The following is a 72,089-nucleotide window of genomic DNA, read 5'->3' as shown; positions in this document are numbered from 1 at the left end:
CCGGCCGTGAAAATGTTATTCATGCCGCTGTTTCAGGATCAGAGCAGAAGCAGAGGTTGGTTTGTGACATTTTCAGAGAATATTTACCCAATACAATACAAAGCTAAAAGCTCATGTAAATCATAACCCCCTCATCCTGTTTAATCAATATTAAACAAAAATGTATTTTTGTTAACAGAGCCAGGGATTCCATTTTATTTAATGTTGTTGTTGCTTGTGTGTTTTATTTTATTTGTTTTATCAAGGATCAAGGATATTTTTAAATCTAATTCAAATGTCAGACTGAATATTCTTAGGAATGAAGTTACTTGCTCTTGGAAAGGTTGTACTTGCATGATTATGTAATTATATCAGTGCTATGAAAAGGAACATGTTGACAATAATATAATTGTCAAATCATAAATCATAATCACTTGTGGGACATTAGATCTTCCAACTAAATTTGTTATCATCACAGGCCTATACCGTAATAATTCTAATAAGGAACCAAGTTAGAGGTTTTTTTCACAGTTACACATGTCTAAGCAAAATTTCTATACGAAAAAAGGTTCTGCCCCTTGATCTTTAGCCTCAACCTACAGCTAAGACCTAGCACTGAATGGCTGTGTGTCAGGATGTGTGTAATCTGTAGGCGATGTTACCTTTGTGGTTCACTTCAAATTGAGATTCGGCCTCTGGGCGCCTGGTGGCTCCGGCCCGCTCCTCCTGCAGTTTAACCCAGTTCACACTGAGCACCAGGATCTTGTAGAGCAGACTGAGAGCTGCGACCACCACAGCCAGCAGGAGGTTCTGCACTGGTTGTGGATCAAAGGAAAAACTGAGGATTTTCACTGAGTAAGAGATACTCAGTAAAGCCAGGATGAGACTGGACAGGAAATTCCCCACAGGCTGGAACCTGCTGTCGGCGAAGGAGACGCTGCAGTCGAGAGCTGGAGGAGAGATTGTGGGAGAGCATGGTTGATTGGAGTTAAACGGGGGGGCTGCTTCATGGTTAGGCTGAGCAGGGGCATTGGATGACCCACAGGCGCCATGTAGAGATTCAGTGGATGATTCTGCAGGCAGGGGGGGAGAAGGTGTTTCTGAGGAGGAGGCCTGGGGAGAAGCTAGGGAGTCCTCAGAGGAGGGAGCAGTTTGAGGATGAAGAACCATGTGCAGGAGGATAAAGAACGTGTGGAAGGCGTCCACCAGGGTGATGATGGACTTGCACAGCTGACTGATGACAACCTCGGCCACCAGCAGCAGGATGGCAACTCCCAGCATGCACCAGTGGAGGGTCCTCATACCTGCAACTGAGAGTAGAAGACCATAGAACGTAAATGAAGATGGACGACATGACAAAAGTGAAGCCAAAGCTGGCTGCAGTGTAGGTCACAAATCCACCTCCTCAATGTTAATGGATGGGACATGGGCCAAGTTAAAATGTGTTAATAAGTGAGAATAGTTAATAAAGCTATTTATTTTCAATTTATGCCAAGTACTGTATATTTGTGTATCATAGATGTGTGTAATCTGTATGTGATGTTACCTTTAGAGAATGTATTGAAATCAATTTAAGCTGAATGTGCTTATTTCAACCTATTACATTTTATAGTGTACATTTGAATGAGAATTGTGTATTTTCCACCACTGATCTTAACGTTCTTTTAAAATTCCAATTGTACAATTATGAGGTTGCTTGTACTTTACTAAAACATCATTATTTTATATAACAAAGTAGGTTTAGATAAGAAATTGAAATTTTTAGAAAAATTCAGCAGAACATAAAATAGTTTAAATTTAACCTAAATCTTCTAAATTAATAATATTTACATTTCAATAATTATTGTGATTGACATTACTCTAAACACTGCACTGGGCACTTTTGGTACTTTAAGTTTATCATGATACAAACAATTTGGTTCCTTTATATGAGTAATATTATGAATGCACAGTGGATGTACATTAAGTGAAAAATCTCAATACTTGGGATAAAAAACAACAAGTACATGTTACACACAACAACAAGTATTTCAACAAATGTACACAGTGTACATTTCCTTTTCTTAAGTGTAGTTACCCCAGGAGAGTGGACGACCCGCGGCCAGAAATCAAAAGCAAGTGAGGCCCTTGGATGTGATCTGTGCGGCGAAATCTGAAAAATGTCACCTTGTTCTCCATCTCTCCCACCACACTCCTCCTCTGCTCTAATCGGAGTCATGTGAGCTGGAGAGGGGGTGGCTGGAAACATCCTCTCCTCAGTTATCCCTGTTTGCATTCCCCCCCCCGGCTCCACGGTGGGAGCAAATGCCTTCAGCAGAGGATCACACAGCCCACCCACCCTCTGTACACTCGACATATTGAGTGAAGCTAATATGCACTAATTAAATCCCCATTGTGATGTCAGGATTACATCATAACGTGAGACCCTCTCAGCTTTATTAACCCTCGAGGCCTCCAGTGCTCTATACCTGCTTTTCCTAGAAAGCCCCAGCTCATGTGAAATAAATAGCGGAGCAGGGAGTTCCCAGTCGTTCCAAACTGTAGGAAAGTTATTGGACATTTATAATTACACCATAGGTGGAAAACCCACCATCAAGTTTGATCTGTTCACTGTTAAATACTCTAATATCCCCACAGTTATTTTTAATCATTATAATATTTGCAGTTTGCGTGGATTATCAGTGAATTCATGTTTTTAAGAATTTCGCCATTTCTTCTGTTTACTCTGTAGAACCTAAAAGCTAAATCATAAACTTCTGATATTCTCCTCCAACAACCCACTCTGTCATAAAATAATGAATAATAAATATACTGATCCAAAAGCAAGCCACGTCTTTTGTGCTGATATGAAGTCAAGGCGACCCCAAGGTGGAATATATACATTTTAAAAATAGTTAGAATAAGCCACAGTAAGTTTCACAAAAGCATAAACTAAGAAGGCTTTTTGTCTGCTGCATGTTGACCTGAAGTCTTTTATGTGGTGGCTTGGATTAATTTAACAAAACAGTTTTATGTACTTACTCGAGCCTCTTAAAACCATCTGTAACCAACAAGAGGATAATCCAACCACCACAAAGTTAATTTCCTACACTTGTCACACCAGAATTAACTCTTTGTAGGAGGAACAATGTGATATCCATTCCTCCATAAGTTACACAGTGTTTTTCAAGGAATATTTCAAATTAAATTTTCCTCATTCATTGCAGCAGTGATGTTGAAATCGGCAGCTGCATTAGATGGCTTTTGCTTTTACTGGCCCTGTCAGGTTCTGTTGAAGTGGAGCCTCCTCTGATGGTGAGTCCAGTGAGCCCCTGCTTACGTGAGCCGGCGTGCAGGGGTCTATTGCAGTCCACTGGACTGCGAACCAACAGGCCAGATAAAGGCTGACACCACGGATAAATTCCTACTGTTCTCCCAGCATGCCAGCACATTCCTGAGGCACGGCTGAGCCCGAGGAAAGACCCAGCGGGGAAGCACTTGATGACTTACCACTGTCCCTGTTCAGACAGAGAGGCTGCAGCGGCCGGCGTCAACCTCGATGGACAAAAAGTCTCTCACGGTTCACCCTGCTCCGTCTGTCAGTCAGCTGAGGAAGTTAAACTGTCTTCGGATCCAACAAAAAGACTCTGCGGAAAAAGGTCCCATTGATGCTCAGCCGTAGACCCTGCCCCACAATCACATGTTTCAGCATGAACATAGGCAGCAGTTCAGGGGCCTCTCAGCCATATGATGAGTGACGAACCAACAGAAAACATTATGTCAACAGAATAAAAGGAAACATTGTATTTAAATTTCTGTTCAAACAGCGAATCCAGACTGACCACAGAGTCTTTAAAAGCCTCAATGAACGACTGAACATGACATTCACTGTATGGAGGCTTTAAATATGTTTCGTAACAGAAATGATTCCACTCTCTTTGTGAAGAGACAGATGATTTTCCTTTTGTGAATTAGCTTTATAAACCGAATAAAAAAAAAAATTATAAAAAGCGAAAGGCCAAAGAAAGTTAAATCTTCTGTGGTATTGATATCGAGACAAACAACCCTGGGAGAGAAAGGAGAGGAGGGACATGAATACATATCTGTGACCAGTAGATCATTCACAGTGAAAATGTAAAAACACTTATGGGGCAGGAATCGTATACACTGTTGAAAACAATACATTCTCTATCCTGTACAGGCTTATATCTATTCAGGCCAGTGGTTCCCCTGAGGGGGGGAAGGACCCTTCAAAGGGGCTACAGGATATTTGAGATGTATCTGATATTTATGAAATATCCTTGCAGAGTGAGATAAGAAGATCCAGCATGGGATACCACTCTCATGTCCAAGCCCTAAAGATGAATGTATAAGGGTGAAGCTTCATATTTAGCTACATCTGCTGATTAGCATCAGACTGGACTCATTGCTCAGAGGCTGAACCGCATTTCACACTCTGGATAGATATTATTTCCCTATTCAAATAAACAAAACAAAAAAATCAAGATTCTTAGTTCCTTCTCTGAAAAACTGTGAAAATGTAATAAAAAGCTCCAATCTTGCTATGTGAAAGAATGATAACAATCTTTGGATCTGTTGTCTGATTTTGTGGGTTCTTCCCTGATGCACACTTCATCCTGTCATTGAGTGTCATGTTAAACATCCAGGATTTGTCCTCGGTGGAGGGAACCAGCATCGCTCTGCCCCAAGGTGAAAAAGAAAAGCTCCATTATTGACACATTAGATCTTGCTTGGCAAAAAACGCACATTTTAAAAAACAAATTTGTGGTTTAATTTTTCGTTTTTAAACTGGCGGCAGCAACTTCTTTAACCAAAGTGTTCTAGATGTGAGGAGAACACTAGAAAAGTAAAAACAAAAACAAATTATCCGCATTTATTTGATCTTGACAGTTTGGTTCTCGCAGCACACAGCAGATGTTGCTTCATAAGCATCATTAGAGACAAAAGGCTTCTTATTCAGGTTTCTCATTCAGTTTTAGTGTGAAAAAAAAAAGGAGCCTCTTACACATTTGGCTAATTTCACTGCTCAGGATCATGTAAAGTGTTGAAAGGTCATTTAAAATCACGTTTTAATCACTTTCTCACAGCCTCCTGTAGTAGTGGAGCATTGTGGAGCAGGGATGGATTAGTGCAGTCTGGAATTCCTTCAGAGGAGAATTACAGTGAGATGTACAGAGTGGAGCTCCCACCCTCGGCCCCCCGCCACCGCTCCACACCCTGCAGACCCAGGAGACGTGAACCCCCTCACCCCACACCACCCATGTCACGCCAGCGACAGAGGGAGGTCCCAGGAAAAACCTCTCCCTCCAGATTCAGTCTCCAGTGTTTCTGGCTTTTGGATCCATCAACTGAGGCAATGTCTTTTCGTGAGCAGTCCTGCCTTAATTTTGTTATAATTTTGAAAAGGAAAGAAACCTGCTATTAAAAAAAAATCTAGAAGAAAATCTTCAAGATATGAAGTATTAGAGGGATGTGTGAAAGATTCACATAATGTTGTTTTAGTTTCCCTCCTCCTGTTAAAGATGTGCACACTATAGGTTGTGAACATCTTTATTGAAAGAAGTTGCTTTAATAAAAATGACATGGCACTTTATTTCTCAAGTCATTTTAGCTGTCGGTCTGTTCCAACACTTCACTCACACTAAAGTATATCAACAACTAGCAATGGGATGAAATAACACAGACGTTCATTGTGAAATCCGGATGATTTTTGGGATCCCCTGATATGTTCTCTTGCGCCACCTGCCTGTGAACATTTGCAGTTGTCTTGTAAAATATCTCAACAGCTAAAATGCATATATTGCCATGACATTCATGGCCTCGTCAGAATGAATGACACTAAGATCTAGTGCCATCATCAGGGTACTTTGTGATATTTGGCAATGTTAGCTTATAATATAGTTATTACTTATTATAGTCTGTGAGAAGGGAGCCAGTGTGTCATTGAATGTTCTTTACAAAGTTCATTGCTGAACCCGTCTGGCTCTGGGGTTTTGTCATTTGTCAGAGATTTGATTGTTTCTGTAATTTCATGTTATCTCTGCTAAGTAGTCACTATCAGTTTGACTTCCAGTTGGAAGTTTGCACTCGTGCAGCAATGTTTGCACATCTCCTGGTGTTTCCCTCATTTGAGATGTGTACAATCTCTCAGAAAGCTGTTGGAAACTTTTATTCATATCTTTATGGGAAGTTAAAGGTTCCCCTGTATCTGATTTAATTCTGTGGGTTGGACGCTTATTGTTGAATTTGAACGGCTGTCTTGCGAGCAGCTTGTGTGGTGTGTCGTTAAACTCATATACTTCTGCTTCATGTACACAGAGGCTTTATCAATTCCTGCTGAGTATTTTATTGAGTTTGAATTTAAGTGTTAATATCTGATTAATATATTCACAAATCACAGTCAGTAAGGAGCCGTCTCAAACCTCCAACTTCTCTGTCTTTGAGGGATTTCACTTGGTTTCAAAGAAAATGTAAATGAGCAATGATAGGAGAGAATTATGTAAGATTACTTATCATGGGTAGATTGTGGCAGCAGTTTGCCATCAACCAAAAAATAGGCTATTCTAGTATATACATCATAGGGATGAGAATAATTTGTACTCCCTCCCTGCTGGATTTGAAATCATGACGTGAACAGTAACTCAGAAAACATAAGACACACAAACTTTAACAGCCTGAACATCAGAACTGTCACGAATTTCTGAAAGAAACTGTTCCATTTGGATGAGATTTAGTTACAAGAACTTTAAATTCAAATCAAATTCTTTTGTTCTGATAGTGAGTCTCTGAGAGGAAACAACCACTGAGTCTGTAATTAAAATTATATCAAATCTGTGAGAATTAAATCAGAAAACACATGCTGCTGTCATTTGACACTGTTCAAAAAATAAAAGAAAACAGCGGAATGATCCTTTTATAACTCCTCCAGGTCATACATATTCTATTAGAGAAGCAGGTAGGGGTGAGAGAGAGAGAGAGAGAGAGAGGGGTGTGAGAGAGAGAGAGAGAGAGAGAGAGAGAGCATAACAAAGACAGGGAGGGGCAGGAAAAGAAGAAGATGAAAACACGTTGATTGTCAGTTATAATCTTTATTGATCCTCTGAGTGGAAGACAACGTTCAACACATACTACACATCTTCATCCTCTTCGTCACAGTGAACTGTCGGGTCAGCTCAGGTCAAACACTTCTTTAAACAGCAGCTCACGCTCAACACAGGAAGTAGATTCATAAAAAAAATAACCACGAAGGAACATCCAATCAGAACAGTCGATCAACACACCATGAACAAATGAGCTGAACCAGACTAACACTGCCCCCTGGTGTCTGGCTGCAGTATAGGTCATAACCTCCTCCTCCATGTGAGCAGATGGGACATGGACATAAAAAAATAATCAAAGACGCTAAATATGTTTGTCAAAGATTTTTCTGTCATTTCAGTTAGAATCATACAGGGTCGTTTCAAAAAAGAAAAAAAACGAACATAGCGAAAGCCGCTCATCTTTTTGCCGTCGCTACTTCTCTAAATGAAATCCATCGTAACATTCTAGTCCCTGCCGATGCGTTTTCTATTTGTTGCTCTAGCATCATTACAATCTGTTTGCTGCTCTTTTTGATCTGTGTGATGAAACTGTCTCTCAGCTGCTGCTGCTTGTGCTGTGTCATTTCAATAAACACATTATTCTTGTGAATAAACACAATCGGGGCAGGAAGGTTGCTGGTTTGAATCCGGTTCAAATGGGTCTTCCTGTGTGGAGTCTGCATGTTCTCCCCGTGTTTTCTCCAGGTGCTCATCCATCTCACAAACACATGCAGATTAGGGGTTGTGTAGATTGGAGACTACACACAAGCTGCTGCTGCTTCAGCCTCTGGATCCTCAGGACACAGCTCAGCCTCCGTCCACACACACACACACTGTCCTCTTCCCACTCAGTCGCACGAAGACCCGTCCCCCCAGCTGTTGAGAGAAGACATCAGTGTCACAGAGACTCACTTCATCAGCTGTGAGTCAGTGATGCAGCACATCCAGTAGAAAGAGCAGCAGGGACTTCAGTCCTGTTCAGAGGTGGAGCAGCTTCCTCTCTGCTTCATGTTCACGTGCTGGAATGAACACACTAAGGGCTCAGTGTGTGTCCTCTGCATGTCAAAGTGCAGAGTGGACACCTGAGAGGTGGATTTACTGCTGTTACAGGTGAAGACATGTTTCCCTGTGTGTTGATGAAAATCTGCTTCTGGCAAACTGGGACCAGATGAGACAGATGGACCTCAGCAGAGGTTCTGCTCTGTATAAAGAGCTCCAGGTTACCATGGTGATGAGGAGAGGCTTCAGTCCCACTGATCTCAGAGCGGTGACAAAGATCCACCTGATCAGTTCTTCACTGATGAAGTGAGAGAACAAACTGTCTCAGATCAGATGAAGACGACACCGTCTCTGTCCCTCGTGTGAGGCTGTCAGCTGTGGTCCAGCTTGTGTAAGTTACAGCGCCCCCTGGTGGCAGCTGGTAAAAATATATTACGTGACCACGACATAATAACGTGTGAAGGAGATAAATAACTTGAGGCCACGAGATCTGAATCTGTTGTTTACTAACAAGACGAGTGGAAGACAAGACACTCACTGTCTCTGAGGACATACACTGTCTCTGAGGACACACTGTCTCACTGTCTCTGTGGACACACACTGTCTCACTATCTCTGAGGACATTCACTATCTCTGAGGACACACACTGTCTCTGAGGACACACACTGTCTCTGAGGACACACACTGTCTCTGAGGACACACACTGTCTCTGAGGACACACACTGTCTCACTGTCTCTGAGGACACACACTGACTCACTGTCTCTGAGGACACACACTGACTCACTGTCTCTGAGGACACACACTGTCTCTAAGGACACACACATGGACCTGTCTCCAAGAAGCTGACTGAGGTCATCTGGTGTTTTGGGGACAGGATGAGTCTGGAGACATTGAGATGTTCTGGGTGAGTTAGAGATCAACTTAACCAACCAGTTGTTGATTTAAACTTCCCTTATCCGTCCCTTTAAGGAGAGTGTGCACCACACAACAGTGTAGAGTCACTGGTCAGTGGGCGGAGCTTTGATACGGGTTGATCTCCAACTTAACCTGGAGCAGGTTAGCCGTTCATCAGAAGTTACCATGGTGATTTACCTCGTTAAGAAGTGGACGAGCTTCGTAGGACTGAAAAAACTAAACCTGAAGTTAACCTGATAACCACAAATCCTGCTTGGTAGCACAGACCCTGAATCTGTGATACTGACTGTTTAGCAAAATACTGATGAAAGCAGCGTGGACTTACTCCAACCATCTACTGACCTCAGAGTCTCCAGTCGACAGGTTGGACTCTGCTGTAGATCAAGCAGCTCCTTCACTCCTGAGTCCTGCAGGTAGTTTAGACTCAGATCCAGTTCTCTCAGATGAGGGGTTTGACCTCAGAGCTGAAGCCAGAGAAGAACAGCTGATCTGACAGTCTGCATCCCCTCAACCTGGATAAAGAATACAACTTAACTGTAAATTAAACTGAGTTCATGTGTGAAAATAACAGACACATATTCATGTGAGCACAGACTCATAACATGTGTTACGCCCTCTGGTGGCTCGTAGCTGGACATAACATAAATGCAACAGGTCTGAATAAGTGAGGGTGCAATCACACAAAACACAAGACCAGATATAAGATAAAGACAGTATTTATTTAGACAAAGCAACACAGGGAACAACAAGGACTAATAGTGGCACCAAAGAAAAAGAACACAAAGAAATCCCCCCCCCCCTTTACAGGTGCTTAGCACCCAAAAGTACAGCGGGTGGTGCTCACTCTAACCTGAGGTATTAACAAACAGTAAACCTACGTGAGTGTGATATGTAAACCCCGGAGTATCTTACCTGCCCTTGTAGTCCCTGTGCGCACAACAAACAAAGTCAACAAAGACAAAACAAAAGTAGGCTGCTACAACTTAAACAACTACTGGTAAAAACTCAAGACACCAGCAAACATCAGGACCAAACAAAACAATCAGCACTCTGACACAGCTCACCACAAAAGCCTCCTCTCGCCAACAAAACAAACACAGGACTATTTAAAGGGGAAGGGTTGACGAGAGATCTGTCACAGGTGGGGTGATTGGAAGATTGGATGCAGGTGAGATGAGCGGCCATGATGCTTCTTTTTCTGGCCACTTCACTGGCACGTCCTGCCCGAGAGCTCCCCCTTCCAGTCACTGGAGGCATCACCAGTCTATAAGGATGTGGGAACAAAACAACAACACAAGACAGAACACAACACATGTATACATACAGGACATACAGAACACTGTCCGTAACAACATGAAAGATAAATATGAAATCAGACATGTTGGATTAAAAATGAGTCCTGATTCAGTAAATTATATTATTTGGACCCGATCTCTGTCCTGCAGATCAGTTTAGGAAATCCAGAACTACCTCAGTGTTTTAACAAGTAGCTGAATATTTAAAATGTCACAGATTAATTAAAGAAAGGATTCAAGTTCTGTATGAAGAGGAATTATGTTAAATTATGATTAAATGAGATAAATTGTGTATAAATGCTGTTTTGTAGATATGAGATCTACAGAAGTCAGTCAGTGAACTGACCTCAAAATCTCCAGTCGACAGGTTGGACTCTGTAGAAAACCACACAGCTCCTTCACTCCTGAGTCCTGCAGGTCTTTGTTGTCACTCAGATCCAGTTCTCTCAGATGAGAGGGGTTTGACCTCAGAGCTGAAGCCACAGAAGAACAGCTGATCTTTGACAGACTGCAGCCAATCAACCTGGATAAAGAAATATGAATATTTGAATATGTCCTCCTGTTGTTGTGGATCGTCATCATGTCAACACAGACTCTCAACATGCTGTGACCTCAGTCCAGTCTGTGACTTAAGATAAATATCAGATCAGACATGTTGGACCATTGTTTCATTCATCAGCTTCTTCTCTGTGTGTTGGTCACTGAGCAGGTTTGTGTAATTAAACACTGTTTAAAGTAGGGACGGCTCCTGATGTCACTTCTTGTTTGTTTTTATACTTATCAACTGTCCAACGTGTTTCAATAAGAATGAGTCTTATTGAAAACCAGAGGAGGACGAGTGCTCGGCCTCAGTCCACATGTTATTTACTGACACTTTCTTAGTGATCAGGAGCAGGTGAGTGCAGGTGAATGAGTTGATGAGGTGGACGTGTCTGACAGGCTGGGTGAGGGACAGATGACTGAGGGACAGTGAGCAGAGCAGAACTGAGACAATTTAAATAAATAATGACCCAATAAGAAAGAAAGTCTGAAAAGTGAAGAAGGATTTAAGGACCTCAGAGTCTCCAGTCGACAGTTTGGACTCTCCAGTCCAGAACACAGCAGCTTCACTCCTGAACCCTGCAGGTACTTGTTGAAGCTCAGATCCAGTTCTCTCAGATGTGAGGGGTCTGACTTCAGAGCTGAGGCCATGACTTCATAGTGCGTCTCTGAGAGGTAACAAGCACTGAGTCTGTAATTTATAGAAAATATCAAATCTGTGAGAATTAAATCAGAAAACACAACATTCATACAAAACGTGATAATGTGACCCTCACCCTGGTAAATCCCCTTTTTGTTAAAACTCTTCAAGAGAATCCTTTCAGATTTGGTTCAAGCGTTCATTCAGACTAACAGAGCAACTCATTAGATTCAGGTGGTCAGAGGTCAAAGGTCAAGGTCACAGAACATGTTCATGGCCTCTTGAACATGATATCACAAGTCTGTCTTTAGGGGATTTCTTCACATTGTGACTCAAAGAGGAACTCATTAGATTTCAGATGTCAAAGGTCACAGTGACCTCATTTGTTGTGAAGTCAACATGTCAGGAACCTGGAGGGACGGACACTGCACTGGTTGGTGGTGGAGGACAAACACACACACACCACACACACTCACTCACACACTCACTCACACTCACACACGCACACACTCACCGAGCCTTCCTGCAGTTCCTCACAGCTGGGATCAGTCTCCGTCGACCCTGGTCTGATGTGTTGAATTTCTTCAGGTCCAACTCATCCAGAACCTCCTCTGACATCTGCAGCATGTAGGCCAGAGCTGAGCAGTGGATCTCAGAGAGTTTCTCCTCTGATTTGTTCTCTGACGTCAGGAACTGTTTCATCTGCTGATGAACTGAGTGGTCATTCATCTCAGTCAGACAGTGGAAGATGTTGATGCTTCTGTCAGGAGAAATGTTATAACTCTTCATCTCCTTCAGGTTGTTGATGACTCTCTGGATGATCTCTGGATTGTTCTCTGTCCGACCCAGCAGGTCTCCTAAGACTCTCTGGATGGACTCCAGACTGAGGCCGTGAAGGAAGCGAACAAACAGGTCCAGATGACCATTTGTACTGTTGAGGGATTTCTTCATGGTTCTCATCAGGAGTTCACACAGGAAGAAGGTACTCTCTTTGTCCACATCTGTTCCCAAGAAGTTCTTGAGGTCTTCTGTGTTCCTCTCAGTGTAACAGTGGAACATGTAGACTGCAGCCAGGAACTCCTGAACGCTCAGATGAACAAAGCAGTAGACTGATTTCTGGAAGATCACACACTCTCTTCTGAAGATCTCAGTACAAATTCCTGAGTACACTGAGGCCTCTGTGACATTAAGACCACACCGCTCCAGGTCTTCTTGGTAGAACAAGATGTTTCCTTCCTCCAGATGTTTAAGTGCCAGCCTCCGCCAGCTGCTGTAGAGTCGTCTCATGTCCCTCACCGTACTTGTTGTTCTTCCTCTTTGTCTGAACCAGCAGGAAGTGTGAGTACAGGTCAGTCAGGGTCTTGGGCAGCTCTCCTCTCTGGTCTGTGGTCAACATGTGATCCAGAACTGTAGCACTGATCCAGCAGAAGACTGGGATTTGACACATGATGTGGAGGCTCCTGGACGTCTTGATGTGTGAGATGATTCTGCTGCACAGCTCTTCATCACTGAATCTCCTCCTGAAGTGGTCCTCCTTCTGGGCCTCAGTAAAACCTCGTACTTCTGTGACCCTGTCAACACATGCTGGAGGGATCTGATTGGCCGCCGCAGGTCTGGAGGTTATCCAGACGAGAGCAGAGGGAAGAAGATTCCCCCGGATGAGGTTTGTCAGCAGCACGTTGACTGATGACCTCTGTGTGACCTCAGACACAAGCTCCCTGTGGTTGAAGTCTAGAGAAGGTCTGCTTTCATCCAGGCCGTCAAAGATGAACAAAGGTTTACAGACAGCGAGCGTCTCTGCCGTGAGCTTCTGTAACGCTGGAGGGAAAACACGGAGCAGCGTGAGAAGACTGTGCTGCTGGTCTTTCACCAGGTTCAGCTCCCTGAACGAAAGCACAGCCAGCAGACCCACATCCTGGTTTTCTAAACCCTCCGCCCAGTCCAGAGTGAACTTCTGCACCGAGAAGGTTTTTCCAACGCCAGCGACGCCGTTGGTCAGGACGACTCTGATGCTGCTCTGCTGGTCAGTGGAGGCTTTAAAGATGTCGTGGCACTTGATGGGAGTGTCGCGGAGGATCTTCTTCTTGGAAGCCGTCTCAAGCTGCCTCACCTCATGTTGAGTATTAACCTCTTCACTCTGTCCCTCTGTGATGTAGAGCTCAGTGTAGAGCCTGTTGAGGAGGGTTCTACTTCCTGTTTTATCACTTCCTTCAGTCACATGTTCACATGTCGTCCTCAGACTGAGCTTATGTTGATCTAAAACCTCCTGCAGACCACGATCTGCTGAAAGACAAGAAACAATGTCAGAGACAGAGAATCTGCTGATGTTTTCATCAGGTACAGAAAAACTACAGAAAATAAAAGCTTTTTAACTTTGTGCTTTTCTAACGATGTTAAATGTTGATGCTGTATGAAGGAACAAAATAAAACCACATGTGCTGTTGTCAGAAGTGAAGACATCAGCAGACACATGTGCAGTGCTGCTCTGACCGGCTGTCTGACCTCCAGCTCCTGTTCTGGATCTTTGTCCACACCGGGGACAGGAGGAGTCTCCTGAAGAACCAGACTGGTCCCAGTATGAGGTGATGCACTGTCTGCAGAACCAGTGTCCACAGCTGGTGGAGACTAGATCCTTCAGGACGTCCTGACACGAAGCACAGCAGGACGACTGCTCCTCCTCAGAAACATGACTCCTCTTCCTCTCCCTGTGAAGACATTTCCTGATAACTCACATGGCACAGTCACAGGTTGTCATTACTTCTGTCAAGGAGGTTTTGTTTTCACCCAGTATGTTTGTGTGTAGGTTGGTTCGTTAGTGGGATTATAAAAAACGACAGATTACCAGTAAACTTGATGGAAGGTTGTGGTCTGTGAACCAGATCCGGGGGGGGGGGTGTTCTTTCACAGACATGTTCAGAGGACTGATGTTTACCAGTGTGTGGAATTTGGTGCAGATCCAAATCAAAATGAGTGTGGATTTCAAAGTGGTTTCATAAGGAGCGTGTTGGTTCTTGGTGGAGGTCTGAGCTCTTTGAGTGATTCTGAGAGATTAGTCACCAACTTCAATGAGGCTGTGTCCTAATGCAGGGGCCACACTAGAGGAAACTAGATCCTCTTCAGAGCAGGTCACAGTAGAAACAGTCTCTTACTCTGTGGGTGAGGGTCCAGGTTCATTACTGAAGAATGGAGGACGTCTCATGGACAAGTCACTCTTCAGAGACAGACAGCTGGACCCTAGAGACTCTGCTCTCAGTCTGTGGTCCTGACCTCTGCAAACACAAACATGTTTTTATTCAGAACACATCATTCACTGGTTCATTCTGTGAGGATTCAGTTTGGAGCTTCACATGTTTGTAACAGGTCTCTTACTTTGTGTGTGAGGGTCCAACTTGCTCTGAAGTGTCCTCGTCCATGTTGCACCGGGCCGGCTGCGGCTCAGTTGTGGTTCAGGCCGCGCTGCTCTTCTAGATATTCAAGGTCTGGTCTATTTCCTTCTGGTTCTGCGCTCAGTTTACAGCAGAACACAGTGAAATGTTCTTTCACACCAGTTTCAATGTTTATCTGTTGAAAACGTCACAAACACAAATATTTGCAACAGTTACTGTAGCCGCCCCATTTCAAAATAAAAGCACTTCATCGTTTCTGTCGACCGAATCAATTCTCTCTCTCTCTCTCTCTCTCTCAAAAGTGAGCAGTTTTAGATAGAATAACAAACAGGCACCATATAACACATATACAATACAACTAACAAATAACACACATGCTACATAAAAATATTCAAATGAATTAAATTCAAGTTCAATCCTTTTCTTTTAGGAAAAGAAAAGATTTACTGTTTCCTATTTTTGGGTTTTATCAATTCTACTTTGACATCTGTTTAAATTGGTTTTTAAACTGTAACTTAATATTATTGTTTAGTTTCTATTTGAGTTATGTTATATCACTACAACAGAATTATAACTAGTTATATTTAGTTCTCAATTTATTTGGAATCAGGCCTATTTAAACATCTATTTTTATTTTCCTATGTTATACCTCAGCTAAACCAGTGAGTTGCTGGATAGCATTAGCACAGCACAACCATATGCTCAACCAAAATACACAAGGAAAATAATATGCATGCAATGCAATACAATCAATATCAAGTATCACATTCAAATATCAAAAGAACACATTCTAAACATTCTGTGAATGTAATGGTGTTAATCCAGTTCAGTGTGTGGTAACTGACTTGTTAACAGTTATTTCTTAAGACAACGTTGTGCAGTTCGTATATTCCACTTGAGGTAGAAACAGTCTGTAGATCTGAGATGTTCACTCTTACCACGAAATGTCCACGTGCTCTTCTAGTTGAAGTAATGAAGGTTCCTGTCAGTCCTACCATCAGCTGGACTGGATGGATGCTTGTGAAGGAAAACAGGTGCTCTCCTCCGATGGAAACAGGACTCCGTTCAGGGTGGTTACATCGCTGGGAAGGTGTGGTTACTCGCTGGGAAGCTCGCCATCTATTCCTCTGCATGCGTGGAGCTAGGACGTTAGCTCGGATGCTGCCACATGGATGCTCAGCTCCACGTGGTCTCTCAGTGACTTTCAGTAACTTTTCAAATGTCAAACAAAACCACAGTCCATCGACATGGACAGAAAACAACTCAAAACACTTTCAGAAATACAATAAAAGTTTACCACAAAACAAATCCAGTCTTTTCAGTTAGTTTAGCTCACTGGTTGCAAACTAGTGACTTTTCTCTTTTCTCTCTCTCTTCCACCTGCCGTTCACCGGAGCAGGCAGGGGTGGACTGGCCATCTGGCATACCGGGCAAAGTCCCGGTGGGCCGTTGACCCAATGTGGGCCGGTCTGGTCCGCTATGTTGTTGTTGTTTTTTTCTCTCTCTTCTTCCTCTCTAAATTCCCTCCAATTGGGCCGGCCAATTGGCTACAGAGGGCTAGTAGTGTGTTGCCAGCATCGACACATATTATTAGTCTATTTTTTGTCATTGTCAATCAATCATGGGCTGACAGGCTCAGAGAGCCCTGACAGTGCTGTCAATCACAACACAAACCAGGGTGGGGCGGGACCTCATGGCATTGGCGGGGGGAGTCGCGGGACGGGCTGCTGCTGAGACAGAAACTTAAAATGGATAATAAGAGTAAAAAACGCATCGGGAAAAAAGCTGAAGTCTCTGGAGGTGGAGGCTGCTAAATGTGCCAAACTGACGGACCTATGTGGTGCCGGGTTCACCAGCCCAGCAGCAGCAGGTGCGCCGGGAGACGAGCGAGGAGGACTCGACAATGATGAGCGAGTGGAGGCAGACATGTGAGCGCGCATTTTCAATTTTCAATACATTCTCCAAACTGGCTCGTTACTTGAGCAGCGGAGGTTGGCGTCGCACGCCTCTACCCACGGCGCACCTCTCTCTCTCTCTCTCACTCGCTGCCCCCTCCCTCCTGAGATGTGCAGTTCCCGGTGGCGTGTTTGCCGTCGGGGGGGCAGCGCGAGAGGTTGGTCTATCCCTCCGCAGGTTCACCTTCAGAAATCTTGTTACGACTTTTACTTCCTCTAGAATAGAATAAGAGATAGTGTCTTATTTTGTGTGCCTAGATCTGGTTTCCCTTTGCTGAGTTATCATAAGGGGCATTGTGTATCACTCTTGCTACTGATGAGAGGTCCATGTTTAGTGATATTTACAGAATGTTTTAGTGGTTATACTGTGGTTTATTAATGTTCTTGGGCAGACACAAGAGGCACTTGTTTATAGTTAATTAGAAGTTCAGATGCACTGGTCCATTACTATTTGAACCTCAGCATCTAGGGTTCAAAATTGGTAAAATTATACATTATATGCATATTGTTGTTGTAATTTTTCAGTCAGTTGAGATAAATCTTGAGGAGAAACATTTTGGGTTGTTTTGTGTCTGTATAGGCCTACTATAAAAAGCACTTTGCATTTTTAATTTTAGTACTTGTACTTTTACTTTTGATACTTAAGTACATTTCAACACCAGATACTTTTGATACTTAAGTACTTTTAATATGAGCTACTTTAAGACTTTTACTCAAGTCACCCTGGGCCTGCCCTTTTGGGCTGGGCTTCAGCTGCAGATCTAAAGGCTGCTTCCAGGGGCATGGGGCCCTCAGCCTTTGTTTTCCTTTGCTTCTGCACCTTACAACATACATCACACCTTATTTTCACACATCCAAACACTGTTAACACCACTGACGCGTAACATATTTTACACATCCCACTACGTAGTTAGAGCTATCTTGATTTGGAGTTAAATAAATTTACTTTTGGCTTGAGAGGTTTGTGTGTGGCCTCCCTTCTTGTTGCCATCTTTGAGCTAGGTGGTAACAGTAGTATGCATGAGAGAAGACGCCGCGAGATTTGTGGACTTCTATGTGGTGTCCGCTGATAATGTAGTGGGCTGGTCTGGACAGACAATGCCAGGGCTGAATTTTTGTCCCAGTCCACCCCTGGGAGCAGGAGACTACCTGGTTTCTGATTGGCTCTTGCAACTGTGCTTTCTTAAAGCAGCAGTGCACTTTAGATCACTTTCAAAACGAATAATATTCAGAAGTATTGTATTACTTTTGATATTCATTATAATCTGTTAAACATTTTTATCAGAATAAATCATGGATTTTATAACTAATATAAATTTAACTCAGGTATCTTTTAAAACAATTTATTCACTTATTTATGTTCTAAATCATGTTTCTTTTAACCTGGGTTACAAGTGAATAATATAAATGTAGCTGAACACTCACCAGCCATAAGGCCGATTTATGCTTGTACGTTTTTTCTATTACGGACAGATAAGACCGCCCTACCCGTCGTGGAACGCCCTCTCCGAGCGCCTCGGACAGCTTTTCGACACCTTTGATTTTTCTAACTGTCCGTGTTTATGTCGGAGAGCCCACGGACAGCCCTTGGCTGTGATTGGTCCGCGAACGACATCATTTCTGTTCGACATCATTTCCGGACCTCAAACTTCCTGCTTCCTATCACAACTATGATTCTACGATTAATGTGACGTGTGTGTTAAGCCAGCGGAGTTGTCCGGCTGACGGTGGCTCGTTAGAGCACTGACGGCATGTGTGCACGGTCACATAAGGTTATAACGAGCTTTCATAACGGCGCTAGCGGGCTAGGCTAGCGGGCTAGCAACCATGCTAACTGCGGTGGTAACAGTGCAAAAACCCGCCGTCACGACTTTAATTCCACTTCTATCATGACACTGTTTCTATAATACCGTCAGGTTAGAAGCAAACACTGGGTAGTGGTTAGTGCCAGGAGTCCCTGCTGACTGTGTGTGGGAGCAGGGGGAAGATAGCTAGCTCCGTGTAGCTGCATTAGCTGTTGCTAATTCCACAGTTTTAAGCTGTGGGATTAGCAACACAGTTCGGAAACTAGACCGGGGAACCGCTGCGCTAAGAAACGATAACATCAGCATTTTGACCTGCTGGGTGTCACTTTATTTTATTTAGTTGCCATCGTAGCCTACACTGTGTGTGAGGAAAGTGGGGAGTAAATAAACAGCGTGGACTTCTTCTGATTACTCGTAGGTAGGTAGGCTTCTCCAAGCTTGTCTTCTCTTGCACCACCTGCTGTTCTGGCGGTGAATTGTTTTCAACACGGAGAGGTATAAATGAAACAGTGTCCGTCCGATTTGTCCGTTCGTCCGTCCGTAACGGAGTCGGAGTAGCATGTTTCAGCCTTAAAGGCTTCTTATTCAGGTTTCTCATTCAGTTTTAGTGTGAAAAACAAAGGAGCCTCTTACACATTTGGCTAATTTCACTGCTCAGGATCATGTATGTAAAGTGTTGAAAGGTCATTTAAAATCACGTTTTAATCACTTTCTCACAGCCTCCTGTAGTAGTGGAGCATTGTGGAGCAGGGATGGATTAGTGCAGTCTGGAATTCCTTCAGAGGAGAATTACAGTGAGATGTACAGAGTGGAGCTCCCACCCTCGGCCCCCCGCCACCGCTCCACACCCTGCAGACCCAGGAGACGTGAACCCCCTCACCCCGCACCACCCATGTCACGCCAGCGACAGAGGGAGGTTCCAGGAAAACCTATCCCTCCACATTCAGGCTCCAGTGTTTCTGGCTTTTGGATCCATCAACTGAGGCAATGTCTTTTCGTGAGCAGTCCTGCCTTAATTTTGTAATAATTTTGAAAAGGAAAGAAACCTGCTATTAAAAAAAAATCTAGAAGAAAATCTTCAAGATATGAAGGAAGTAGTAGAGGGATGTGTGAAAGATTCACATAATGTTGTTTTAGTTTCCCTCCTCCTGTTGAAAATTAGCACACTATAGGTTGTGAACATCTTTATTGAAAGAAGTTGCTTTAATAAAAATGACATGCCACTTTATTTCTCAAGTCATTTTAGCTGTCGGTCTGTTCCAACACTTCACTCACACTAAAGTATATCAACAACTATCAATGGGATGACATAACACAGACGTCCATTGTGAAATCCTGAGGATTTTTTGAGATCCCCTGATTTGTGCTCTTGCGCCACCTGCCTGTGAACATTTGCAGTTGTCTTGTAAAATATCTCAACAGCTAAAATGAATGTATTGCCATGACATTCATGCCCTCGTCAGAATGAATGACAATAAGATCTAGTGCTCTCATCAGGGTAAATTTGAATTCATCAATGACCAAAGAGAGCATTATTTGTACTTTGTGATATTTAGCAATGTTAGCTTATAATATAGTTATTACTTATTATAGTCTGTGAGAAGGGAGCCAGTGTGTCATTGAATATTCTTTACAGAGTTCATTGCTGAACCCGTCTGGCTCTGGGGTTTTGTCATTTGTCAGAGATTTGATTGTTTCTGTAGCTTCACGTTATCTCTGCTAAGTAGTCACTATCAGTTTGACTTCAAGTTGGAAGTTTGCACTCGTGCAGCAATGTTTGCACATCTCCTGGTGTTGCCCTCATTTGAGATGTGTACAATCTTTCAGAAAGCTGTTGGAAACTTTTATTCATATCTTTATGGGAGGTTAAAGGTTCCCCTGTATCTGATTTAATTCTGTGGGTTGGACGCTTATTGTCGAATTTGAACGGCTGTCTTGCGAGCAGCCTGTGTGGTGTGTCGCTAAACTCATACTTCTGCTTCATGTACACAGAGACTTTATCAATTCCTGCTGAGTATTTTATTGAGTTTGAATTTAAGTGTTAATATCTGATTAATATATTCACAAATCACAGTCAGTAAGGAGCCGTCTCAAACCTCCAACTTCTCTGTCTTTGAGGGATTTCACTTGGTTTCAAAGAAAATGTAAATGAGCAATGATCAGAGAGAATTATGTAAGATTACTTATCATGGGTAGATTGTGGCAGCAGTTTGCCATCAACCAAAAAATAGGGTAATCTAGTAGAGACATCATAGGGATGAGAATAATTTGTACTCCCTCCCTGCTGGATTTGAAATCATGACGTGATAAACCAGTGAGTTACAGTAACTCAGAAAACAAGACACAAACTGAACATAACTGTCAGGAATTTCTGAAAGAAACTGTTAGATTTGGATGAGATTTAGTTACAAGAACTTTAAATTCAAATCATGATCTGATTATGAAAAAGAAATATGAGCAAATAAAGCAACAACGTGGAACTGAGGAGACAGTTAACTTCCATCACCCCCCACCTAAGACTTGATGAACAAACAAGAATGTCACTCAGAGTCCAGACCTCCACCAAGACCAACAGTTCCGTAATAGATCCAGATTTTTCGTTAGATCTCCACCATATTACACAAACACTCATAAATATCAGTTTTCTAAACATGGCTGATGTTTTTCATCAAGATCCATATATTAATCTCTGAGTAATCAAGCAATATATTGAAAAATTCCTGATCCCGCTATGTTAAAGAAAGTGAAAAGAAGAATTCCTGGATCTGCACCAAAAGGAATCGGCTTCTTCCCAAAACCACATCACATCTTTCCACCATGTTTCATGAATATTCATTCAGTTGTTCTGTACACGTTTGTTTTCCTGATATTCATTTGCAGTGCGCCAACATCCGGAAATCACAAAACTGCTCATTTCATTGAATCATTCACTCGCACCTTTTGTCATTACATGCATTTATTTGAGAGGAACAGATTTCGCCATACATATCTTTGTAATTTCCGGCACATTTCAATTAAGTTAACAAATTATTATTAAAAATTTCTAAAAATTAAAGCATTACAAACAGTGGGGGAAAACTCTCTGTTGGGTGGAGAAGAGCAGGAGGGTCCAAATATGCTCCTTTTCAGAAGAAAAAAAACTAAACAATAAACTTGATTGTATCAGTCTCACGAGAAAAAGAAAAAACACAGCTCTCTTGTAAAGTTTCACTGTCTTGCTTTGGAAAATTCAGGACAAGGTGAACAGAGACGTCAGGATGTGGAGAGACTTGTTACATGATGCTGTGAAATCCTTTGTTCTGGCTCCACTGTGGGGAATTATAAAACACAACCACCAGCGCCCCCCTGTGGCCACATATTCACCCAGCAGAGAAGCGTTCAAGCAACAGGGTATTTGCTTTCATTAGTGCTGCTACCAACCATTCAATCATATAAACCTTTCCTCCCAACACAGATCCCCCCCCCCCCCCCGCCCTTAAAAGAAAAAAATATTCTAAACTAAATATTTGCTCTATTGTGAATCTGAAATATACATCAAAAAAGGAGGTTAACCATTAAAAGCAACCCCTAAATGAAAAAAAGAGATAAAATGAGGAGGTGGTGAAGAAGACAAAGAGGGAAAAATAAATCAGAGGAGGCTCATACAGCCGTGAAATAAATAGAAAAGAACTGATTTCTCAAAGCAGCCAAAACGAAAAAAAACAAAGGATGAGTGAAGTGACGACTTTGAAGGCAACATGGATGATGAGCTGGAGCGGAGAGGTGAGGCGGCACCGAGTACCAACGGAAGACTGAGCGACAGGAGGGAGGAGAGGGGAGGTTACCACAGAGTGTCTGAGAATCAACGACGACAACTTCTTTAAACTGTAAATAACTGAACCAAGAGATTACAGCATTGCTTTCCAACATTCGCAGATGTTCTGTTGTTTTTTTTCAGCATTGTGACTTAAAAAGAAAGAAGCCGTTTTGTTGTAGCGGTGGCCGACGGCAGCAGGTCCTCCACATCAGCGGGAGGGGACGCTGATTCCTGAGGGGCCAAAGTGAGCAGAGGACAAGAAACAGACGAGAGGAAAACCACTTTGGCAAAGGTCCCTTAGAGTTTTTTTTTTGTTTTTTTTTCCTTTTCGTAAGAGGCTAATTGAGGGAGGGTACACAGACGTAAAACGCTGACATTTAAACAGACACGTTGACATCTTCAGCTTACGTGAATATAAAAGCCTCCGACGGTGATCGACTTCCACTTGGAGAACAAGTGTGTAAAGCCAGCAGGTCCCCGCAGCATGGTCCCCGACTTTTATCTGGTCTTCTGTGTGTGCCACCAACTATACTTTTCTCATCGTCCTTGTCCTCGTTAGGTCTCTGTGTGCGTGTTATGAAAAACCTTTAAATGCTAGTTATTTCCCCAACTACAGTCGATACATAAGAGAGCGAGTATGGATTGTGGGAAAGGTCTGTGTTCTGTCTTTGGTTCGGGGTTCATCCTCCCTCCTCTGTCCTCCATTGTCTCTCCGTCAGATGCTTTGTGTGTAAAGATCGCAGATATGACAAAATGTAGTGATAACATGGTGACTTTATTCCTCTTCTCCCCTCCTCTTTCTCTTACTCAGTGTATATGTATACGTGGTGAATGTAGTGTGGATGTAGAGGATTCCTTATTTGTCACAGCCGAGCTCCACAGTTCGATTTTGTCCTTTGTGTATTTTCCAGAAGTTGCTTGAGTTCTCGCACGCGGAGCTTTTACTGTAACTCCAGGTCGTCTGTCCTTCATGGAAAGGGGATGTTGGTGGTAAAGTCAAAGAAACGACAGAAACATCAGAGGTTTATCAGTCACGCAGTAGAGCCAGACAAACTAGCTGAGTGCTCTCATGTCCTCGCGGTCCCTGGGAAAGCAGAAGAGAGGAGATAAATTAATTCTGACTGTAGCAGAAAACATTTTTAAACAACCAATCATCCACAAATGATAAACCATATGTCATACTTGAACTTATTTCAAGGCATAAAACAGACAGAGTTAGAGTCAGCCTCATCTTCTTCAAACATGGTGGCCTGAGGTCAACAGCAGCGGAGGGAGCTTGGGTTCTCTCTCGTGAAAGACACAAATGGCTTCTTGCCATTGGACTTTTAGTGGTTCAACCTACTGTTCATTTTCTGCTGTGGCAACCACACAAACAGCGCAGGAGGGAAATGATTAAGGAGCTGATTTAACTACCTTGGTTCCCTGAATTACACTTCAGATTTAAAAAAAGAAAGTCTGTCTGTACACCTACAACTGACAGTTTGGATAATTTGTGTTTTTGTCTCGTTTCAAGTTCTCAACAATTACACAAGTGAGTGTCGTCATAACAGATGGAACAAATTGGTCAGGGGCACAACTGTGGTTTTCATTGTAATGACACAACAGTTTTGTAAATGTCCTTAGTGAGATGTATTTCATGTATTTCAGTGCACGTCATAGTAGTGCATGTGCATGACATCAGCTGTGATGTCAACATGGCCTCTGCCGCCTCCTCCGTGCTGTGACGTCTTTCAGAACAAACACACACTTTAAACACACCTGTCACCTGCACACCCCAGTGCTGTTACACCAGAAACACTGTGGCTACACCTTCATTTTATACAGTGTATTAGCTACACACAGAACAGCACAGCTATGCTAACAGTGCTTAACCAGCTGCTTCCTGGTGTAGAGAGTTTTAAAAAGTGTAAAAACGATTAAACACTTGACAGATGACAATTTTACCAAGCTGTATAGCAACTAGCTGGATTGTTTTTGTTGGGTTTCCTGTTAAGTTCTAGTTCTGGTTGTGTTTCGATCCTTCAGCTTTAGTACATGAAGGGAAGGGGATATGTGAAGGGAGGCCGGAGGTGCGGCGGATAAATCTTTGGTTCTGGTCCGTGATGGTGTTGCTCGTATGATGATGAATCTTTGTCTAATTCAGATTTCTATTGCACATACATAGAGACAAATGTTTACCTCACAACCTCATGGTGCGTCTCTTCCTGTTTCCAAACTGGCCTCTAGCAGCAGCTCCTCCAGGTCCTGTGTACAGCTCACACTCACTGCACGTGTCACACACAACACACATTATCAGAGAGACTTTCACACCAAAACAAACTGCAGGTGTGACTTTATCTATCTACAAAATAGAATATCAGCGATTAAAGGGACTCACCGTGCTCCATCACACAGCTGCCAGGTTTGGGGCTCTCGGGGTCGAGAAGATGGAGGGAGAACTCTGGCTTGAGGCCGTTAGGTAGAGCTGAATTCACCTCCTCTTGGTCCAGAGCTTCAGGGAAACACTCGTCTGCAGAGCTCTCATCGGCTGAATCCTCCACTTTCACTGGGGAGACAGAGCCAGTCGAAGCAGATTCTGGACTCTCTGAGGATTCTTCTGCTTGAAGACTTGTCTCTTGTGTATCACTCTGAGAGGCAGCAGGAGCCTGTTGATCAGTCAGGACAGAGAGAACAGTCTTCCTCTCTGAGGATTCTTCTGCTTGAAGACTTGTCTCTTGTGTATCACTCTGAGAGGCAGCAGGAGCCTCTTGATCAGTCAGGACTGAGAGAACAGGCTTAACGCTCTCTTCATCTGCCTCTGTTTGCTGCTTTGGACTTGGTTCCTCTTGGTTTGGCTGGTTGTCCTCTTCCTCTGTCGAAGTGGGGTTTTCGATTTCTGACAGGGGGGCCGATGCTTCCTTTTCCTCCTCCTCTTCCTGCGTTTGGTGTGGTGACTGGTTCTCCATTGACACAGATGCTAACTCAATCTGTAGTTGTTCAAGTACAGGTTTTGGAGGTTGCGTGTCTACTGCAGGAACACTATCATGGGTTTGACTTGGTTCATCTGACTGTTTACACTCTTCCTCTGTACTATCAGGGGACATCAGTTCTCTGCCATCTTCTACCTTCTCCTCCTCTCCTTCTACAGAAGTGTTTTCAGGTTGGGGGCTTTGCGTGCTCTGTATAACGTCCTCAGTGAGCTGAACTTCTCCAGCCTGTGCTGCTGAGGAGTCGGAGGGCAGGGCCGGTGCTTGTAGATTTGGATCTGTGACTTTGGGGTCTAAAGTACTAGCTGTTACATCTTCTGTGGGTGGACTTGTCGACTGTGTCTCTGTGTGTGTCAGTGGAGTATTTACTGTGGACTCCGAGTGTGCTATAGAACTCTGCTCCGTCAGGGTACAGTCTGTTGACAGTGCGGGTGCAGGTGAGTGCTCTTTCACATCCTCCTGTGTCTGCTGTGTTTCTGTGGGTGTTTCAGAGGCAGGAGGTGTCATGGGCTTCTTTGAGAGCTCTTTAGTTTGGCTGAGAGCTGCCAGTGCAGCTCTCTGGAGTTCTAACTGCTGCTGCTGCTGGTAGGGGGGGCTTTCCACCCGGGTAACCGTGAAGACCTTACGACCCCGCCCCGGGCTTGAGACTGATATAGAGCGACCGGGAGATGGAGGAGTGCCAGGGGGAGCTGGGGATTCTGTGATGGTGATGTCCGGAATGATACATGGCCCTCCTGCAGGTGGATCAGACGGGGACGAGGAAGTCCCAGAGGCACTGAGGGGGGGCTGTACGGCCCCCTGCTGGGTTTGAGGAGCAGCCTGGTTTGTGTTTGTGGAGCAGGACTTTGTTATCACCTCCTCCTCCTCCTCCTCATCATCCTCAGTGTCTGAATCAGACTCCACGTTTGTCTCAGAGCTCGCTCCAGCCTGGATGCATGCCTGTTCTTCTTTTCCTGTTGTTTCGATCACCTCCACTATTTCTCCTTCTTTCCCTTCCTTGTCGTCTTTCGCCTCTGATGCTGGTGCTTCCCCCTCCTCTTCTTCTGTGGTTCCATCCTCTGTGGCGATTTCAGCCATGGATGCGGACTGTCTCATCTTCTGCTCGGTTTCCTCCTTCTCTTTGGCCAGGATGAAGTTCCTCTTACAACCATTCTGGATCTCAGCCAGCAGCGCACGCTGGGTCTCAATGAAACTCTTCACCTAAGAGACACAAAATTTTCCTCAACATCTCAAATAAACCACGAGAATATCACAATAAATATAAATTAATAAGACTGGTGTTTTAGTTTGTGACATTATCTTTCCTTCAAACAGCAATTTTCTTTGAACAGAAAAATAAGAGGATCTTTGTTGTGGCTTCCAATTTCCTGCCATCTTTCTACTTGCAGCACTCTGATGAAGAACTTAAGTAAGTGCCCCATTAATCATATTAAAAACATTATGGCTGGTGTTATTCTGACCAAAACCAAAGTTATTTTTTACACTTTCTGTTGCTTTCGGCACCAAGAATAATTTTCCCTTCTGAACACACAAATTTGTAAAATTTCTTTAAAAAAGGGCAAAAAAAGTCAATGGTGCTCATGTTGGGGATTAACATCAGCTGAGGATTCGGTGCTCTAGCAAGAGTTTGCTGCAGCAGAGCAGAGTAGGTGGGATTGGCTCAAAATAAACTACAGTTCATCACAAAGATGGAACACGTCACCCAGTGAAACAGTGTGTGACTCATTGAGTTGTTCTTAATAGTTATTGTAAAGCAGAGCTCTGTGGTGCAGATGAATAAGCGCCATTAGGCTTATCTTAAGATTTATAGACATACTTGTTGATGGGATCACTTCATTGTTGGTTTTGGAGTTATTCCTTAGGCACCAAATTCCACATTTGAGTGGAAGGATCAGTTTGACATGCATCGAGTCCATGAGGGAAAGTCTGGGTCTGCTCAGGCTACCTTTGTGTAGCCCAGGATCTATCACTTGGACCACAAGTGCTGACAAACATATGTGAGCAGACACCCAGCGGAGGATAAACACAAGTGCATCTGTTTAGACTATATCTGGTCCTTTACCTCCTCTCTCTTCTACCCCCTTCCCTACATCTTATCTTCATGCTCACAGTTTCTCTCTTGGGCTCCCGGTCGAGATCGAGACGCAGCAGAGAGGTGTTGACCTTCAGGGCGAGCGACAGGGCCATCAGTCCACCCGTCTTGATCTCATTCTCCCGAAGGTCCAGGCGCAGCAGTCTGGGGCTCTCAGCGATGAATTCAGCCACTGCCACCGCTCCTACAGCATAGATGGCAGGAATAAATCACCAATGCAACAGACAGCAAAAACTATTTACAAGAAATGAAAAAGGGGAACACAGGTATTAGTTCCCACCTTCGCAGGACAGTTTGGTGGAAGCAAGGCCCAGTCTGAGCACCGAGCGGTTGGCAATCAGTCCGTCTTTAAGCCTGTGGACCCCTTCATTACCCACCGAGTTATGACCAAGGTTCAGAGTCTCCAGACTCTGAGTGCATGGCTGAGAGAAACAACAGAAGAGAATGAAAACAAAGACATGTCTGTGTTCAATGCTAAAAACGGTTATTTCTTTAGCAATGAGGCAGTGTAGTCATAAAAGTCAGATCACTGTGTTGCTGATGGTTTGAACAAGCAATTTTTGCTACGTAAGAAATCTCTGTTAATTTTGGTTTATTGGTTATCGTCATATGCCAGACATTAGCATCTCATTGCATTAGGCCACCCAGTGACACTGTGGTTGTTTCCAGGGTCTTTAATCAGTAGGAGGGACAGTCATGAGACGCACTTTATCAGTATGATTGGAGGGATTTCTACTTCAAAATCCTGCAGGCCTCAAAGCATCACACCGTTTCTTAGAAGAGCTCAAACATGCAGGACTTTATGTTCTAAAAGAAAAACAATCACATGCTTCTAAAATTAAGTCGAGGACTGTGTCTTCATTCTCTATAACTAACAACATGCAGACGTTAAGGTAATTCTTCAGTCTAGAGATAGATATAAAAACTTTTCTACAAAAGTTTCTTTAAGATCTTAAGTAGTGATCGGTCAGTTTACATGAATTGATCCTACGATGTTTGAATTTATATCTATTAACTTCTTAAAAGCCAATCAGACAGAATATAAACGAGCTGCAACTTCATATAAAGCTGAATGGAGGATCATTATTACTTTCACATTGTTTTCATATTGACCTTTGATACCCTTATGATATTTAAAAAAATTCTAATTTTTGTTTGCGCAGACTTGAATGACAGAAATTTTATTCTTGAAACTATCAAACTTCACTTAAACACTGGGTCAAAGAATCATACGACCAGAAATATATATACAGAGTCACGCTCTACTCTGCTGCTGCATGGAGCAGCCATTTTCACTTTCACATGAACTGATAACCAGTAAAGAGGGCTCTAAAATTAACTAGGCTGTGTGGCTGTTGGGAAGTTACATAACTGGTATGGGTCTACACAATGGTAGCATAGACCACCACAGCAAACCCAGTGGGAAGAATATTACCTGTCAGTGTTCCAGTGACATTTACTTTTTCATAGGTACATTCTGTCCATTAATCCATTTGAATACTTCTGTGCTTGAACACCACATTGAAAACTGTGTTTACCTTGCAAAATCTTTGTTTTATCTTTTAACCAGCACAACGTGGCCAACAGACAATTAACTGTTTTCATTTTGACATAGCATATCAACATACTGGATCCCAAAACACACAAGACACAGCCGGTGAATACGCCGGACTGCAGAGGGTCAAAGAAACAGACCTCAGGCTGGGTGTATTAAGCAACAGTTAGAATGTACAAGTGTGGATGTAGTCAAGCTGCCGAGCATGAACAGATGCTGTGTGAGGAGAGGGAAGGTATAACAAACAGCAGAGAGCTATTATGATCACTTCTCTGACAGTGTAATGAGCGGATAGTTGAATTGTGCACAGACACACACAGCTTGTGGTTTTCCTCTTAAAACCTCTGATGAGTGTGTGTGCAGTGCGTGCGTGCGTGCATGCGTGTGTACCAGTGCAGCAGCTAGGTAGCCCATGCCGTTGTGTGTGAGCTGATTGTTCCATAGGACCAAAGTGACAAGGCCTCTCCTCTGTTCTTTCAGTCCCTCACACACGTAGGACAGACCTGAGATGACAAGAGACAGAAAGCAAAAGAGTCAAAGTTAGTGTTTCTGCCTTTAATTTAAAAGTATCAAAATTAAGCTAAATTAAATGGTCTCACATAGCAGCAGCTGTTTGCATTGACCATTTACTTTATTATTTCTATATTTTATGTTCTTTATTCGCTGTTAAGCTGCCATAGGGTAACATTCTGTCAAAACTACAATAAAAAGTGTTGATGCGGGAGAAAACATTAAATATTTGCTTAAATGGGAAAATGAAAACCAGTGCAAATCACGATAGATTAGTGTATTTGTGTTTTTTTCCTTAAAAAAAGCACAGACAAAGTGATCGATCAACCTCTACCTTTTAAAGCATCATAAGCAGAGCAAAACTAGATGTATCCCCTCAGGGTTGTTTGATTCTGCAACAAGACATGCTGCAGATAAGTAGGTCACAATCTCCCCTTCTGTTTCTGAGTTTTGTTGTTTGCTAATGGTCAAGAAATTAGGGGGTCGCTGATGTTTGACATTTTGAGTACAACATCTTGCCTTTAATCAAAGGACATTTCAAGCATGAAATGGAGAGAGAGAATGGGGAAGTAACCTAACCCGTGGCAGGTGCATGTGAACTCGGGCCTTCATATGTGGGTCTCTCATAAAACCAAATACAAAGTGGCATCTTTGTATCCAATTAGGAACTTTAAAAATGTTAACCTTAACCGACATCATGTTAATTATCTATTATAAACAATACTAAAAATACTAAATACTCAAAAGTGCTTTACATTCCAAGTCATATTAACCTATTCTCACACACACACACACTCATACAGCATTGCTACACACAGCACTTATTCTATCACACACTGTTCACTGTCTGCACATCCGTCAGGGTATCCTTAAAGTTCAGTAACTTGCCCAAAGACACATTGGAATGCAGCCTGGAGGAGCCAGGAATTGAACGGCCGACCTCTTCTACCTTGTGAGCCACAGCCGCACAGATTTAAAACAACTAAATAATAAACCTGGCTTATCATACTAATACAACAATGATGTGAAAAGATGATAAAACTAATAATTGCATTACAACACATCTGTCCTGCTGCTGGTCAATATGCAAAAGGTATTTTCTGAAAAGATAGGATTAAGGTCCAGTTACTTGACTGGTTTGTACTTGGCAGGATGCCTCTATGAACTTTATGTAACTTTGAACAATATGTATATTGTTTACTGTATATTCCATTCTTGGCTTTGTTTTACTTATCCAAAGGGATCAATAACCTCTTTTCTGAGTTTGTGAAAAAAGGTACAGAGGTGTTCGCTCGATAACAAATCTTTTTAACAAATAATTCCACCTTGAGAAAACACATAGGCTTTAAAACAGTCCTCTATTGTTACTGTTTGTGCTCCATCAGTGCTGCGTACCAGAGTCTAGGATGTGGTTGTTACGCAGGTCCAGGATCTGGATGTTATAGTTGAACTTGAGCAGGTTGCCAAGTTGGGCTGAATCCTGCAGGCCATTGAGCTTGTTGTCTGCGAGGTACAACTCCCGCAGATTCATGTTCATCTTCAGAGCCGTGGCTGAGCAGAAAAAAGAAAACAAATGAAGGTGAGGGAAAAGAGGGAGATGAGAAAAACAGGTCTGAAAAGAGAAAACCCCTTGTACACCACCCCATCGCCTCCCTGGTACTTTTCTCTCTCTTACCCAGTAACATGAGCGGTCTGCCAGATATTCCTGCATTCTCCAGGTGGAGGACTGCCAAGCTGCCACTGATCCTGAGAGCTCGTGCCACAAAGGGAGCCGAGTGATCCAGCAGGGGCGTGTTATGTGCATCGAGATACTGCAGAGAGCTCGTCTGAGGGGGACACACACACAGAGATACAATTAATTTTCCAGAAAAAACAGCTCAACCCGTGACCCTGAGGTAACACACACATCTTCCACCATTGAATCCTCTCGCAATCTAGTTGGATACTTTTACCCTTGTCGTGTAACCTCCCATTATCTCAGCTGTAGAACACTGATGACAAGGCCAACTAAGAGCTACATCTGTTTCCATAAATACAACTTCATCTTCAAATGACAAAAATGTTGTGAATAAACAATCAAGCCCAGATGAAAGTAATGTCCTCTTTTTTCCCCCCCTCTGATGAATCCAGAAGCTCACATGAGGGATTCAGGGACACATTGTTTTCAAAATATTTGTGTGTTCTGTGGGTCTTTGCTTAAACGAGTGATGACTTCAAACAAACTACAACACAAAGAATCTACAAACTAGTGTGTGTTTTTTATTCATCACCAGACACTAGTGCCTGTAGACTCTGGAAAGCCTTTTGATTCAACCACTGATGCATTAAAAAAACGTATCCTCTCAGAGTCAGAGCTGTGACTACAGTAGAACTGTGGTATTCATAACTTTTTGTAAACAGTTATTGAATCATTAGTAAATGTGATTGAGAATTTGTTGTTTTTCCCTCTATGAAAAACTATTAAGAAGACCACACAACTAATAATAATGTAATTTGTGGTTTGGTAAAGAGATTAGTGTTGAGCCAGGAGCTGAACTTTAACCCACAAAATACCCACAAACTCAACTAACTTAGAAAACTAATGAAACCATTTTCATTTCAGACTTTTCACAACTGTATTAAAATCTTCTTTTGTAAAGTGGTTCACTGTTGATTCAAAGAACACTGTACAAATGAACCAGCAGCTGTTTGTATCCTTGTGTTTCTCACAGATTCAGCTCGAAAGGTGAAATATTAACGTATTTGCGCCCAACAGTACCAAGTGATTACTGACGTCAGAGAACGCCTTTGAGGGCAAGAGCATGACTCTGGATGTGTCGACAGAAAGCAGCAGAGCTGCACAACAACAACAGCAAACATCAGCCAGTGAAAAAGAAGAGCTGAAAGATTTGTCATCCCCCCTGGGTACAAAGCAACAATTACAAAAATCGGTCGTATTGGAGAACCTCGAGGTTGAAAACAAATACTTTTATAGTCCATCCTCAATGTTCACTTTGAGAGACAAAAACATTTCCAGGGTTTCCCCCAGAAAATTTGCTAAGCCTGGTGGTAGGGCTGCTAGAGAAGCCTTCTCGCGGTCACCTCAGCTACCGCCGTAGCTGAGGCCCTCTTTTTTATTTATTTTTATCACATTGGAGTTGCTAGTTTAAACCTACAGTTTTGCACTTTAATATTTGAGCCTTTGTTTACATTTTGTTTTGTGCTGCATTATACGATGACATACAGTTTGTTGTTATCAAAATAAAATTAACTGAATTGAAATGGTCAATTTGATTTTTTTGGAGGAAAATTGATTGTTTAGACTAATCGACTAATCGATAAAATAGTCGTCAGATTAATCGATAGAAAAATAGTCGTTAGTGGCAGCCCTACTTAATATTAAAAAAAATTCAAGTTTGCTGTGAACATAGCAGTCAGGCCTCTTTTTTCAGAAACAATGAACCGTAACAGTTAGGTTACCAATAAAAGGTAAGCCTACTACTTCTTTGCTTTCAGCCAGCTACTCAAACAGACAAGCAACAAAATAACAAACAAACAAAATACACAGGCAAGTGTCGGCCTACTTTGACACAGAACTTTGTAGGGCTATTTGAATCCTCCCCATATTTGTGGAAAATGTATGAAATAAGAAGTACCCTATTTTTAAATAAATAAAACCAAATAGCTGCAGCCTAATAGTGTAACGGACTAGGTTTATGTTTATGTTTGGTTTTGACTTATGTTCAGTAAAACACTGTGTTGAAGGAGCGTTCTGATGTCTGAGGGTCAGTGAATGGGTCGGGGTGGGACATGTGACTGTTTGGACCAATAGGATGGGGTTGCTTGGGGATCGGGGCTCAATGAGGAAGTGAAGTGTTGTTGATGTGTGCTAGTGACGGATTTTTTTTTTTTTTTTTTTAAATAAAAAAAACAAGCGACGCTTAGCCTGGCGGGGGAGGGAGAAAAGCCTGGCGGCCCGCCAGGCCTATACAGCACTGGGGGAAACCCTGCATTTCACACTGTTTATTGTCATTATCCCATCTATCCTCTAATCACATATTTTGTTGCTGTACAATAATTAAATATCATGCTGATAAAAACATGAGGGGTTTACTGTTGCAGTTATTATGTTATTTTTTAGATCCATGAATAAAAAATGTAATATCTGTTCATTCCTACATTGTCCTTTTCATCTGCAATATAGATGTCACACACTGTAAAACAATGAACTCTCACCTTTCGCATCATGTGAGCTGCTGCCTGCCATCCCCGCGTGCCAATGTGCTTGTTAAAGGAAATGTTGAGATGTGTGGCGGACTCATAATACTCGATCATGTCAAACAGAGCTGACGCACCCTGAAAAACAAAGAGAGGTGGAAAAGACAAATACAGTTACTGTGAGGGTATTATACAAATCCAGCAGTTAAACACAGTTGATCACAATGTTAAAAGTGTGAACCAGATTTAGAGATGTTACAAAGAGCAGCTGTTGTTGCTGCGGTAACAGTCCCTCCGGACAGGGGAGACCTGCGGAGGTGTTTCCATGACGGCCTGAGGTGAGAGGTAAAGAGGTACCTCTCTTGGGTTACTGATGTATTCGAAGGGTCATAAGATGAATGGAGACAGGAAAAAGAATAGCATTCAGTAAAGCGTATAGCTCTGCCAAGACTTAACAATCCTACACACGTCTGTCTTTTCCTAATGATGATAATACTAATTCAAGGAAAAGGAAGTACTCTCCACCAAAATGTGAAAATAAATGATTTTGTGTTCAACAGTGTTTCGTTTTTTGTAATCGTATAATACAGTTTTATCTTAAATATGAATCGGCAAAGTAACTATAACTGTAAGATTTATACAGCGGTGGAGGGGATGTAGCATTCCCACTTTAGTTAGCTCCGGATGAGAATCCACACACTGCCTGAGAGTATCAATATTCACATTAATACAATATTACCATCTGAAATGCGGGGGAAAATGTACTTCCCCCATTTCTTTCTTTCAACATTTGTTTTGATTTCTCAGAGAACAATTTATGGATCTTGTAGATCTTGATGAAAACAGATCAGGCATGTTTAGGAGACTGATATTAATGAGAGTGTGCAATTTGTTGCAGATCTAATTATAAATCCAGATCTAGTGAATCTAAATATGTTTTCATGACTATCAGGGGTTCGCTGTGATATGTACTCTACTGTGTTTCATTCTTGTTAAATAAACTTTGTTGAGTATAAAAAAGTTACTGATGAGTTTTATGTTGAATTGTTGGTTAGATGATTATTTGACTAGTTATATCAGCTAAACTCTAAAGGTCAGGTCAATCACCAGCTGAAAAATGTTACTGAATCTTCAGTGGTTTAAAGCTGTGGTGCCTGTGAGGCCTGTTCAGTGAGAAGCAGCTGCAGAAAATAGAGCGAGATGTCTGGTTCTGCAGGACAAGATTGAAGTGCACTTGTGATCAGTTTTTTAATCTCATTTTGGTTGTCGATGCTGTGAGCTCCATGTCCTTCATCCATCACTGACACCTCCAACTCTGTAAAAGTATTAATGACACTGGAGTAGGGATGGGTGGCGTTTATTTAATGCTATTATGCATTTCTATATTATATATTTATCTTACATATTAGCATATTTGACAGAAATATGAGTTACTGAGTCATTACGTCTCATGAGTAGATTCTTGATTAAATTCCCCAAAAAAGAATGAGCAGATGATAGACCTGCTCCTGTGCTGCTGGTCTCAGGATGCGATGCAGATAAAAATGAAAGTATGAGTTTATACTCTACTGAGGCTGATGAGCTGTAACAAAATCCGTCAGGCTGCTGTAAAGCATCTCATAACCTTTTCCCCCTTTGTGTGCGTTTGTGTGTGTGTGTGTGTTTGTGTGTGCTAGCAGACATTACTAAGTATACACAAGTGTGTTTATCTACAGGGTGGGGGAAGATGAGTCACATTCAGTCTTATAAAACCAGCCTGCGTAAGCCTCCCTCCCTCTTCATCTCCCCCAAAACCATTTTTCTGCTGTCATCTTCGCCTATCATTCCCAACAAGACGACACTGGTGCAGATATGAATCTCTGCCAAATCAAGATATCTACTCAAACGTAAAAAACACCCACCCACACCTTCATTCAGTTCCTTTTCTATCCCACCTTCCTCCATGCTCGCCTCAACCAGGCACACTTCCTTAATATTTCCTCTTTTCAGTGTCTCATTTTATCTGAGCCAGAGACCAGACAGTTGTCGCAGACTGGGACACTGATCTCTGGTGATTCAGTCACTGACTCATTCAGCTGCTTCATTCACATTTCCGGTGCAGTGTTCCATATTGGGTGAAAAGTGTGTCATTTTGCATTTGCCTGGATTGAAGGCATGTCGAAGTGTGTGTATCTGTTAATAAATATCCGTTTAAAAAAAGGATCTTTTCACTATTGTCCATTTCAAGCCTTATGATCTTCTGTGCAATCTTAAATGGAATGTGAATGCATGACTGTAAGTCACTATACATCTGACTGGAAGTCTGCTGTAACGATAAAAAAATTGTTCTACGTGAAACAAGCATTAATTCCATATTTCCATCATTATTTTCACATCTTACTTAAATCCTGTTGCCTGATCTTATTCTGCAGAGGTTCAATGACAGCCCAACAGAAAATTGGAGACACCAGCTGTTTTTTCCCCCCCTCAACAAACCAAATGTCAATAAACCAGTACAAAATTCCAGGTTAAGGTACAAATGTGAATGGTACCCAATCCTAGTCACCGTGACCTTTAGCCACTGAAATCTAATCAGATAATCTAAGAGTCCAAGTGACAACTGGTAAAAAATATATGAAATTCCCCGGTAGAGTTATTCTTAAGAGTGCATTCATCAGGCAAAAAAAGGTTTGTGAGGTCAGTGACCTTGACCTTCAGATTCCAATCAGTTCATCCTTTAATCCAAGCAAATGTTTGTATCAGATGTAATAAAATTCCCTTTAGGTGTTCCTCATACATCACATTCAAAAGAAAATTAGGTCTCGGTGACATTGACCTTTCACCACCAATTTGTACTCACCCTTGAGTCCAACTGAACATTTGTAACAAATGTGGAGAAATTTCCTCAACGGATTCTTGAGATATAGCATTCACAAGAATAAGTTGGACAGACAAACAACAAAAAACCATACTGCCTCTGGACACAGGCCCTCGCAGATGCATAAAAACTCACTTTGACTCTGATGGAAACAGCAGACATTAAGAGATAGTCTGGAAATGACATAATAGCTGCCAAATTTCCTAAAATCTACAAGTAGCTCTGTAGACAGGACAACAATTATCTTACATCTGTAATTCTGCTGGAAAACAGAGAGACTGTTGCCTTAATTCATTCTGTAGTTAAGGGTGAGAGACCTCACAAGGCTTTGCCAGACCGGAAGAAAAATAATGAGCATCCATTGTGACCCTTCCTCCCCTAAAAAAATGTATCTTGAGGAACTGTGGCTTGAAGCAGGCCTTGTGTCTGTGTGTGATTCAGTGCTGTGCAGTTTATCTGGAGCTTTGTGTGACAGGAAGTGGTCAGGGCTCTGTGTCCCTCTGCAGCGCTGTCTCTGTCTGTGCATGTCTACAGCCCTAAAGTCCCCAACGGTATTTACACAATTGGACATCTGGAGTAATCAGAAAACCCATGGCAAACACTTCACATCCTGAGTGAAAAAACAGCATCAGGCTTAAACTGAGGGCAGAATGGAGGAGCAATAGAGAGAATGAAAATGAGGGAAAGGCATGCGTGAAGAAAGCACTAAGAGAGGTGAAGTGAGAGACAGATTTAAGTGAGATATTCTTACGTCTTCATCCAGGTTGGTCTGCTCCAGGTCAATCACTTTAAACTGGACCCTCTTCAAAATCTCCTCCAGAGACTCACAGGCTTTATAGTCCAGCTTCTCACCTAAAAACATAACCACATACACACATCTCGTCAATTAACATTAACATAATATAGCATCATAACAACAAGTTTGTTCAATTTATAACCTCATCAAAACAAGTTTCATACATTTATAGCGTTGACTACAACAGTCAGGCTGTTTTTGGTGCTTACCTTTGAGATCTAAGCATTCGTTCCGCTGTGTCAGGTCTTTCAATTCCTACAGAAAGAAAAAGAGGCAGTGTCAGTAAAAGATTGTGATATAAGATTATTATATAATATATTTCTCATGGAAGCAATCTGTGCTTTTCACATGTTGAAACCTCCTCATCACATAGGGGAGGGGGGAGATTTGATAAATCAGTGCTGGAGACAAAATACAGATCCTGTGTAAACTAAGATAAACCATATCACTGTGCTTTGGAGCAGTAATTAGCTGGAAGAGGGGCTATTCCTGATGCCATTTCCCCCCCAAAAAAAGGTCAGTGTGGCAGTGATGCTCTGTTAAGTGGAAAAATATACTATTTTCTACAGCTGCTTCACGGTAAACGGCTATCCTTGGTTTGCTGGAGGAAAACTTTAAATAGGAAGCAGAACACTGGAAATATTTGGTTTACATCAGAACTAACTTATCACAGCTCTGACACAACTGGGTGGTCAGTAAACCGAAAAGTAAGTTTGAAACTAAACTCACAGGCCGTGTTCACACCTGTAAACATCCACCCAGAGACAAACAATCACACGTTGTCAGTGTTAAGATCATCTGTTCACACCTCGCATTAAAATGCATCCTGCACGTCTCTCCAGTGACAACTGGTGATTGGATCTCACTTTTCGGTTTTATTTGCAGAAAATCACGTCCGTCATTTGTGAAGAAGAAATTATGTTGTTTTTACCCAGTCTGAGTTTACAGATGTGTCTGATAACAGTATCTGGGTGTGTGTGTGTGTGTGTGTGTGTGTGTGTGTGTGTGCGGTAGAGAGAGGAGAGAGAGTGAGAAAGAGCAAGTAGATTCAGGAGTGGCTGAATGGATCGATGCTGTGTGTAGATCTTCTATGAAGACAGATTTGACCTATTTATGTGATCAGTGTTGATGTTGTGGGGGTGGCCACAAACAAATCATTGAGAAGCTTTCCATTAATTGTGAAGCTGCAGCGGGTCAGAGAACGTTAGCCTAGTAGACTGGCCTTCATACTGTCTGTGGGCCCGAATGCATTTTGTTCACAAAGCAAAGTGAATGTGGCCATATGTGTCCCTGACGACCTCCGAGTTCGTTCAGATCTGTTCTTATCGCAGACCACTGGTAATCAGATCACTCAGGACACATGTTAATACCAGGTACGAACGGGGTTCACAGTAATAACCCTAAGTATTATTAATTATCATTAATAACCCTAACCCTAAGACATTTCAAAAGTACAGAGAGATGAAAAGACTTGTAAAAAAGCAGTTTTTAGATGGAGGGTGATCCTGAGTTGGCTACACGCTGCAGTGAAACCACACGCGTTCATGGCTGGCAACATTTAAGCACACTCAACCTGGCACATGAAGGAACGTGACTTGAATCATGTGGGGCTCTCAGTGTGTGCTCAACCTGACCAGGTCATCTATCCTGGGATGTAGCCTGATAAGTCAGCATCACAGATCAAATTTACCCTTCACCCTGGTAAAAACACCCACACAAACACGACAACATACCGAGTGCTACCCTCAAAACTATGTACCAGCAAATCCCTCTCCAGTTGGCTGCCCATACCATTCAGCATGAACTACATGACCTCTGTCTTCCTGCCTGCCTGTGTGTGTGTGTGCAGCTGAACATTTGGATGCTGGTTTAGTTGTACTGAGGGTTCATCACAACTCCTACTCGCCTCCACATATCCCAAACATAGGGCTGGAAACACTATGAAACCAAGGAGTACACAAGATAATTGTGAAACAAACTGAACCATTCATTTAAGATAGGATTTAATTTGTGATATGTGATTCTTCATCATCCAGATGATATTGACTGTAAAAACACAAGCATAATACAACATTTAACAAGTAAATGTTCACCTACAATTAACTGGGCACTGTCAGTGAGAATAACAATGTAAATACCTCTCTGACAGAAACTAAAATACTCCATGATTCACAGTGAGCCTCTGCATGAGTAGGGAGAGAGTTCTATGGGTGTTAATGTGTATGTGTGCTGGCTCTGAGTGGCCTACATGAAAACACTATCTCCATTTCAGATCTCAATCTTGTTTTTCCTTCAGTTTCCAGAGGACCTGGGTGATGTCTTTTGAAATAATGTTTTGGGGGAAACTTTTCCACATTGTTTTTTGCTGTTATCTTTATCATATTTGTGAAAGAGAGCGGTTGAAGCAGGCCTTGTATCTGTGAGTGATTCAGTGCTGTATCACACAGTCCAAAGTGTCTTTATCTTGCCAACTAACATGTTTCAGATTCAATCTAAATATTTGTGGATTACATTTACTTACAGATTGGAAAGACAATGGTTACCATGTAAGGATTATCAACAGACCAAAAATAAGACTCTTACAATTGTTGATTAAAATAAAGCGTGTTCTATACACAAACTTGAAATTCACATCAACTTTTTGAACACAGTGATTTTAATGTTTTACATCAGACGTTTTGGCTCTGGCCTTAAATAATGATTTGATACTTCTGTAATGTCGTTAGCTGAATATTTTTCATGTTAAGGGCATAAAATAATAAAAATGTAGCAAACATGTACTGCTTTATTTTAGACAAACTTTTCTTTTAACTTCACAATGGGACAAATAAATTTTGATAATCAAATCATTTTAATCATAAGCGTGTTTTATGTAATCACGCTTCATTACAGTTCTTTTAATGAAGACATTCATTGCTGTAAATAAATAAGGCAGCCAATGTTCCTTCTGCAAATACGCACACACTCAGTCTTTCTATTGTAAGCTAAAGACCTTTTATTTCAATAAATGCTGTGTTTGCCATGTTGTGCAAGTGCACTTTTCATGACAGTGCATTTTATATGTGTACAGTTCAGAACCACAAAGTCTTGTGGTTCAATGACCTTCTGCAAATGTAATTTTCCATGAGCCTATCTTTAACGATATCCGACTTTCCCTATCAGAGAGAACAGGTGGAGAGAAAACCTTCCTGTCGTTAAAATTCGACAGCTCAGTCTGAATTCAGTGGTTGGATCCAACGACATCTGTAAAATCATTGCACCTCTTTTTGTCATATTTCAGTCCATATGAACATTTGTGCCAAAACGTATTGGACAACCCGACAAATAATTTAGAATACAAACAGCCGGCAGGGTATAGTATCCAGGATGTCCAGATTTGAGAGAAGGCTTTAGTAAGATTATATGTTGGCAGCCACACACACTGAGAAAATGACAGATGTTCGACTGAACAGAAACTTCTGTTATCAAGACGAGAAAAATAGAACATTTCAGTTCAAATGAATCACTACAAAGCCTTGTTGTATCAATGTTACTGTGAATGGACCATAGTCAAACACAAAAATGCGAAGGATTTCTTCAGGGCATAGTGATCATCAGTGACCTATTTGTTTCTTTTTCTTCTTGCTTACTTTGATATTGGTGTTGATCAAGTTACCTGTAAATCCATTATAATCTCAATAGAAATACCTGCTTATTATGGGATTACTTTCCTATCTAAACTAAAGAGGGTTGTTTTACTGTTTGAGAGAAGGACTTATTGGTTTCGGGTTAAGATTTTGTAAGGCTTCACTCTAAACCCTGCGCTCACACTCAAATATCCCTTGCTTGTGCTTAGATTTGCTTTTCTTGTGCTCAAAATGTGCGCCTGGACCAATTTTCCGAAGGGAAGTACATATAATAAAGGTATGAAGGGCGGGAGTGAATGTGGAGCAGTCCTGCAATTCCTGCTCTCAATAAAGACTCTTGAATAAAGATAGGGGAAACAAAGGGTGCAAATCAGTTGTGTTTCTCCAAATTTGGTAAAAGAAAGCTGCATAACTCAGGAAAGGCCTATAAATATTTTGTAGATTGTCTGTTATGTCAAAAGATGTTGAAGTGTCCGGACCTTACATGACCTCTGTATGACCTCCCTAAAACACAGCATAATATATCTGTGTTTTCATATCATAACTGCAGGACCACAGCCCATGTTGATTAACATGTAGATTTTACAAAGCCGTACTGTATACTCCCTCTAGAATATGATCCACCAGCAGCCTTTAAGGAGAACATATTACTGAATATCCACAGAAAGCAAGTACACCCTATTTGCGTGCAAGACATTGCATAATAGGGGAAACCACTCTCCCCCCGGGGATCTGCAGGGGCAGAAATGTGACACAAGGCTAACAAGTGTCCAGGTCTTAAGACTCCGGTGGGAGTCAGCGCAGGGCAGACATTCAACACGCAGCTGCTAAATAGCGACCCTTATAAACAGACACACAAACAACTGGCCAGAAATGTACAAAAACTGTAGGAACCCTGGCAGGTCGCCACATGTACAGTGCAGTCGGACTCAATAAAGAAAGCATTTAGAGTGAAAGAGGAAACACCAGTGTAGGGCCGCGCTCCTCTTGCTTGCCATTTGGTTTGACTTGCTTGTTTATGAGGCTGGGTACTGCAAGGATGACTAAGCAGAAATGAGCGGGGTGGTGTAGTGGACCAAAAGACGAAAGTAGAAGGGAGGGATGGAAAGAGGCCAAACATTAAAAACGATGAGCAATAAAAAAACTAAAAAAAGAGCAAAAAATGAAGGAGGGAAAGAGTGAAGACGATGGAGACCAGTCACTCTCAGTGGAAATGTACCCAGAGCATAGAACTAAATAAAACCCGCAGCAGCAGCTTAGCACAATGATGTGCATTTCCACAAGTAGCTGAGATGTTGACAGGACTTCTCTCTATCAGCTGACTAAGCGTGTGGGGATCTCTTTTACGGAGAGTTTCGAATCACAAATGCGCTTCCAGCTGTGGCTCACTTTCCTGCAACATCATCACTCACACGCACATGGAGACACACACCTGCAGGTACAAATGTGCACAGCTTCAGCAGAGAGGCCCGGTTAAGGTTTTATGAGCGTGTGCTGCAGCGACTGAGCGACAGAACAAACAAGAGAAAGCACTAATGTGTCTCTGCTGCAAAGCTTAGCACCGCCAACTCCTCTGTCCTGGTAGTATGACAAGGGGGGAATTGGTTTGTCAATGGGACGTAGAGGTATACACACTATTCTTAAAATGTAACTCAACCCTTTAGTTTTTCTCCCTGCAAATTCCAAATATGCCCAGAGGATGCAGTGCTGGGAGATGGGGCTGTGACATACCTCTGATTAGAGGGTGTTGATCATTTTATCCACATGAATAAATGTCATGACGTACAGAGGTCCTTAACGGTTTACACAATATAAGCAATAGGGTCCAAGAAGAAATGTTTGGGTCATACATATCTAGTAACTGCTGGGGTCTTCACTTACGTAACCAGAAGAACAAACCCTCCCAGTCTTAGTTGATATGATGGCTTATTGACAGACCATCATTTTCTTTGACACATTCACATGAATTATATTGCTTTAATCTGCATTGTGAAACCGCCCAAGAAACATTATATGGCCTTTTTGTCACCGACGGTCATTTCTTTTAACCCGAGAAAAGACAAACACCTATTCTCTCAGCCCACAGGGAAACAAGAAACCAGAAATCTGCAGGCCTCTTTATATTTGATACAGTCCTATAGTCTCAGGTTTCTAGACTGGGTGAAAAGTGGACAGGAATTTATGTTTTCTCAAGAAATTACTTTTTTCCCCCACTGCCTGGTCTGTATTTCACCCTCCTTCTGTTCTCCGCATTGCAAACATCTTGCACTCAATATAGAAACAACACCCACACAGGGAAGAATTTGAACACGATAACAGTCACAATAAACATCAAGCAAGTGCAAAAATTCACGTACAAAGGCCTGGGTTTGGCATAAACATAAAAACAAGCAGCCCTGAGGCTTCCCCTGTGGAATATGAAGAACTGCTTGTACAGAGGGATTAACCGACACATAACTGTGTTGGTTAACCCACAGGAGGAGGCAGGGGAAAAAAAGCCCCAGTATAGCCTGATGGGAGTCAAAACCACCCATGCTGAAAAAAGAAAAAAAGCCTCTACCTCTATGTTTTCGTGCATCATGTCTTATCCTAAGGCCACATTAAAAGGCTTTTGAAGTGGTCTCATCGCCAGAAGAAAAGGTTTCGGATGAAATGCTGAGAATTAAATGTAGTTGAATCTCACGAACAGGAAGTTTGTAATTAATACTTTTAGGTGGCGCTATACCGGGAACTCCTGACAGCGAACAGGCTGCTACACAATGTGGCCCAGGGCTGCCACGAGTTCCTATGGTTGAGTATATTTATGTATAGCCTTGTGATTTATACGTATGCAGTTATTTTTATCGCAGTTGTTTTAAACCTGCACAGTACACTATGTACATGTCAGCGTCCTCAAAACAATTTCTGCTCCTAGTAAAGGCTCCAGTATGCTTCTACGTATCCGTTTCTCGGAGAGGGCTCCACGGTGGGCGAAGAGTCTTTTTGATTTTTGCTTCTCCGACCACTGTACGTCGAAAAAAATTCACCGCCAAACCCATAGGTGGCGCAATGGAAGACGAGCTCAGAGAAGCCTACCCCATTTGGGAAGAAGAAGTCCACGTGTGTCTGTTTACCTCTGTTAGCTTGCCTCCCACACACTGAACCATGGCAACTAACAGAACTAAATAAAGTGACACCCAGCGGGTCAAAATGCTGATGTAATCGTTTCTTAGCGCAGCGGTTCCCAGGTCTTGTTTCCGAACTGTGTTGCTGATTCCACAGCTTGAAGCTCCGTGTAGCTTGAAGCTAGCTCCCCTCCCAGCTTCCACACACAGTCAGCAGGGACTCCCGACACTAACTACTACTATCCGGTGTTTGCTTCTAACCTGGCGGTATTATAGAAACAGTGTCATGATAGAAGTGGGATTAAAGTCGTGACGGCGGGTTTTTGCTCTCTTACCACCGCAGTTAGCATGGTGGCTAGCCCGCTAGCGCCGTTTTGAAATCTCGTTATAACCGTATGTGACCGTGCACGCATGCCGTCAGTGCTCTAACGAGCCACCGTCAGCCGGACAACTCCGCTGGCTTAACACACACGTCACATCAATCGTAGAATCGTAGTTGTGTTTGGGTTTATTGTCAAGCAGGATGTTTAAGGTCCGGAAATGTGAAATCCGGAAATTACGTCGTAGGGAAATGATGTCGTTCGCGGACCAATCACAGCCAAGGTCTGTCCGTGGGCTCTCCGACATAAAGACGGACAGTTCGAAAAATCAGAGGTGTACGAAAAGCTCTCCGAGCTGTCCGTAATAGAAAAGACGTAGAAGCATAAATTGGCCTTTATTTTTAAATGATACACTAAAGGGTCACTCTTCAACCCAGAGACAAGATTGGAGATTCATTAATCCATTTTTGTTGCATACATTTTATTTTAGGTCAGTTTTTAATAAATATTATGATGTAATGAGACCTAATAGATATTATATGTCATGGCCAGAGGGTTTCAATAGTTTCAGTTGAGGTTCAATAAATGGAAGTAAGAAAAATTCCTCAGTGAGGAAAATTAATTATTCCCTTTCCAAAAAACAGGAAAAATGCAGAAGAGAAAAGGGAAAAACTTACAGAATTTCAGTTAATTTCAGTTGGGCTGGCTGTGTTGAAATGGGCCTTACCTGTATCTGTTTGAGCACTTTGGGTATAGGTTTACAGTTGAGTTTCTGACAGGCCTGCTTGTAGGAAGAAATGATCTCCTCCACAGTCACATTCTGAGCTGGAAAACAGAAGATTAAGGGGATTAGGATTTATTATATTGCCTTGTTTCTTTACGCACACTTTTGCCTCGAGGGAGTAAACAAACAAACACAAAAAAAGACTGAGTGAGAAAATGACACCAGGTATATCCAATCACATTTTTATAAGTCATTTAATATAGCCTCATATTTTTTGATACTTAATATTTAGATCTACATAATACAGCTGGGATGTCAGGAGGATTTTGATGGAATTCTGAGAGGCTCTCTACCTTTCCAACAACTGGGACGTTCAAAAGAAAGTACCACTTAAAAAGGTGTGTTCAGTTGGAATATGAGCCTGAAATACATGCAAAATGCTTTTAATCTAGAGAGACTATGGTCACATGGCTTGGTGGTGTATACTGTTTTGTCATTGTGGAAACTGATGCCTATTTATATGGTTGGCTCTGCAGTTCACTCGCAGGTCACTTGCTCATGAAGGTGGGGTGACACTAGTGTGACAAATTGAAAAGGTGGTTCTGACAGCTCCCATTTGTAAAGCAAACAGATAAAACATCTGAAATGACCAGAGGTTCTCAGCATAACCTTTGAAACATGGATTTTGATGCTCTGATGCTGATCCTGCAGTTCGTCTCAGTAAATGATCAGCATAATAAAGACGAGGACTGAGACACAGTTGTAAAAAAGTCTCTTTTAAGAGACCAGTTTGTGTGTCTGCCTTGCGGGGCTCTCTCCTGACAGATAAGATGAGAAATTGTAACCCCTGTAAGGGCTCCCCTACTTAAGTGAGGAAAATGGAGGCATTGTTCTTGGTGTGTGTGTGTCTTTGTGTATAGGTCAGCCAACGCTGCCATTCCAGGCTGTTGCGGGGCTAACTCCAGTCAGATGATTAGGAAACATTCAAACCAACGATTCTGGCTGAAAGACTCTGCTGTGAGATGAAGGGAAGCACTCATGAAGCGAGAGAAAAAGAAAAATAACATCAGAATCATTGAAGAAAAAAATCCCACATGTTGGAAGAAATTCAGAAAGATTAGTATATTAAAATTCAAATAATAAGACTTATTAGATCCTTTGTATATGGAAATAAATAGATGCATAAATACATTTAGAGTTGCAGGTTTATGCTGCTGCAGACAGAGCCAAACCTGCAGTGCTATCAGTGCTGTGCTAACACACATGGCTGTAGTGTAAATCTGACTTTGTGCAGCAGTGAGATGGTGGTAAAATTCATATCATTGTATAATTTAAAACACGACCATTCACGTTCATTTTCTTTTAAATCTGTCACCCAAAATAATCTGCTTATTAACTTTAGAATAGTAATCATCTTGTTCAGCTTGTCGTCTGACATTTTAACCCTAAACATTGTCCTCATAATGCAAGTTAAACAAATCTTTTTTAAAAGCTGCTCCTCCTTTTCAAGGTGTATGGTGTTTTCAGACAAACAAAGCAACAAAGCAAATCTTCCGTACCACTAGAAAAAGTCTCAGAGACCCTCTATATTGCTAGTAAGAAGACCCCTCAATTTGCAATCTTGATGCTGACCCATTCCGTCTGTCTTATAGTTAGCATGACAGCACTCCAGAATCAATCATCATCCCTTTTATACAGACAATCTAATTGGCCCTTTTGACTTGTCACTACCAGGCTCATAGCACATGACAAAAAAGGGAAAGACTAAAAATATCACTAAAGAATACCATTTATTGTGCAAAAGAATTAAACCTTGGATGGAGCGTTTTTTGTCAAATGCATCAATAGTGTTTGTGTGTGGACAATGTAGAAAAGAGAAAATTATGCAATGGCTAACTGAAAGCAAAAGGTGCTGGCTGAGAGCCACACTGGAAACTGGCTTTATTTCCTGTGAAGCACTGGGCGCAGACCTACCAGCCCCACCGACAGTTTACATTTTTATAATCATAAAAACTATTTGAATAATTTTGTGTATCAGTCACTCTTTATCAATATTTAGCCTGACGCTGCAGCTATGAAGTGAAAGTGTCTACTCCAGGCAGCAGCTGTCCCATCACAGAGTTTTATCACCCGACGAGAGGAGAGTTGACTAACAAGAATGATGAGGATTTGGTGTTACAAGACAATTAAACATTATCGATGTTTCGAAGGTCCACCGCCTCAACGACAGACGGGTCAGTGTGTTCGAGAGAGAGAAAGACAGTGGTGCAGAGAGCTACACTCTACAATGAAGCAACAGCTAGAAACTCCCATAGACCTTTTATCTTATTATGAGAAGTGGACCATCACAGTCGGGGTAGTTTATAGGAAGTCGGGGTAGTTTATAGGAAACAGTGCACACAACCTCAAGTGCAGCAGGAGAGTCAGGCTGCACGTTACAGATCTCACTCTGCTGATGTATAATAATGCTAAGGTATAGGACGTGTCTGGGCTGGCATGTAGCTGCACCAGCAGTGAACAGATCTTGCTGGATTGAATGTTTGTATAAGCACAGGGTAGAATGAATAACTTGCTGTTGGGACAAAAAGGCAGTTTGCTACTTGCATGAGCAGCCACGCAAATCTGACCAATTGTGTTAGTCACTGTTTCAATGGAAATCACCTAAGTCAAAATAGGATGGAAAATTACTACTGGAGACTAACACGGTGGTGAGCCTGAAGTAATGGTGTGCGTGTGTAACTAAATGAAAGAGCGTGCCAGTGCCACATGAATAAAGTGATAAAGGCCACAACACATCCTCAACACTTATTTTCCGACCAATAGAGCAACCAGAACGGAAATCAGTCCTCCTTCATCCTGCAGCTGGTCCCTGGTACATACTCTAGATGTGCACACACGCAAGTCACTGAATCAAGTCACTGAATCAACTTAATATAAAAGGCAAAGTTTTCCATAAATGGTCACACACTCCCTTCATCGTCTGTTTACATATAAATACCTCTGACTGCTCCAACACTCTTTTGGAATTTTAAAGAAACTAATACAAAACAACTAAGAAGTCCAATTTAATTCATTGTGAGATTGAAAAGGTTGTCTGCCACAAAAAGAAACGTGTTGATTATCATATATTTTAAAAAATTCTAATAATTTTGTATATTTCTGCCAGTTTTGAATGCATTCCATTGGTTTCCTTTTTGTGATGTAGAGCTAAATGCTGCTAACTCCATGAAATGGTTCTTCCTCAACCAGTTTTATCCACTCCAGTGAAGAGGGGCTCAAATATGGATCACTGGTGCGGCAACACGGATGTGAGCACTCGTAGTTAAAGCTGCAACCACAGCCAATTTTGACCAAGCATGTGGTTTAGCTCCTTGGAGCTCCCTTGGCTTTTGCAGTGGTGGATGGAAGCTTCACTCCAGTCCAGACCATGTGTCTTAACAAATAACAAACATCAGTCGTATTACTGCTGAAAAACTTAGCCAGCAACCACATTCAGCACAACACTGCTGTTAATGAGCCAAGGTCAAAATCTGGTATATGCCTGGGGCTGTGTGGTCAGTGTGCAAAATTGAGAAAAGCTCTGGTAGAACCATGGTATTTGCATTCTTCCTAGGGCAGCTGGTTTCTACCTGTTATTGGTTTGCACATAAGTTCACTCAGACATTACACACAATAAACAGCCTTTGCACTTGAGAGTTGGTGGGTTTAAGTCCATTCAGGTAATGTCTAGAAAATATCAAGTTTGCAGTGCATGTGTTTAAGCTGATGTTTTATACACCACATTAATCTATTAATAAATGAGGAAAATAATTGTTAACTGCAGCCCTAGAAGAAACACAGACACTTTATAGGGATAGAAATTCAGGCACAGCAACACAATATGAACGAGAATGGCACTCAGTAGAGTGCACATCTCTGCCAAGTCACAACTTTTAATTCAATAAAGCAGCACCAAATTGCACCCACTTGTTGATAACCATCCCCTAAATGTGCCTTTAATCAAGATCCACTTATTACTCTCTGAGAAAATAAGAAAAAAACCTACGCAATCTTGCCATGTTAACTGAAAGTGGGGGACTGTCCCCTTTGTCTGGATCAATGCCAAAATTGAATGGGTTCTTTCTTGGTCCATGTCCAATCTTTCCACCAGGTTTTGTGAAAATCCATTGAGTAATTTTTTACATAATCTGATCTTGTTTTCGGTTGCGTTTTTATCCATGCTTTGTGCTGTCTTGGCCAGGTCTCCCTTGAGAAAGAAATATCCATGCAACTACATTGTAGTTTTAAAACCCATTCTGCTACCCATGACCCTTTGCAAGCACCTAAAACAGAGACAATTTTAAATGTGGTTTTAAAACCAAAAACGCATTATTACTATGGCTGTAGGAAGAGACACTGTGACTGACATACTATGTAAGGGACGAAAACAGAGACAGAGCAAGTATACTGCTTTATATACAAAATGCAAAGTTGTCCTTTAATGTATTGGACCCAAATGTTAGACTATATATAATCGTGTGTTATCTACAAAAGCTATTTGAACACAGCTCTGTGGATTTAACCTTAATGCCTCTGCTTCCTGGTAGGTAAGAGTGCAGTCTTGTAAAACTGCACTAAACAGTGAGTGTGTTCCAGTGAACACTGTGTCCTTGGAAAAGTGTTATTGTACAGAGACTGTACAGCGAATTTGTGTGTGTGTGGTTGTAAACACTTCCTAAGGGAAGGTGTGGTTTGGGGGGAGGGTTTCATACTTACTGCACAGTGTTTAAGGAAGACGAGTAAGAAGACAGGTCCATTTGCTTTAATAAGAAATGATTTATAACAACTGTATTCATAGTGAAGAACACAGTGTGCTGACACTAGCAAAAAAAACAAAAAAAACATTAGGATGTGAAAGTAACCAATTGTGGAATAAAAGGGAGGAAACATACCAACAGACCACCAACCAACAAAGGGCTGCTCAGGAGTCAAGCACTGTGTTTAATAGAATTCAGAAATGCCGGTTCAGGGCCGCAGTATCATTAAGAGCTGAGCTACCGCCATTGCCTAAATTTCTGCTTGCACCGTCTTTGTTTTATTGCACTCTCTACAATACTGCTGTGATAGTATAGTGCTGAAGAGGTACACAGGAGAGGGAGGATGAAGGGAGGGGAAACAACTGCTCCAAACATCTTCAAAAACCACATTATGAGGAGGAACTGAGTTGATGATAGAGTCGTGAAGGACGGTAAGAGTACACTGCCAAAAAATCATTATCTGCAAAGATCACTGACTGAATCACTGCCGAACAGCTCAGGAGGGTCTGACTACAGCAACCCTGGGTAGTCAGAGTCAAAATACTTCTACTAAACACTTAGTTAATTAGGCTGTGAGGGCAATACATTTCCTTTGTTGCACTGCACTAGCGATTATTGCATTATTGTTATTATAGCATTATTGTTAAATCTGTTAATCCCGACATCCCTACACTGGACTAGGGATGTCACGACAACCGTTACTTACGATACCTTTCGATACTAAGATAACAAAACACAGACGATGCCCATTTTTTTTAAGCACCGTTTTGAGCTTTGATGCCAGCAGCTGTTAGCAACTTAGCATTAGCATCGGTGCTGCACCAGTCGATGTTTACATTCAGAAAACCAAGATGGCAACTGTGGCTGCACCGATTGCCCCACCTCGTCTTGTTGATAAAAAAGGCACAAAGAGTTGTGTATGGAAGTACTTTGCGTTTGAGGCAGATGACCGTGGCGTTATCATTAATCCGCAGAAGCCATTATGCAAACGATGCTACCGTGGTCTTCAGACCATGGAAGGTAATACTTCCAATTTAGCAAAGCACCTGAAAGACCGTCATCCGGATTTGAGAATTCAAGGTGAGTTCTGATTCATATTAACTGTAAATCAATGCTTAGCTCGCTTTAATGCATAACGTGTCTCACAACAATGCGTCACTCACATACGTCACTCAAATGTTTCGCAACTACGCATATGCGCAAGCACATTAAACTACCGTATATGACATTAACCACATCCAAAGCAATTTTGGAATCTTAGAAAAATCCTTTTTTTCTTACCGTGGTATCGAAATTGGCATCGAGAATCGCGTTATTTTACTGGTATTGGCACCGACTACTGAATTTTTGGTATCGGGACACCCCTACACTGGACTATCCTAAATTTGCTCTGACCAATCCTTGAATAGGAAAAAACATATATTCATGTTTTACTGGAGGAAAAAAAAAAGCAGAAAGGGCAGGGCTGCTGCTTTGAAAACACTCTTGCTTGAGATGTCAGGTGTGGAAAGAGAGATGACAGAGAGAAGGGAACTAATCCATCTCTGCTCTGACTGAGTGCATTTGCTTTATGATGTAAACAAACACATCAACTGTGCAACAACACACACTAAATCACACTTAACAGCATCTAGCTGGCTCGGATCAACAGAGGTTAATTAAGCTCTGCGGACTCTATGATTAATAATGATGGTGAGCTTTTGACCTCAATTCAACAGCTGCAGATTTGAGCAACCATTTTGAATAGGATCAACAGTGGGCTGGTGTAAAGCAACAAAGTCACTTCACTAAAACACACAATATTTTTTCCATTTCTCAGGAAGGTTTACTTAAATATACAAAATTGGCCTTTGGCCTCTAGGGGTCTCTAAATAAACAAAAACTAAAAAGTCAAAAAGTCAAATACTGAAAGAGAATTGGATAATAGTAGTTTTCACCACCACTGCCTATGGAAATCTACCTGACATGACTCACCAGCAATATTGTCACAGATTAGATAATGTATTGAAGTTATATTTAGGTTACGCAGCAAACGACAATGAATAATCGCAATCCAGTACAACTGACTAATACAAACAGTGGAAGAATAAACAGCCGACTAGCTGATTGCCTAGCAGTGTTATTTATAGAAGAGACAGGCAACGCCAAGGGTAAATTGGATTTGACACAACTAAAAAGCATCCAAAATGAAACGTCCTGTTACCTTAAATAAAATAGGGGATTTCTCTGGGTTTGAACATTGTTGGTAACATTTTGGATTTGGAACGGCTTTGAAGTCATTTTTATTTCTTACATTACTTCCACTCATCATTAAAATGAATCATTGCCATCAAATCTAGTTGGTCCCAGATATGGAAATTAATACAGGTTAATCTATTTTGCTGGAGTTTGTTATAGACTGGAACAGCACAAAATGTACATTAAAACCAGAAACACAAGTTCTTCACTAGACGGTGCCTGTGTCAACTCTACACAACAAGTTCTGGCTTTGTTTCATCCGTGTTACAGTGCATAGTCAGTATCTTGGGGCAAGGAAAAACTGCAAGTCATGGCGGAGGTGTACCTTCCATAAATTATAAATCAATTGCTTTTGCTGAACAACTGGAAGAGTTTCAACAAGTACAGGCACATATGCTCAGAGCAGAGAACTGAGTGTCAGTAGGTTTTCTTTCATAGTTAGGTCACTGTTTATCTTGGAACAGTAAAACTCTGGCAAAGGAGGAAAGATTTGGATGTTGCTCTTTCAAGATTAATTTTTTTCCATTCCTGACAACTATTTGTCACTTTTCATGTGAACAGCCAAACATGCCTTTTTGGAGAGACTGTCTGTGAATGTGCTCTGTTATTTCCATTTTAAAACAATACTGCGTCCCCTCTGTATGAGGCAGTTTTTCACTCTAACTTGTCTGGCTGATCAAATCAGTTATAAACGTTGTCAAACAACATATCACAATGTCTTCTTCTTCTCGAAGATTACCTGTCCTTTACGTTAATATTCAGTGAACAACCGTTTAACTAAACATAACATTTTGTCATGTCATGTAAATCCCATTGGCAGTTGAGACTATTTTATACAACAACGTACTTTCCTTAAGAGGTTCACGCTGAACTCACATACAGTATGCGTTAATGCTTGACAGTGGGAATGCCTGATGCTTGGTGACGGCGCGATCGTCGTAATGACAACAATCACAGCTTCACACTTGAAACACACAACGTAGTCAGCTTTAGTTTTAAAGTACCACGCTAGCTATCAATGCAATGCAAAAAGAGAGGTAAATAAATCCACAGCCAGATAAGCACACATCATATTGGCCAGTTGCCTCTGCCTCTTTTTATGCATTAAAATCATTTGATTGGCTAGCGCCTGCACTTAAGTGTTTGTTTAACACATGATTTGGTTGACTGGTGTCTCTGTTGCTGTATGAAAAGTTGAGCTCTGTGTTCAATGCAACAGAACCATAAGGCAGTTCTGTAACCAAAGATATCACACCATTGATGGTGAATGTACAGCATTTGGGTTGATGACTCCAACAATGCATGAGGACAGCTTCAGTTCAACCTATCACTCTAAGCAAGGAAAACTCAGTTATAAGGGTTGAACACATTTCAGATTATGAGAAATACAACACATAACCACCAGAAGTCCATTTAAATTCCTATAGAGCTGAGTGGTAATTTTTTCTGGCCCAAAATTAGTCACGTTTGAACTTCACAAGTTGCCAAATTCTGTAAATATCTTTAAATGAATTAAAAAATGTACTTTAACCAGTGTAAAACTGAAGTCTTAAAGAAGTAAGTTTCAATTACTTTACTAACATTACATAATAATATGATATATATATCAACTTGTCAAATCCATGTAATGTTGTTTTTTTAATTTATGACCTCTTTTTAATCAACGTTGCCTAATGAGCCTCTGACCATGTAAATATCACAACTTGGTTCTAGCATTATTAAACGTAGCAGCTAAAACAAGACTCCTCTCCTTTATAGCTGTAAATCATAACACTGTTGCAGTCAAAGCCTCCACCACTGCCCACAAAAGGTCAAATAAATCGACCCAGAGCTCCCAAAGTGCGAGCGTGGGCTGTAGGACCAGCTCAGTTTTTGCTCATCTCAGTGGGACAGAAGCGAAGATTGTTTTTTGAATGCTCAATAAACTCATCAGCTCCATGATAGCCGACTGACTTATAAAGTCAGTAATTTTAGTTTGTTGCTCCACTGTTTGTTGCTCACTGTTTGTTGCTCACTTTATCAGACCAGCTACCTGTGTGACATGAGGTGAGAGGCTATTTGTTACATGATAAACTTTTCGTCTGTTTAAGAGATCAATAATCAGACAAGGAAAATTAATATGGGACGTTATCAAAATACATCCTTTTCCCACGTATGTATAATGGTTTAATAAAAAAAAAACCTGGAGTGGAGGTAGGGCTGAGAGGCTTCAGTCCGACCATAAAGGAAACCAAACGACATTATAGAAAATATACAACAGGGTGTTTACCAGTTCATTTGGCTCAAGTGAGGCACCAAAAATCGTACTATTGAAGTGTTTCCTATTAATCACCCAGACTGTGTCAGCCCGTGTGTTGCTAAATGAACCAAAATGTTTTCAACATTTTAAAATAACATTCAAATCCCTGGTCTTGTGTTTTGCGCAGTTTCTTTAATTTGTGCCCAGTTTATCAATTCGCTCAGCCCTGGTTTTACCCACTGTTGCCCTCTCTCTCACACATTGACAACAGAGCTGTCCATCCAAGTCAAGCTGGCCATCAGGCACTAAGTGTTTTTTTCTCATTTTTAGAGCACACTGTATAACTTTTTTCTTTCTTTGAGGAGGAAGAGGAGCACCATAACTTAAGAGTGTTTACTTTACACAGGATTAGAAAAGGTACACACCCTTGGTCTACATGAATATTTAAATTAACAGTCTGTTTACAGATAGCCTACATGCTACTTCTCAGTTCGATGCAGCTGCTGGGCTCAAGGTGTCCCACTCCACACCCACGCCTTCCCTTTGGATCCAACATGATCTCATACATAGCCTCTTTTGGTCGTAGCATCAGAAAACTTTAATCCCCGCACTTTATGTTGAAGCCAAACCTTTAGGGCATGTATACACATGTAAATCTAATATTTCAAGGTGCTGAAAAGGAGGTAGCTATAACCTCACCTACCTAGAAGCTGCTGTCATAAGGTGGTGAATAGATGTAGCCAGTCATCTTGTCACAAAATCCCCCATCTCCCCATCCAACTCTTGCTGCACATTTGAGCCACAAATTATAATTTCAGAGACATTAACTGCCCTGAATAAAGGATAAGTAAACAGAAAACAGTCATGAGAGTCTGACCCAATTTCTATAGATATGTTTATCCTCCTCAGCCTTGCCATCTCTGTACCTTCATAACTCACTCTTATTCTTTCTTAAACTGACAAGTAGCAAAGTTCAAACACAGTCTGCATACACTGGGCTTACTCCCGTCACTCCAACCACACGGAGGAAACAAGCAAAGACAAGTGTTTGCATGTGTGCAGAGGGAGAAAGGACTCTCTGCAGAGACAGACAAATGACTCTCTGACATAGAGAGGATTCCACAGAAAATGTTCAACTTTCATCAAGTCTTGTATTTCTTCTGTCTGCACATACTGGGTTCACTTGTTCAGAGTGGAGCACGTTCTGCCTGTCAAACACTTGAGAAAAATTTGGGATGTGGTGAAGACTTTTACCAGCCTCAGTCCAGCTACTGTAGATAAACAGCTAGCCTGCCACATCTGGACCTGCACAGACAGCAGGAGTTTAAAAATGTTTCATTACATAACAACAAAAGAGGGAGGACTGTAGAGGTAAAAAATGCAGCTAGGCACTGACCTGCCTTATACTCAGACAATCCATGAGGTAGCAGCTAAATGATGAACAATTATTTTGAAGGATAGGAGTGAAATGCTCTCCTAATCAGAATGTTGTATTTGTGTTTTCTTTTTATTTATACTTATTTATCTTAAAGTTTATGGTTAAACTGTAAAACATTCTTGGGCGGCTGTGGCTGAGGGGTAGAGTGGTCGTCCTCCAACCTGAAGGTCGGCGGTTCGATCCCCAGTCTGAACCATCTGCATGCTGAAGTGTCCTTGGGCAAGATGCTGAACCCTCAATAGCCCCCCATAGAATAACAAAGTGCTGCAAGTAGATGCACTGTATGAATGTGTGTGTGAATGGGTGAATGTGAAACTGTACTGTAAAGCGCTTTGAGTGGTCATCATCAGACTAGAAAAGCGCTATATAAATACAAATCCATTTACCATTTAAAATATCAAGCATCAATTGCAATTTGTTGCCATAAGGGTTTGTTAATGATCACTGCCATCCTATCTTTATATCAGTATTCAAATTTGTATTACACTCCAATATCACTATCGGCCTGCAAAAATACATATGGTTCAAGGCTGGTTAAGTCTATAATGAAAAGTAAGAGTTCAGAAACATGTATTGACAGTTTACATGCTCTGAGACATCATGTTTATATCCAGTGGTTTACTGAAGTTTTGTAGAATATTGGAAACAGAGCACTTAACAGCACATTGAGACCAGTTGTCTTGAGCGTTCCTAAGAATCACCATATTTCAGATGTAGGTCAACATCTTAAGCTTTCTTCAGGTGATTTGCTGAAGAAATGTCCGTCTGTTAGTTGTTCAAATGCTTGCAAATTTTTGCTGTCAGAGGAAAATATAGAGTATACATAATATATATATATATATATATATATAAATTCCACATTAAGTATATTAATACGCTTGAGGTTCATTATCAGCTTCATCAGCAATGTATTCCCTAGAGGGCTTCAAAACTATTGCATAAGACCAATAATTGAGAACTTTCAGTTCAGACAAAAACCATAGAGTCCTTCAACTAGGAGAACAGTCATTAGATCTTAGCTAAATGTGATAATGCATCTATCTCTGTTTGGGCATACTGTGCACACAGTGCCTGTGCTTTTTGATCATGATCTCCCCAAAGGGTATAAATCTGAAAACAAAGGCTGCCTGTTTTAGCTTCGATGATGAGGAATTTCAAGAAAACAATAAACCAAGTCTGTCGAGATACGGCCAGGGGGTGTGTAGCAAAACTTCTCAAAGTCTGAGCAGCAATTTTAAATGATAAACGGCAAATGGATCATGACTTAGGCTGTTTTTAACCTCAGCACAGGTGATCGCAGATAGCAGGAGGAGGCAGAGCAGATGACATAAGCCTCTTTCAGAAATGCACTGAACTATGGATATTTTCCTGAAAGAATGTTGTATGGTAGAACGCAAATGTCTGAGTCAGTTGCACCTGACAATTTCCAGAACGTTTCCTGCCAGTGTAAATGTCCAGAAAATTCTTAGTGAGTAAGTGGGCGTGTTGGTGACGTTTTTTGCTTTTGCAAGTAAGCAGCAATTTCAAGTTTTGCCGGCTCAGTGTGGACGTTCTTTGAAGAGAAAACATGAAATCACTTATATTTTAATGGAGATGTATGAAATGACAGGCCAAGCCTTGAGGCAAACTTCCAGGGATGGGTGTGAGTACATTGGGGGTGGAATACAGAAGTGCTGCCAGATCCTGCTTAACATGCAAGTGCCAGCGTTCAAGATAGGCCCTGTCTCCAGTCCCGTTCCCTGCCATTTCACACTGCTGTGCTGTGGATGGTGACAGCAGCGTCATTCACATGACAGCTGGCTGCCTGGTTCGTCACAAGTGGCAAAGAGCAAATTGCAGGGTCTGTGTCACTGCTGCTGTGTGCTCCTACCAGTCCAGTTAACAAGATGGTGACAATAAGTACACACACAGAGGAGATTAAAGTCTGACATTAGAAGGGAGCTGCTGTCTGCTACAAAACACAAAGACAAGACGGTTTAAATTACCACTCAAAAGGATTTACATAACCTGTACAAACTGTATCACACTGTACCAACCCAGGTCTGCATGAGGGCAGAGAATCAAAAGTAAAGTGAAGCTGCTTTCAGGTGTGTCCTTAAGTCTGGTCATTTTCCTTTAGTTATTCTAGACGGACCGTATAGCAGTTCTCAGACATATCCTAGGGGTAAAATTCTGGAGAATAAGTAAATGTACTGGCTAATGGTGCAGGTGGCAAGAAATTAAATGACAGGACTTCACAGAAGTGTGTTTGAGCAAAAACCCAGGAATTGATCCCAAGTAGCTGTGAGCTGATCAATGAACACGAAGCACTGAGGCGGAGTCTGAGATAAGTTTCAACACCTGCCACCACCCAGGCAAAACACACATCCCACAGAATACCTGTAGTCAAATTACACATACAGTGTCCTAGGTTTGAAGCACATTACTGCTGACACAGCAACTAAAACGTACAAATACTATATCACAACGATCCAGCAGGTAATGTCTTTGTTGACTTCATAAGACATAACTGTGCATCAACAACAGCTTCTCTTGTAACTCTGATAGCAATTAACGATTAAAAGAGCAGCCATTTTTAAATGATAAGCCCCTTCATGATCCAAACATGCGTCTGAAGGAGGAAAATCTGTCAGACCAGATGGAGAGCGACATTATGAGCAAACAACAGTTGTGTGCTCTATTTTTAAACGAGAACACATTTTCTGCTATGTGTAGAGTGTGTAGGTAACATTTGTCACGTCCTCAAGAGTGATTAGAGCAGGTATGGGAGAGGGGAGCAAGGAAGTCCTGTTCTATGAGGACAGAAAGTTCTCCACACACATCAGGACAGGATCAGAAATCATCACAGACCCTTTGCTGTCCTGGCTACTAAATGGTGGAACGAGCTCCCAATTGATACAGGACAGCAGGAAGTCTACACATCGTCCGCCACAGACTAAAGACATGTCTTCAGACTACACCTTGGATTTAAAAAAGAAAAACTATATTTTGCCTTAAATTTGGTTGCTGTACTGGCTTCTAAATTGTGGAACTTACATGTAGCACTTTGTAGTTGGGCTTTTTTTAAAGCAAATGGTACTTACTTGATTCTTGTTGTTCTGGGTTTGTACCCTCATGGTTGAATGCACTTATTGCAAGCCTCAGATAAAAACATCAGCTCAATGAAATGTATTGTAACATAAGGCACCATTTATGAACTGTGTCATTGTTATATAGTTTATATGTCTTAGCTGTTTGACAGCTGAGCCGATGCTGGAGAAAAGTCTGTTGACCGTGAAGAGAAGTCTCAATCAAGTTTTAACCAGTCTGATAATGTGAATCTAGCCTTTATAATTTCTATTTGTTCCATTTTCCTTGCTGGAATCCATAACAAAGCCAGCAACTCTGAAATCATTTAAAGTATCCTACTGCAACAGAAAAAGAATGATTCCTTCAAACTTACTTTCATTCCATACACTTTTATGACAGCTGACATTATCATTCGACATCAAATGACGGTTACTACGCTTATTTAATATTTTAATGTTGTTCACAATAAGAAACAAAGAGGTAAGATGACCTCTGATGCTATTTAATTTCCACTCCCTTGAACTTATTGGCTCCTTAAATCAAGTACCAGTCTGTGTCTAGCACAAACCGTACTGACCCCTAGGTTTTCAAAGCCTTTGCGCAACCTCCACTCTAAAAGCGTTGCTTATCAGTTGGTAACTTGGTCGACAGCCACAACACATAACATTTCATCGGTCACAGAGCCTCTAATATCCCAGCGCCAAGTGGGCCTTGGGTATGATGACACGAGAAAGAGCTGCAACGAGGCCAAAGAGTATAGTCGTTTGCAGGATAAACACTTATTGATGTTAAGGAATTATCTGTACAGCAAGAGGTAGGCTTTACCTTATTTGTACAGAACGTTGTAGCTTATTAGAGGTAGAATTAGTGGTAGAAGAGTAGTGTTGTAGCAATACTATTTCTAAAAAATACAAGTTTGCAGAATGGTCCAGTGCTTTTGTACATACAAGCTTTAAACTGCACCTACAGTGTAGCCAAGGAGAGGAAACAGGGGAAGAGGGGAAGCAACACAGCATGTAGGGAAGTTCAGGAATCTCAGGATATGATGTAGTCTTTGCCCAGGCCTGGAGGGGAAAGAACAAGAGTCCCAATAGTCTAGACAGGGAGAGGGTAAAGAAATAAAACAGCTCTAAAAAACGATTTTGTCTAACTTAGAACCAATATTTTACCTTTTTTCTAATAGTGTTCAGGAGTATGTCAGCAAAATTAAATGTTACACAGGTATATCCAGGACACTGCTGGTCATCTTTGGCTTAATATCAGCCTCATACACCGTTTACTGTGCTGATACCAATAAAATGGACAATGACAATTCGAGAAAACATTATAGTTACATGGAAGAAATGGGAATATGAAACAACAGCTCACTACTTCATTGTTCCCCTGCCTCTGATCTCTCCAGAACCTCAGCCTGTAAGTTGGCAGCTTTCATGACTCAATGGAAGTTTACTTCTGTTCAAAAGCTGATTTCATGACAGCATTTAAAGCAGAAATATGAACATTCAATATCCATCTTAACATTTTCTTTCCCCCGCTCTTACTGCATAACTCATACTGAGCATGGATGAAGCTCCAGGCTCCGTAAACTCACAGCCACTTCACTGTTTTGTTTTCGACACGGGACATTAAAGAGGGACCCAGAGAACTTGACACTAGATCTGCAGATAAAGGGTCTTGAAGGATCGTGGATCTACTGTGGGGCAGTGCTCACTCTTAAAGAAGAATAAGGAGCCTTGGGGTTGAGATCCTGATATTTTCATTTACTAAAACTCAGAAACACACTCATTCAGCCTGTACCATCTGCAGCATGTCCTTATGACGCATGGCAGAAACCGGACTTAGAAGAGAGATATCCAAGTGAAGGTCAAACAAGTTCACCACTGGTAGACAAGCAGAGAAATTGAACACAAATTTTAAAACTGCACTAGAAAAATGTCTGAAAGGTGCAGTTACTTCTTACACCTTGAGCAATGGAAACTATTAGTCTTCATTAGTAGAGAAACATAAAATACTGAAAAATAAAAAATTCAGTAACTACTTTGATGCAACACTGAGGGGGCTTTTTACAACTATCTGGATTGGTCGGCACCTGCAGACTTTTTAGGCTATTCGGATAAAACTGAACCCTGATTTGGTTTGTTTGCAGTGTAGAAAATTGTGGACAGTAATTCAAATGTCTGGAAAGAGGAAAACTAAATTAAATAAATAATGAGAAATAAGGACCAAGTCAGGTACTTCAAAGTGTTAAGATGATTTAAGTCTGATCCTACTGCAACCAATACGGTCAAATTGAGGTTTCGTGGTTTCTGACCAAGTGGACTACAAATGTTGATAGATTTGGCACAGTGTTATCATCATGAGTTGAATACAGAATGTCCAGTCTCATGTGATTAACTTTACCGCCATAAACTGTCTGTGAGCCTCTGCATCAACTGCACAACCAGCTGGACCTTTGGAACTTAAATAAACTATGTGCTGAATAATCTGAGCCAACCCTACAGTCACCAAGATACTTAACTGTTCCCAGTGTTTCATATGGGCTCAGTGCACTTGGCGGAAAGGTTCAGACTTTGCCCCCTAAAGAGTGTGGCTTAAGATATTTCATGTCAAATTAATCATTATTAATTATGTAAAGCAGGTGGAATATAATTTACAGTTACACGCAGCTAAATGTGTCAGGATGAATGTCTGAACTTCCTGGGTGTGAATAGAACAATTTATAATCAGCTGAACACGAGGCGGTAGTGGTCATGCATTTCAATCTCAGTTCACTGCTTTATTTTTCTTTTCTACTCTTCCTCCCCACCTAGACCTTTCGCACCGCTGACCCTTGCCTTGGTCTGGCCTGCATTTTTGGTTTAATACTCCAGAGAAACACACTGCCTCAAACGTAGAACACCACAGGTCACACGGACACATGACTGAAAGGCCTGGCTGAGACTACAACTTAATTTAATGTAATTGTGTCATTTTCTCAGGCCGCCATCAGCCGTGTAACTATGTCTACTGCCGTCACAGTACTGTAAGCAAACACCGGCTTTCACACTGTGAGTGTAGGTCTGTTTATTCAATGATGGCCATTGTCCATGCCAGATGAAGGAGCGAGTGAGTCATGGTCAGATCAAAGACAAATTCCCAGCTTATGAATCTACTGTATAATGAAGCAGCAGAACTCTACATGAAAATGACTAAACTACAAAAACATGCAAAAATATTAACAGCAAATATTTTTCATTAGTTCTAAATCAGGATTAGAGGGAAAGAAATGTAACTGAGGCATTCCCACAATTTTTCTATGTACATTTATGTACAAACTGCAAGTAGAGTGGCACTCAAGAGAATGCATTCCTCCACCAAGGCCCAACAGCCGCCTTGAATTCAATCAAGCCGCATCAAATTGCACACACTTGTCGATATCATGGTGCAATATGTCTAAATGTTTTAAAATCTAAACTAGATTAGATGCATAATTATCTGAGAAATTAAAGAAAGTATTCTTGCAATGTTAAAGAGAGTAAGAAAATATTCCTGGATCTGCACCAAAATTTGATGGGATCTTCCCTAATGCATACTGAAGCCTTACACTAGGTTTCATGGTAATATATCAAGTAGTTTTAGTGTAATGCTGCAAACAAGCAAACAAATGTTGATTAAAACATAGCGTCCTTGGTGATAGTAGTATGTCATTTAACTCGATTGGCAGAAAAAGCTCTGGGTTTTGCACCCATTACATTGATGTGCTCTGGTTTAATGCAGCTATGTGTACTGTATTGTGTTTATTGAATACACAAATTGTATCTACTTATCTGAATACTGTTCCTGTTTAACATTTGGCTCTGTTCCACTACTAAATGTATTGCTGGGGATCAGTTCTATTTCATCCTAAATATTTGGCATTCATTGTAAATTACATGCACATTATTACAGGGAAAATTCACTTTACATGTGAAAAGTGACCACCCATTTGGTTGAGCCTCTAAAGATTGGGCTCCTTGTATCAACACAATGAAGGCAGTCCCACATCCTGCATGAGCTCCCGTTCGACGTGTTTTCACTGAACAAACAGGAACCTTCTGTGGTAAAAATGGCACACCTCAAGAAGGAGTGGTGGGATCTTCTCACAATGCTGCACACAACCCAGAGCCGTGGACTATATTTAGACATAAAGGTGGCTGTTTGACTGTTGGTAAATTAAAAGCCAAGTTAGACCAAGCTATTGTGATATCTAATTGAGTATTACAAGTAAGACCGGAACTTGTGTTTGGGAAAGGGGCGGGGCCCAGGAGCCGCCGTAGGACTGAAGACCGTAGTGTCATCTCACAGGGGTGGACACAGACACAAGACAATACACCGAGCACATTGACAAAACTGTCATGGATCAGTGTCAACATCAGTACACCATTCCCCATGGAATATGGACCATGACACGGCACATTTTAAACTTGAGCTACTTTCAATATGGAGCTTGAGAAAAATGCTGTTTAAAGTCCTGCGAGAGTAAATTCTGGCAAAAACATGTTGATCTCACTGGTTCTTACTGGCACAGCGAACAAGTAGGATAAACAGGACGTCAGTCACAAACACACACACACAGTATTACCATGTCTCCAGGGGTCCTTGGGCTCCACTGCTCCAGAGACAATGTCCTCATCTGACGGAAACGTCACCCTTTTGCCACTTGGTTTGTGTTTATCATCCGCCTCCTCCACGGTGGGGTACAGTCCCACCTGGTCCGTGGCAGGTGACTCTGTGCTGCTTGGCTGGCTTTCGTTGGACAGGCTTTCTGCTGTGCTGCCAGCCGGGACATCCTGAGACGGAGACTCCGACTCGGAATCATTGTCTGACAACGAGGTGGCGCTCGGCGAATCGGCCTCCAACTCTGCACTCTTGTCCAGACTCAGAGCCACACCTGTGTCCGGGTCCCCTCCATCATGCCTTCCACCAACAACCACATCAGTGTCTTTCTCCTCCTTCATTTCCTCCACCCCGACCTCACCCTTGTGCTCCTCATTAGAGAAGATGAAGTCAGTGGGGTTGGCGATCACAGGGGTGTTTTGGGCCGTGCTCGTCCCATTTCCATTGAGCTCGTCAATTTCCAGTGTGTCCTGTACCTGGTGGTTATTCTCCTCAGCTGCCTGCAGGTTGTCGGTGAGCTCAGGCATCACGTAGGTGTCCGAGGCCTCTGTGGGAACAATAATCCGCTTTTCAGTGTTGCTATCAGTCATCAGTTCACAGATCCGAGGGGTGACTCCTTCTGTGTTGTTGGTGGTGTTGTGATCCTCATCCACGTTGCTTCTTGTCTTTGCATTGCATAAGTCTAGACGCTGCTCTTCGATATTCATGGTGTCATTTCCAGTGAAACTCAACCTTTAACTGTGCCAGACAGCCTGTATATTATATTAAACAGTAACTAGGTGCTGGCTGATACGGATAAGCCTGTCTCTATCTGACAATATGTGTGTGTATAGGCACCTTTACGGGTCCTTAATTCACCGAGTGCAATCTGATTATCTAACCTATGCCTTGACTGGTGTATTGTACTTGGGGTGATTTACATAACAGTTTTTCACAAACCCCAGTTCACATGTGACTTCTGTGCATCCTTGACACAAAAAATGGCTAATAAAAGTGCAGTTTTACACAAATGTCAATACAAAAAAAAATAATATATGAGATACATGTGCGAAACAGAAAATGTGTCAGTAATGATATATTAGCCAAACTTTCCTCAACTATCGCCCGGCAGAGTCCTATCACTCGGAGAGAACCGACCGAAGGCTGGTCAGCACATCGTCGACAGTGTTAAAGTGGACAAGTGAAACGAACACGTCGCTCAGGGTGCCTCCATTACGCTAGCAAAGTGAGCTCCCTGCCCTCCACCAAACCCGACATGAATCCGAGCGAGCTAACGCTAGCTAGCTTTGCTAAAGTTGTTGCTCAACAATGACATCCAGGCCCGTGTGCGGTTGCGTGCGTGCGTCCCCGACTGAGCCCGTCTGTTTACCCGCGACGACAAAGTCCATTCTCCCGGGCGGAGAGCTGTGTTTTCCGGCCGGAGCCCTCGTCTCTGCCTCGGTCGCGCTGCGGCTCCGTTCGCATCACAACCGTCGACCAACGGCAGCCAGCAGAAAAACAGGCGTCACACTCCGGGCAGCGGCGGGCATGTTCCGGGGGCTAGCGTCCTGGTGCTGGGGGAAGCCGAGCCGCAGCGTGAGGTTCCCGGCCTAAACAGCACGGACTCCTCGGTGCTAAAATCCTCTAGATATCCGGGACCGGTCAGGTGTCTTTGAGTCTCTGTCTGTCCGGGACAAGTCCGCTGATCCTGCTTCTGTCCCGGCGCTGCCACTCGTTAGCTCGTTCAACAACTGTTTGTTGTCCTGGCGTCCTACGTCAGCACGCAGGCACCCGCCGGGCTGCGTTCAAAGGACGCACTGTTACAGCGGGTTGCAGAAAAACAAAAGGGACGATTTCTACAGGTATGCAGGAGTATTTCCGTTCGATTTTGCTGTGTTCAATACATTGGACGCAATCCTGCAAATTATATAACTTTAAGTTATATTGTTGGAAAAAAGTTTTAATCAATAACACATACCTCATCCTAAACTCAGCATCGTTACTCTCTGAATGTTTTAAAATGAGTTTTCATAGAGTAATGTCATTGGCTTTAATGTGCCTTGTATTTTCCATAATTCATTATAGCCACTGATTTCTATATGTTTTCATGTATGTAATTTGTCTTTAAACTGCTTGTTGTGTTTTAGTAGGTATATTACATATTTTATTCAAATGCTGTCCATCTTGACCAAGACTCCCTGGCAGAAAAGATTGTACCTCAATGGGACTTTGTTAAATAAAGGAAAAATATGTGTGGGTATTAAAGTGAAGAGAAATCTGCAATGAACTCAGTTTTATTTGTGTGGCACCTACACAAAACACTTCCAAATTCATAAAGAAAATCGCCCAAAATAAAGTAATGATGCAGAAGTTGAATGGCACGAAGAATAAACCTTCGACAAGGCTCAACAGCAACCTTGATAGAACTGCAGCGAAGTTCTCACACAAATATATATCAACCCCCTAAACAAGCCCTATTTTTCCATCAAGATCCATGAATTACTCCCTGGGAAAATGGTGAAAACCCCTTCAATGTTGAAAGAAAACTCGGATTGTAAAACATTTTAATGGCTCTTCCCAATTACAGAATCACATCCTTCCAAGTTTCTTGGAAATCTGGTCAGTGGTATGTGGTGTTGCGTATAAACCTGGGGTAAAAATATAACCCCCTTGGCAGAAGTTACATTTTTAATGAAACCATAAAAAGGCATAGTCACAGCGTACAGAGAGACATGTGGAGGCTTCAGAATACCCGAGCTGGTTAGTTAAAAGTTGATTTGTAAAAGAGCTAGTCAAGTCGAAATGTTCAATTGGCTGAGAATTTTATCCCACTAGGTGGAGCAGCCCTAGTTTAACAGGCAACTGGTTCCTCATACTTCTTGGGTGAACATGACAGTTCAGTGTATTTTGTTCGTCTCAGTGGCTCGTCTCTTCATGTGATCCCAGACTGGACTTAGTCTCTGCCCCAACACACAGGGTTCTTTAAGCACTGTTGAAGAGCATTTCACCCGAAAGCTAAAAAAACACAACTACTAACACAAGCATAAAGGCATAATAGTTTATTAGAATAGTAAAATTGTATATTCACAATTAAAAATCTTGAGACTGAACATCTTTCGCATTGCTGTCATCTTTGGGGATGTTAGTTTTCTTTGGTAGAAGGGTTGCCTGGATGTTGGGGATGACGCCACCCTCTGAGAACGTGACTCCGGCCAGCAGTACGTTCAGCTCCTCGTCATTTTTCACCGCCAACAAGATGTGGCGAGGAGCGATGCGGCGCTTCTTGTTGTCACGGCAGGCATTTCCTGCCAGCTCGAGGATTTCAGCGGTGAGGTACTCCATGGTGGCGGCGAGGTACACTGCAGCGCCATCGCCCACACGCTTTGCATATTGGCCCTTCTTGAGCAGCCTGTGGATGCGGCCCACTGGGAATGTGATCCCTGCTCTGGCAGACCGGGTCACTGAGGTCTTTTCAGCGGGTTCAACTTTCTTACCACGGCCAGACATATTTAATCGAGTTCAGGGAAGTTCCGAAGTCTAGTTACAAAGAAAAGAAAAAATAGATATAGAGGGCAATTTCAAGTCAATTAAATGCATTTTCACCAAAAACAAGTCACTAAAACAGTTACTGTGTTTGAGAATTCTGCCTCAGAGGGCTACAGAGCTTTATCAGCATTTTCCTGTAGTATCTTCATAATTAAAAAATGACAGGTTAATAAATAAACTAATTTCTCTTAAAGTATAACTTAAACCAACACTCACCTGTGTCCTGTACTTCCTGGAAACTGAGACAGCATCTAAACAATGAACCACTAACTGGGACTTTTAAACAACTCAGGTGTTAACGTGTTGATCAATGACACCTGGTTTCTCTGCTGCATAGCGACGTCTCATTGGCCAGCTTTTTAACGACTGGGCAGAATGTCTGACATCTGCAGGAGCCCAACTCCCCTCTCACATTCATCGTAGTGAATTCAAGTAGACATGGAGACTTTTATCTTTCTGATCTGTTTGATTTGAATGTAGATGTTTCACTTCTTATCATATAAGCCCAAAACCAAACACCTGTGTGAGCTCAGTCTGCAGAATTGTGACGAAGCAACCAAACTAAGAATTTGTACGACAAGTTTGACTTTTTGTCCCTAGATTTTTACAATGAGAGTAGCTAGATTAAAACACTGGTGTTTGGTCGAGACACTTCAATTTTAAAATGGGAAAATAGAGCGAGATTTTAACCTGTTTTAGTATCAGTTAACAACAAAGCTAGAAGTGCAACCTTGCAATCAATCAAGCGTTATAGCATCACAGTTGTGACTGCAGTGGATTACATTTGTAGGCTTTGGTTGTACATGTAACTAAGAATAACTGAAAATAACTAAAAAAAACAAACAACCTTGCAAACCCTTTGTAGGCAGCAGCTAGTTTCAAGCACACACACACACACACACACACACACACACACACACACACACACACACACACACACACACACAAACACTGTGAGCACACTGTCTTTTGACAACTGGAGAATATTTATTTACAACATTTGTGTGAAGACAAAACACCATGGCACAATTACACCAGTTAATTTCTTTCAGTGTGCGAAGGTAAACATGAACTCTAAATTAAAGTATAATAAAGATAATTATTAAAAAATATGGTAATATCTTTGTGAAACATTGTCCGCGTGTACATATCTACTTTAAGATTAACATTAACCTTAACACTCTGAGAGAGGTCTATTTCTTTTGTCACCTCCCAGTCATTTTGTATATCTCTTTTGGTAGTTTTGCATTCACATCCTGTCGATTTGTGTCTCTCTGTGGTCACTTGACTGACTTCCTACCAAGAAATGTCACAACCGATCAGTCCCTGATCCTTTTGTCGCCATAAGCCTGTGCCCAGTGAGACCAGTCACTAATCCCTCCATGAGTTTACCTGACTGGAAGATAGATTTCTCCTCTTGGTCAATAAACTTAAAACTCACTCCACAGTGTGATAACAAAGATTTATGTTTTTGGTATACGTCTGTCTCAGCATGCTACTTACAATATGTTAAATAAAGGCTGCCATTACTCATTATTAGTGTATTGCAATAAAACCTGGACAGACACATTCATATTCATGTTAATTAATTTCAGAGAGTTAGTTTTACATCTACCATCGACATGAAGTAGCAGTATGGAAACGTGTCAGCAGCAGGTGGCAGCACAGACCTCAGATTTAACCTCCAGCCTGCAGCAGTCGGTTTTATTTCTTTACTCAAATGAGAGATTCTTGATTATATAGCACTTATAAAACACACTAATTGGTGTTGTGATGCTTCACTTTATGATTTGTTCTTGGCTGTCTGTGTCTCACAGCCCTGCTGTGCTTACCAAGGAACTGCTCTGGGGAGTGATGACTCATCTCCTACCAGTGTGGACAATTCAGTATCAAGTGTTTCATTCCAACACACTCAGAGATAAACACACATCATTCATGTTTATAGGTCTCAAAGGAAAGTCATTACCAGGAAGCCTAACTTGATTGCCCATGTTTTTATACCAGTGTTTTTGGAGGCACATGAGTCACATTGTCATAAAAAAAAGTAATGTTAAGTGTTTATAATAATGACTTCTTACAACATATATGTAAATACTATAGTTGTATTATCTTAATATTATGCATAATACCGACACAGTGCCTACAGTGTATTACAATTTTTTTTTTAATGTGTACTATTATATCTTCCACCACCTCACTTTGTTTGGGGAAGCTGAACCATTGATTAAATTATAATTTTTTGCAAACGATATTATAAATATTTATATATACTGGCCTTTGGGCTTATTAATTGGACAGTCTTTACTATAACCTATTACCAGTATCAGCATATAGCTCTCTAAATGGGATTTACAGCTTTTTATTCATCAAATATTTGGTCAATATTGGCCTATATAGAAATGTCCATAATGCCACATTGACTATCTTATAAAGAGGACATTTGAGTTCAAAATTTGTTACATTACATAATTAAAACAATGTAAAAATAACTTTAAAAAAACATCGAATATTACCCCAAAATACAATTGTCTTAATGTTTGATACATTTTCAACTTGATTTGATAAGTAAATAAAGTAGAGAATTTGAAGTCATATTCAGTCCAGTTAATTAAAGGCTCTAAAAGCAGCTGTTATGGATTCAGCTGCAGCACTACCCTGGGAATGTCCTCACACCACATTTATTTCAACTTGTTTTCTCAGTTTCTTTTTACTTCAATGCAATGACAGGTTGCTCTGTCATTGTCAGTATCCTCATTGCCAAATTTAAAGGCAACAAGCTTCGCCCTTAACACCGTTTGCCTTCTCCGCCATGTACCAGCAGTGAGGGATGGAGGAGAGGAAGAGAGAGGGAGAGACAGTGAGAGAGTGAGAGAGTGAGACGTTTTGACCGTTTGGATTCACTTTAAAATATGGCAAAGGGCCAACGGCAGAACAGCGGGAAGACAAATTAATCGGGGACCTTCCCATCAGGTCGTCCTTGGACAGATTGGATGTGGTTCTGTTCAACCCTTCGACATCCTCCCAACACTAGGAGGACAAGACTGGATTCACGAACTGTCATGGAGAAGACCCCAACACACATCTCTGCAGCCTGACTCTTCAGTACACGCATTTGATTTCTCAGTGTGTTAGACCGTAAGCGGCAGTTTTTCATCATGCAATATGTCATCATTGGGACAAGCCATTTATTTCTCTAAGTTTCTCCCGAGAGTTTTCATCTGGATAAAGCCTGAAGGCCTCCTGTATTTATTAGCAACTGTAGCTACTAACACTGAGATTTTGCAGTCGGCTGCCGAGTGAGGAGTAGATGAAAGAGAGAGCGGAGGAAGCCGAGAAAGATCAAAACGTATGATTAAACTCAGAGATTGAACACAAAACCAGATCAAAGCAGGATTTAAAACCTATTCCACCAGGTGGCGATCAGGATGCTTTGGCTTCACTTTTGGGGAGCAGTCCAATCCTCCATCTATATATACAGTCTATGAAGGGGCCCGGGCGTGGGAAGAACCTATTCAGTTTTTTGCAGTTGTGAATTTAGAAGTCAATGGTTGAATAATTATTTCTCACTTTCTTTGAACATGATTTATGAGAAATAAATTATTAAAGTTATTGGATAACTTCCTGTGAAACCTAGACAATCATGTGAAGGACTGTTCGGCCTTGTCAGAGGTTTGTGTTCTACAAAGTACCATTCTAGTTTTTATTGCATCTGTTCAGCTCTTTCAACAGATAATAACCTTTTGCAACCTCATCCACTCTTCCACCCATTCATAAGGACGACAGGGAAATTGGAGCTTTGACAATAGAAAAGTGTTGAATAGGTGTGTCCACTCTAATCAGACGTTCATAAAGACACAGTTAATGTGAGGTGTCCACACAGTAATTGCAGAGTGAGTCATGAGTGTACCAACTGTAATTGTGAAACCTTATGGACACCCACAATGCAGCCAGGTGTCCCGAGGTCCCAGAATCCTGTCGGTCGCCTCCTGAAAAAAATGCTTTTGAGGCTGTGATTATTTTTCCATTACTTCTTCCGCAACAGAGTCAAATGTCACACATTCTGTGCTTTTGAGTTTTATGTGCAGGTTCTCCTCTAACTCTCTCCATCCATCCATCAATTCATCCATCCATCCATCTGGCAAGGGAGTCCCTGCCCCTGAGGGCAGTGTTGACCTTGTTGTTCAGCTGGATGCATCTGGCTCTCCTCACCTCCTGACGAATGCTCGGACGTTACCTTCCTCCACATTTAGTCTTCATCCTGCTGTGGTAAAGTCATAACATTAGGACAGGTCCGTTTCCAAAAGTAGTTCTTCCTGTTATTTCTATTTTTGGAAGTCATGAAATTTTGTACCATCCTCTCCTCTCCTCTCCTCTCCTCTCCTCTCCTCTCCTCTCCTCTCCTCTCCTCTCCTCTCCTCTCCTCTCCTCTCCTCTCCTCTCCTCCTTCCTCTTGCATCACCCAAAGGCATCTTTTATTCTCCTCAGGTCCTAAGGCAGCTGTGATGGCTACCATATGTCCATACCACATGTCATTGGTTTCCCAATAAAAAAACACTTCCCTTTTTAAACATTAGGAAAACACAGGGTTGACCTTGGGAGATATAAAGTGGAGGCAGGATTTGGTCTGGCAGTGAGCACCTGTGTGTGGGGAGCGACCAGAAGAAGACAGGCACCGCAAATCCACCGCCACGTAATTAGACGAAGGCGGAAGAACGAAGGACAAAGACATTTTCCATCGTCCGCCCTGCAGCCACCCATCCGTCCATCCCACCTGTGCACAACTCCCCGTTCCTCCCTGCTTTTAATTCCTCCATCTGTTTTTCTCTCTTTCCTTTCTGTCTCTCTTTCTTTTCAGCCATAACTTATTCTGGCTCTCTTTCACACTATTCTCCGCTGTATAACTCTTAAAAAAAAAAAAAAAGTAATTCTCTTCCTGTCCTCTCTCTCTCCTCCTTCCACCCTCATCCCCAAACACACACAGAGGCACTTACACATGAACGCACACACACAGA

The 72,089-nt window shown here is 41.8% G+C and overlaps 3 protein-coding genes across 3 annotated transcripts in view; all 3 read right to left on the bottom strand.

Annotated features, from left to right (window-relative positions):
• The window catches only part of LOC133002893 (uncharacterized), a 5,920-nt gene extending 3,763 nt beyond the window's left edge, over positions 1-2,157 (bottom strand). Inside the window, exons 1-2 of the mRNA XM_061072484.1 lie at positions 2,066-2,157; positions 642-1,297 (exon numbers count right to left, since the gene is read on the bottom strand). Coding sequence (XP_060928467.1) covers positions 642-1,297; positions 2,066-2,157 — 748 coding nt within the window. The remainder of the gene's footprint in view (positions 1-641; positions 1,298-2,065) is intronic.
• A 19,908-nt stretch (positions 2,158-22,065) lies between these two features.
• On the bottom strand, positions 22,066-65,271 carry ppp1r37 (protein phosphatase 1, regulatory subunit 37). Its single transcript, XM_061072463.1, has 13 exons — positions 63,518-65,271; positions 45,141-45,238; positions 37,573-37,618; positions 37,319-37,419; positions 33,729-33,848; positions 31,189-31,339; positions 30,909-31,064; positions 29,394-29,506; positions 27,729-27,870; positions 27,466-27,632; positions 24,768-26,556; positions 24,569-24,654; positions 22,066-23,474 (listed from the first exon to the last, which is right to left on the bottom strand). The coding sequence occupies exons 1-12, from the start codon at positions 64,257-64,259 to the stop codon at positions 24,578-24,580; spliced, it is 3,702 nt and encodes a 1,233-aa protein (XP_060928446.1). The 5' UTR covers positions 64,260-65,271; the 3' UTR covers positions 22,066-23,474; positions 24,569-24,577.
• A 1,350-nt stretch (positions 65,272-66,621) lies between these two features.
• LOC133004031 (late histone H2A.2.2-like) lies at positions 66,622-67,038 on the bottom strand. The gene has a single exon (XM_061073895.1). It carries the CDS (start codon positions 67,036-67,038, stop codon positions 66,622-66,624), a length of 417 nt encoding a protein of 138 aa, XP_060929878.1.
• Between the last annotated feature and the right edge of the window lie 5,051 nt (positions 67,039-72,089).

This window comes from Limanda limanda, chromosome 6 (genome assembly GCF_963576545.1).
Source record: "Limanda limanda chromosome 6, fLimLim1.1, whole genome shotgun sequence".
NCBI classification, from domain to species: Eukaryota; Metazoa; Chordata; class Actinopteri; order Pleuronectiformes; family Pleuronectidae; genus Limanda; species Limanda limanda.
Note: the sequence above shows the minus strand (reverse complement) of the source record. Positions and strands in the feature narration are given on the sequence as shown.

Bases quoted from the DNA above. Each gene is read 5' to 3' on its own strand.
- ppp1r37 (XM_061072463.1), bottom strand. From the start codon at position 64,259: ATGAATATCGAAGAGCAGCGTCTAGACTTATGCAATGCAAAGACAAGA. The intron at 31,340-33,728 runs GTGAGAGTTCAT...TGTCCCCCTCAG, and splicing joins CAGCTCACATGATGCGAAAG to ACGAGCTCTCTGCAGTATCT. The intron at 27,871-29,393 runs GTACACACGCAT...TGTTTCTCTCAG, and splicing joins GCTACCTAGCTGCTGCACTG to CCATGCACTCAGAGTCTGGA.
- LOC133004031 (XM_061073895.1), bottom strand. From the start codon at position 67,038: ATGTCTGGCCGTGGTAAGAAAGTTGAACCCGCTGAAAAGACCTCAGTG.